Source organism: Cucurbita pepo, chromosome 9 (genome assembly GCF_057944985.1).
Source record: "Cucurbita pepo subsp. pepo isolate OVF chromosome 9, ASM5794498v1, whole genome shotgun sequence".
NCBI lineage: Eukaryota > Viridiplantae > Streptophyta > Magnoliopsida > Cucurbitales > Cucurbitaceae > Cucurbita > Cucurbita pepo.
Window position 1 is genome coordinate 7447951 of NC_141806.1, and position 72089 is coordinate 7520039.

A 72089-nucleotide genomic window follows, 5' to 3' on the forward strand; every position below is an offset into this window, starting at 1 on the left:
AGAATGGTGTATCAGAAAAGAGAAATAGAACTCTGTTAGACATGGTTTGGTCTATGATGAGTTTCGCTCAATTACCTAATCTGTTTTGGGGATATGCAGTGGAGACTGCTACATACATTTTGAACATGGTTCCTTCTAAGAGTGTTTCAGAAACACCTTATGAGTTATGGAAAGGGTGTAAAGGTAGTTTACGTCGGTTTAGGATTTGGGGATGCCCAGCACATTTGTTGTTGCAAAACCCCAAGAAATTAAAATGTCGTTCAAAATTATGTATATTTGTAGGATACCCCAAAGAGACGAAAGGTGGTTTGTTTTATGACCCTCAAGAAAATAGAGTGTTTTCATCAACAAACGCTACATTCTTAGAGGAAGACCACGTAAGAAATCATCAACTCGCAGCAAACTAGTATTAAGTGAGATTTCTAAGGAAGCTACTGATAAAACAACGAGAGTTGTTGATCTGGCTGGTCCTTCAACAAGAGTTTTTGATGGAGCTGGCACTTCTGGTCAATCACATCCTTCTCAATAGTTGAGAATGCCTCGATGTAGTGGGAGGGTTATAACTCAACCCGATCGTTACTTGAGTTTGGCAGAAACTCAAGTCATCATACCTAATGATGGCGTTGAGGATCCATTGACCTATAAACAGACAATGAATGATGAAGATAGAGATCAGTGGATCAAAGCCACGAATCTTGAAATGGAGTCAATGTACTTCAATTCAGTTTGGGAACTTGTAGATCAACCAGATTGGGTAAAACTTATTGGTTGCAAATGGATCTATAAGAGGAAACGAGACCAAACCGGTAAGGTACAGACCTTTAAAGCTCGACTTGTAGCAAAGGGTTATACCCAAAGAGAGGGGGTGGACTATGAAGAAACTTTATCTCCTGTTGCTATGCTTAAATTGATTAGAATACTCTTGTCCATTGCCACATTTTATGATTATGAAATTTTGCCAATGGATGTTAAGACAGCCGTTCTAAACGGCAATCTTGAAGAGAGTATCTATATGGCTCAACAAGAGGGGTTCATTGAATTGGATCACGAGCAAAGGGTTTGCAAGCTTAAAAGATCCATTTATGGGTTGAAGCTGTTGGGTTTTATGTCCTACAACTCATAGTTTGTAAACAAAAACATATTCTATTTTCAATAAAGTTATTATTGTTGTTTATTCGGTAAAGATTGTTATTGAATAAAGTGAAATTTACGATTATTAACCTAAATTCAATAAGCTAAGAACACTCTGACTATAGTATGATTACTTGAACTATATGTAGAGACATAAGAGTGGATAAAGTTCAAGTATATAGTCAAAATGATCTATAGCATGGGGATAAGGCTGAGTACCTTATCCCTAGGACACTATGGATGCGCCCTACTTTTGTATATGATATAAATAATGTGATCACTAAATTGTACGTGTGGAGACATGAGAGTGGGGGTGTCCTATGCAATGAGTATTGCATAGATCGGACCATGAAGAAAATCACTCTCACTTTATAATGTCGTTTACTATTGAGACTGATTTTCTTTTCATTCGATGACCTAGGTAACTCGATTTTAATCCTGAGCTAACCATGAAATCCTGTTTATTCGGAATTATCCTTAGATTTTCAAGGGTGAGAGTGGCTCGAGTTCGCCGACTCAATTGGCCTCCCATTTCAGAGGTAAGACTGGGTGAATGGCTGGGGACGTGGGGTGCAAGATGGAAATCACTCCTACCCACTTTTAGGGATAGAAAAGAGATAGTTCCCTTAAGCACTGACTCCATGTCTTGAACAAGGGGCCCCACCCTCTCATTGGCCTGAGAGGGATTCGGTTTACTGGTTGGACCACAAACCAACTGTTCATTAGAGGAGCAGTGAGACATAAGGAACAAAAAGTAACAATCTTTACTGAATAAACATCAATAATAACTTTATTGAAAATAGAATATGTTTTTGTTTACCAACTATGAGTTTTACCCAACAATAGGTCCATTAGATCCCTCTGCTAGCTCATATCGAACTAAACCATAGAACAGTGTGACGAGAGAGTTCGAAGTGTTCGAATTCAAATTAGAGAATATGCGCTTCATATATACGATATAGTTAACCGCATTTTCGTTTTATTTACGAATTAAACAAAATGAGAGAATCTGAGATATTTAAATAAGATTTAAATATCTTAATCAAATATGTGTCGGAATTGATTGGGATTGACATTTGAATTAATATTAAATATTAATTAAATAGTTTAATTAATCATTTAATATTACTTTAATTTGAAATTAATTATTCAAATTAATTGTTGAATCAAAATTAAGAAAGTCAAAATGTTGACTTATTTAATGGAAAAATCGATGTTTGAGTTAGTGGAATTTTGAGGTGTCAAAATTTGGTTTAATCAAACTTGCATGCTTGCCAAATAAACCCCACAAATTTTAGGGGAATTTTGAGTGTCAAAATTTGGTGGACTCAAACTTGCATGCTTGCCACATAATCCCAAATATTTGAGTGGAATTTTGAGTGTCAAAATTTGGTGATCTCAAATTTGCATGAACATGCAAACATGAGTCTATAAATAGAGTGATCATGGTACATGGACGTCTCCCTTTGAAAAAAAAGCTTGAGATAAACTCTCTCTTCATATATACTAAATCCCTCCCAAGATTATTCACTCACCGGATTCCACAATCCCATTCTAAGGCCGGAGAATAGTGGAGAAGACACTAGTGGTGGTTCGAAACCGGTTCGTGAGGAAAAAGAAACTTGAGCAACAAAAAGTTAGTTTTCAAACTCATTGAGTTTTAATGCTTTTGAACATGCTAGCTAATTTACTATAATTAATGTACTTGGAGTGCCTAAGATCCAAATTGCTTCCGCATGTGTTATATTAACACCATCGGAAGCAAGCATCTCGATCCTGGAATATAAAGTTTGATACTGCGATCAAATCTTATGGCTTTAAACACAATGTTGACGAATCTTGTGTTTCTAAAAAAATAGTCAACTCTACAGTAGCCTTCCTGGTGTTGTACGTTGACGATATTCTACTCATTGGGAATAATGTGGGATTTCTGATTGACATTAAGCATTGGCTAGTGATAAAATCCAAATGAAAGATTTGGGAGAGGCTCAGTTTGTCTTGGAATCCAAATTGTTCGGAATCGCAAGAACAAAACACTAGCATTGTCTAAGGCATCATACATCGACAAAATGTTGATTCGATATAAGATGCAGGACTCCAAGAAAGGATTATTATCTTTTAGGAACGAAGTTCATTTGTCGAAGGAACAAAGTCCTAAGACACCCCAAGAAGTTGAGGATATGAGACACATTCCCTATGCATCAGTAGTCGGTAGTCTGATGTATTGACTGCTATGTTCTCGACCCGACATATGCTATGCTGTGGGAATTGTCAGCAGATATTAATCCAATCCGGGACGTGATCATTGGACTGCCGTTAAGAATATCCTCAAGTATCTTAGGAGAACGAGGGACTATATGCTAATGTACAGTGCTAAGGATCTGATCCTTACAGGGTACACTGACTTAGATTTTCAGACCGATGTAGATTCGAGGAAATCGACATCAAGATCTGTCTTCACTTTGAACGGAGGAGCAATAATATGGAGAAGCATAAAGCAAGGTTGCATTGCTGATTCCACCATGGAGGTTGAGTATGTTGCTACTTGTGAAGCAGCAAAAGAATCTGTATGGCTTAGGAAGTTCTTAACTTATTTCGGAGTCGTTCCAAATATGCATCTTCTCGTCACTCTTTATTGTGATAACAGTGGAGCAGTTGCAAATTTAAAAGAACTAAGAAGCCATAAGCGAAGAAAACATATTGAGCGCTAATATCATCTCATAAGGGAGACTGTGCAACGAGGAGATGTGATCGTCACACAGATAGCTTCAGAGCACAACATTGCTGATCCATTTACAAAGCCCCTCACGGCTAAAGTGTTTGAAGGGCACCTAGTGAGTCTAGGACTACGAGTTATGTAATCTAGGGCAAGTGGGAGAAAAGGCATGAGTATATGATGCCCTAGTTTATTGTATTTATATCTTTCTCTCTATTCAACGTTATAAAACCCCACTAGAGTTTTAGTCCAAGTGGGAGTTTGTTGGGTTTTATGTCCTAAAACTCATAGTTTGTAAACAAAAATATATTCTATGGGGGCGTCCTATGCAATGAGTATTGCATAAGATCGGACCATGAAGAAAATCACTCTCACTTTATAATGTCGTTTACTGTTGAGACTGATTTTCTTTTCATTCGATGTCCTTGGTAACTCGATCTTTATCCTGAGCTAACCATGAACTACTGTTTATTCGGAATTATCCTTAGATTTGCATGGGTGAGAGTGGCTCGAGTTCGCCCACTCAATACGCCTCCCATTTCAGGGGTAAGACTGGGTGAATGGCTAGGGACGTGGGGTGCAAGATGGAATTCACTCCTACCCACTTTTCGGGATAGAAGAGAGGTAGTTCCCTTAAGTACTGACTCCAGGTCTTGAACAAGGGGCCCCACCCTCTCATTGGCCTGAGAGGGATTCGGTTTACTTGTTGGACCACAAACCAATTGTTCATTAGAGGATTAGTGGACCATAAGGAACAAGAAGTAACTTCAGGGGTAAAACGATAAATTGACCCAGCTTTGGTTACGAACAACCTGTGAAGGATCGACTTACTAATCATGGTTATATCAAATGGACAGAAATATATCTATAATGAGGGGAGTGCAACTACTAGGCCATAGTGGAGTGTGCTAGTACTTAACGAATGTTGGTTAACTAATAAGGTTAATGAGTTTAACTACTAGGCCATAGTGGAGTGTCCTAGTACTTAACAAATATAGGTGATGGTGTTAATATAACACATGTGGAAGCAATTTGGATCTTAGGCACTCTAAGTACATCAATTATAGTAAATTAGCTAGCATGTTCAAAAGCATTAAAACTTAATGAGTTTGAATACTAACCTTTTGTAGTTCAAATTCCTTTTTCCTCACGAACCGGTTTTGAACCACCACTATTATCTTCCCTACTATTCTCCGGCCTTAGAACGGGATTGTGGAATCCGGTGAGTGACTAAACTTGATAGAAATTTAATATATGAAAACAGAGAGTTTTGAGAGAATTTCTCAAAGTTTTTCAAGCATTCTTTTCATGTACCTTGATCACTCTCTTTCTAGAGTAATATTTGCATGTTAATGCAAAATTGAGATTACCAAATTTTGACACTCCAAATTCCACTCAAATTTGTGGGATTATGTGGCAAGCATGCAAGTTTGAATTAACCAAATTTTGACACTCAAAATTCCACTCCAATTTGTGGGGTTTATTTGGCAAACATGCAAGTTTGGTCAAACCAAATTTTGACACTCAAAATTCCACTCAAATTTGTGGGGTTTATTTGGCAAGCATGCAAGTTTGAATTAACCAAATTTGACACTCAAAATTCCACTCAAATTTGTGGGCTTTATTTGGCAAACATGCAAGTTTGATCAAACCAAATTTTGGCTTCATTTAATGGAAAAATCGATGTTTGAGTTAGTGGAATTTTGAGGTGTCAAAATTTGGTTTAATCAAACTTGCATGCTTGCCAAATAAACCCCACAAATTTGAGTGGAATTTTGAGTATCAAAATTTGGTTAACGCAAACTTGGATGCTTGCCACATAATCCCAAACATTTGAGTGGAATTTTGGGTGTCAAAATTTGGTGATCTCAAATTTGCATGAACATGCAAACATGACTCTATAAATAGAGTGATCAAGGTACATGGAACTTCTCCCTTGGAAAAACCCGAAGAAAAACTCTCACAAACTCTCTCTTCATATATACTAAATCCCTCCCAAGTTTAGTCACTCACTGGATTCCACAATCCCGTTCTAAGGCCGGAGAATGGTGGTTCGTAATCGGTTTGTGAGAAAAAAGAAATTTGAATTACAAAAGGTTAGTACTTAAAGACCTTGAGTTTTAATACTCATGAAAATGCTAGTTATTTACTATAATTGATGTTCTAAGAGTCCTAAGATTCAAATTGCTTCCTCATGTGTTATATTAACTCCATCATTTCGTTGGTTAGTAAACAGGTTGTTGAACACAACTCTCTGTGGGAAACACTCGCACTCTTTATTAACACCAATCGAGAAGAGAATACAAGACACTCGATAGAATACTACTACTTTTTATTATTTTTGGATTTCTTGGATGAATAACCTAGGTAGGGTGGAGGGGTATTTATACTAGAGTCTACCCAATCTAATACCTAACAAATCTAAATCTAGACCTAACAAATCTGAATATTTCTCCTAAAATATCTATATCTCTTTCTCCTAAAATCTTTACTAAAATAAATACACTGGGCTCGTACAATAATTGGGCTTGACTCTATTGGGCTAGTGATGATATTTCAACACTCCCCCTCACCACTAGTCCTCATTCGCTACACCATGTTGAGCTGACAGCGAAAGCTCTCATGTTTGCCAGTATTCAGCCCTTTTGTAAACAAGTCTGCCACTTGGTCATCTGTCTTGATCTGCTGCATCTCGATTTCTTCCTTTAGGACCTTCTCTCTAATGAAATGGTAGTGCACATCCACATGCTTTGTTCTAGCACGAAACACCGGATTTTCTGCTAGGCGAATCACAGATTGGTTGTCGCAATGAAGTTGTATTGGATACTCAATTTTTTTGTGCCAATCTTCCATCAAAAGTTTTAACCATGTATTTTCCTGAGCTGCTCTATACTCTACTTCTGTAGTTGATAATGATACTATTTGTTGTCTCTTGCTACACCAAGAAATTGTTCCTAAACCAAACTTGAATACATACCCAGTGGTTGGCCTCCAAGTATCATGGTCTCCTGCATAGTCAGCATCACTATATCCAGCTTGCTTCCAGTCTTCGCTTCTTTTGTATAAACGATCGTAATTGATTGTACCTTTGACATATCTCAAGGTTCGTCGAGACGCATCCAAATGAGCCTTCTTCGGATTTTGCATATATTGATCAATGACTCCAACTTCATTTTCGAATTTCTTCGGTTGGATCATGTAGAACTCTCTGTTTAACTCTCCATGCAAGAAAGCATTATTCATATCCATCTGCCATAATTTCCAATCTTTATTTACCGTAAGTACTGGAGGAACTTGTACGATAATGATCTTTGCCACTGGACTGAACGTTTCATCATAGTCTAGTCCATATTCTTTAAAGAACCCTGAATCTATAGTCTGAGCTTTGTATCTCACGATTGATCCATTCGGGGTACACATTATTTCGTAAGCCCACTTGCAAGAGATGAGTTTGGTATCTCTTGGTCTTGGCACTGACTCCCAAGTCTGATTTTGTTCCAGGGCTATAGTTTCTTCCTCCATTGCTTTCTGCCAAGCTGAGTTTTGTGATGCTTCTTCATATGTCTCCGGCTCACTAACTTCGTCTTCTACTGCATTGGCATACTCTGGATTTTTTTTTAGGATTATTTCTAAATGTCTGAGTTGTTGAGGTGTCATTTTATTTTCACTAGGCTCGCTTGGTTGAGTCACTTCTTGCTCACCAACACTAGTGTCACTTGAATCTTCAGGCACATCAGCACTTGAGCATATATGTGTACAATTTGCTCCCCCGTCTTTTGTGGAAGAATCTCTTCAGTTTGCTCCTCTGTGTTCTGTAAAAGAATTTCTTTTGTTTGCTCCCCCGTGTTCTGTAGAAGAATTTCTTCAATTTGCTCAAGGCCTGGTAATACTTCCTTCTCTGAGGGCACCCCTCTTCTATTGCACCGCTTTGATCGTCAATCATGTGGTTTAAGCATCCTGAATCAATAATCTAGTCATCCTCATAATCGATATGCTCTTCCATCATTTCCATGAGTGCTAGCTCGTCTTCTACTATGGAACATAGTACCTCTGCATCCCATTCATCCTCTATCTTCTTTTTGGATATTGCCACATTGCTTTAAACCGACTTTTTCCTTGACCAACAATCTCTAGACATGTGGCCCTTTTTCCCGCAATTATAGCAAATACCTTCAAATCTCTTTCCTTGGAAACTCTTGTTGTCGTTCTTCTGAGCTCTCTCAGGTTGTGAAGTTCCTTGGTGGCTTCTTCTTTTGTCACCATTGTATCCACGTTTGGTAGACGGCCTATTATTGCTCCGACTTTCACTTGTGTAGAGTGCTTCTTCTTCACCCTTCAATGTGATGCCTCCCATTTGTTTAGCCATGGCTTCTTGGCTGGCTAACAAATTTTTGAACTCGACAAGTGATGGTTGAGTGGGCCATCCTTGTACAGCAGTAATGAAGCTTCGATATTCCGGTCGCAATCCGTGGATTATAATCCTCTTCATTCGAGATTCTACAATGGCAGACTTTGGGTCTAGTTCAGTAATCTCCTGACAGATCGATTTGACCTTGTGGAAGTACTGAGCAATCGTCATGTCACGTTGTGAAATTGACAACAACTCATTCTCCAGAAGTTGTAGCCTCATATCGTTCTTCTTCGAGAACAACATCACGAACGTGTCCCATGCTTCTTTCGGTGTCTTATCATCCCAAATATGTTCTAACATCTCTTCTCCGATTGTGGTCTTCAAGGCAAACATTGCTTTGCCTGCTTTGATTCTCCATTTGCGCAAGGCGCCGTTAGAATCCTCCTCTGGCGGCGTAGTTTCACACCTGCCAACGATCTCCCAAAGATCATGTCCTTGTAAATAGGACATCATGCATGTTGCCCACGTGTTGTAGTTGTTGTTGCTGAGTTTCTTGATTCCTCCAACGATTTGGAAATCACCCATCGTGTTGGCCATACCTCAGTAATACCAAACAAGCTCTTTCGACACAAGATTTGCAGAGTCACAGACTTCTCACGACACAAAAGAAACTCACTCACCACTAATCTCAAGCAATCGTTTCTGATGTGGAAGATCAGACAGAGCTGCAACCATAGAGCATACTAAGGATTCCAAGAGATCAGATAACCTACACTAACCTCGCTCTGATACCAAATGTTGAACACAACTCTCTGTGGGAAACACTCGCACTCTTTATTAACACCAATCGAGAAGAGAATACAAGACACTCGGTAGAATACTACTACTTTTTATTGTTTTTGGATTTCTTGGATGAATAACCTAAGTAGGGTGGAGGGGTATTTATACTAGAGTCTACGCAATCTAATACCTAACAAATCTAAATCTAGACCTAACAAATCTGAATATTCTTCCTAAAATATCTATATCTCTTTCTCCTAAAATCTTTACTAAAATAAATATACTAGGCTCGTACAATAATTGGGCTTGACTCTATTGGGCTAGTGATGATATTTCAACACAGGTTGGGTAGGATTTTGAGTACGCGGATCGAGCTCTAGTTCTTTGGTAGTGTTTGAGTTACAGAGGGTAGACTGGGTCGTGTGCGGTTGAGGGTAGACTGTCTCACAACACGTCCTCGTTGACTGGTTGACCCGTTGACTAAGTTGAAGTCCCTAAATCGTACTTGGAGATAGTTCAATTTTTCCCTTTATAAATACAAGTAAACCTATGCGAGTTCGCGACACTTAATTAGCCCAGATCGAGCAAAATGAAATACGGATGGAAATCCAGAATATTGTTAAAAAAATAGAAAAGAAAAATACAAGAAGAAAAAGAAAGAAAAAGGAGATATTGTAAAGCCCATACGGTTAACGAAAAAGAATAGAATAGAATAGAAAAGAAAAAAAGAAAAGAAAGAAATACGGTAAGAAAATTTAAGCGAAGATGTGGGAGAAAGAATTAATTAAAAGAGAAAGGGGAAATTTAAAGAATTAAAATAAATGCGGTTAATTTAAAAAATATATAGATGAAATTTAATAGAGTATAGGGTGAACATAATTAAAATTAATAAAAAGGGAAGTAGATGAAAAAGAGGAAATTTAATAGAGAAAAAATTAAGGATTGGGTGAACATTAAAAGATAAAACCAAAGAAATATCATGTCAATAAACTCCATCAAATTCTTTCTAGTACCAATATCTTCCCAAAAAAGTAATAATAGAAATAACATATTTAATGAAAATGGAATTCTATATATATATAACCTTCCAAGGCTGGGCTCATAAAGTCTCTAGTGCTCACATGAAGTCTAACACATGGACCATTGTAAAATTTAGAGAATTGAAATTGAAATTGATGTCATGGTTCATATAGGTTGACTTGAATATAAAGGACAAAATCGAACTTTCTCAATGATAAATTGGTGACATCAGCCTAAGCTAATCAGGTCAGTGGCCTTGCTTTCGGCATGGTTATATTTGATGTTGACATGTGCCTTGTGGTTTCGCACGTGTCATATATATTGATATCTGTGAATTGTTTATTGATCGATATGCTTATGATATGGTATTCATATGGTATAATATGTGAATTGTATGTTAATACTTATGGTACGATGTGTTGAATGATATGTTTGAGATAGAATGTGAAAAGGATGCATTGAACGTAATGTAATGATAGGAGTAAGATATGTTGATGAAACTTTTATGAGGGTCCAGTGACGAGTATTGTGTTGTGCCCGACAAAGTCCGGCCTAAGGGCACGTATACCAATCCGTCTGATGGGTCCATGTATGCATACGTGGGCCGTGTGTAGAAAAGTACCATGCATCCAACTCTGCCAAGAATTGAAAAAAGCCTAAGGTCATGCTATGGTTTAAATGATAGGTCACAGTCATATATTGTGTGTGATTGCATTACTAACTAAATAATATAACTTTACACTATATAAGGTGTTTGCCTCACTAGTTGTGTTTGTATATCCCAACACCATTTTCGCTTTTATAAAAAAATTTAACAGTACCCTCTTGTAATTAAATATTATTTTGTATTTAATTTTGGTGTTGTTTATCTTCTTTTCAATTTATATTTTATCGAATTTTCATGTTTATTTTATTTTACTTTTCATTTTTTATTTTCTTTTTCATATTTTTAGTTTTGGTCGGAGATCCAAATTCTTGAAAATCAGACATCAAGAAAGATTGTGGAACTACAATATAATTTGGGAAACTTTTAATAAGATATATGGAAATTCAAGGACTGTGCCTACCATCCTATTTTAAAATCAATGTGAAGATGGCAGAAACATGAGAGTTGAATACCTATTTTAGATTTTATTATTCTAAACTTTCTCTAAGATTGATAAGTAAAAATCATTATTTTTTTTTTAGTTTTAATATGAAACAAAAAGTAAAAGGAAAAAAAAAAACAACAACTAACAACCTTTTTGTGTTATCCCATTATTTTTCATTTGTTCCTCAAGGATAATTCCACCAAAAGGAGATAATAAAGCTTCTCTATCTTTTATAGATCCACTTGTGAATCAATTCATCAACATTAGCAAGAAAGTTTCTCAAGTAAATTCCATCATCTTTAGCCGTCCAAATACAAGTTCCTACAGTTCCATGTTTGCACCTATCACGGAGCCATAAGTGCTGCGTTTCAGGCCAAAAGCTTTCAAAAGAGACATATGCATGTGGCGTCTCCAATTTGCACCAATAGAGGGTTGTTCCCCAAAAGTTAACCTTGAAGTTCCATTGGTAATCATCTCAATCATTAAGCAAACGATGATATCCCAAGTCATCGTCTTTAGACTGACAATGCACAAGCAACCCAAGATTGCTTAGCCCGTTAACCACATGAATGTAATATCTAGAAGGTCCTGGTAGTGGTAACGCGACCCTTGGAACCTGAGCCCCAACTAAAGCCACCGTGAAAAGAAAGAAAACGACAATATTCTTTATCATTTCCTAATCAACCTTTAGCTTAACTACCAATTTGTGTTGGACAGGTGAATACATATACATACTTATAGTACATGCAAGAAACTATTTAAATGCATGTTATGGTTGTAAAAAACTTAATCATTTAACTAATTTGCAACACAATTTAAAGTTAAGTTTGGGATAATTTCAGAGATTTATTAGGTTTTCAATAACAAAATTCCTTGAATAGATAATAGTTATTAGCCCAAGAATAATAAATTTCATTGATTTTTAAAACACTCTCATAAAATGGACAACAAAATATGAATACTTTCCCGTAGAAATTATAAAATAGAGAAAGCAATTCATAGATTACATATGGTATAGCACCCAAGACCAACAAGGTATTCGATTCCCGATTTATTTTTTTAAGTTGAAATTTCAAACTTTTTACGAGGACCTTAGAAATTTTAAGGTGAGGTAGAACAGATAAGTTCAAAAAATTCTAGAACTATAGTTTCAAATAGGAATTGCGCAAGACTTCTTTCGCAAGAATTACTCAATGCCTGTTGAGGTAGAACAGATAAGTTCAAAAAATTCTAGAACTATAGTTTCAAATAGGAATTGCGCAAGACTTCTTTCGCAAGAATTACTCAATGCCCGTTGGGAGAACCATTATGGGATTTTGATTTCATCATGTCACACCCTCAATCTCGGAAAAATTTTGCTAAAATAAGAGGGAAATAAAAGTGTGTATTAATATATGCCAAATTCATCTAACGAGGGAAGGGGGAACGAGATACATGATTCCCTAGGTCCATAATTCCAAGTACCCTCTCGTCACGATTAAGCAACCTACTTGTAGTCTCTCATCACATCCTTAACCTAGCAGGGAGCCAATTGTTTACTTTTGTCCCTAGAGTTTCCACACTCTTGATACAAAGACTTGGGCAGAAACCTTAGCCTTTGCAATGGTACAAGGTGGGGAAGAACCTGGTGAGTGTTGGTTTGCTTGCATCCATGTGAGTGTTAACTTGTGAACCCATCCCACAGGCCATGAAGTAACCTACCGTGAGGGGGTGCTACCCCTTGGTACATGCCACCTAAACAAGTTACTCACATGATCAACGGCCTTTCATAAGACGGATCCTACGTGCAGGGTAACTACTACCTAGCCTCGTGATTAATGTCCTAAAACACGATGTGTCCACAATGCAGTGTAGTCGATCTACCACTGAGTAACAAGCCTTTGACACAGGATTGTCAGGTGTATGGCTAGTGCGTAAATCCTAGGGGGAGTGTGATAAGGCAACCCTAATCCTCAGCCCAACGATCCAAGCTTTTGTTGAAGCAAGAACCTTTAAATCAAACAAATGTTGATGTGCTTGAGTGGCTAATGCGACAGGTTTGAAATCAATTGAGCTCTCTGCACGTAGGTTTGAATTCTGTTGTTGACATATTTTTTTGAATATTCATGACATTTTTTGAATCTTCTTGGCAATAGGTGCATTTGGAACACCAAGATTCTTATCATCTTCCCCCTCTTCAGAAGGATTCGTCCTCGAATAAGAAAAAATCATCACCTTCTTTTTGTCACCTCCTTTTGAAATATTTTGATCAAATCTGCATGCTTCACTCACAAAAATATTAGAAGGAAATCAGTAGGAATAGGAAGCAAATGAAGTGTATTAAATCCATAAACTACTTTCTTAAAGAATAAGTCAGCAACATGTTTTGCATCATCCATAAATCTATCTACCACATGCTTCATCTTCAGTCAACAAAAGTGTTTATGCAATATCTTATAAACTTTATTAATCCTAAGATGTCCCATTAAGGCACCATCATATGCTTCTCTCAAAAACAAATCTTTTATAGAGCATTTAGAAATACAAAGCATACTCTTAGTAATTAAAAATTTATGAAACACATAATAATCATCCACCACTTTTTTTGCATGACAAGATGCATAAATAGTTCTAAAGTCTTGGTCATCTCTATATAATTCAATAATATGCTCAACTCCAAAAAAATTTGCAGTAAGAGAAGTAAAGAGATCATACCTTTTAGATAACACGAGCTACTGTATTATCCTTACCTTGCTTATACTTGATGACATACGAAAATGTTTCAATAAATTTCACCCATTTTGCATGTCTACGAATCAGTTTGCTTTGACCCTTCACATACTTCAAGTTTTCATGATCAAAGTGAATCACAAATTCTCTAGGCCATAAGTAGTGCTGCGGCACATGCAATATATGAACTGCAAACAATTCTTTATCATAGGTGGGGTATTTCAATGTTGCCCCATTTAGTTTTTCACTAAAATACACTAACGGCTTTTCATCTTGAACTAAAAGAGCACTTATGACCAAACCACATGCATCACATCCAATTTCAAAAGTTTTATAAAAGCTAGGCAAAACAAATTATGATGCATTGCTTAATTCGTTGCTAAGCAAATCGAATGCATTCTCTTGCATTCCTCCACATTTAAAAACAACATTCTTTTTCACTAAGTCATTCAATGGTGCAGTTATGGTGCTAAAATCTTTTATAAATCTCCTATAGAAGCTAGCTAACCCATGAAAACTACAAACGTCACTTGCATTTTGTGGTGTTGCCCAATCCCTGATTGCTTTAACTTTCTCTTCATCTACTTCTACTCCATTTTTACCAACTATGAAGCCAAGAAAGTTAACTTTTTCCATGCAAAAACTACACTTATTAAAATTAGTATAAAGTTTCTCTTTTCTAAGTGTAATCAAAACTAACTTAACATGCTCCACATGCTCGTGCAAGGTCTTTGAATAAATTAAAATATCATCAAAATACACAACAACATGCTTTCCTAAATATTCTCTCAAAACGTGATTCATTAAGCGCATAAATGTACTAGGAGCATTAGTTAACCAAAAAGGCATAACAAGCCATTCATACAATCCAAACTTAGTTTTGAACGCGGTTTTCCATTCGTCTCCTACATGCATTCTAATTTGATGATATCCAGATTTCAAGTCAATCTTTGTAAATAAACATGAACCATGCAATTCATCAAGCATATCGTCTAGCCTAGGAATAGGATGTCGATAGTTTACCGTGATTTTGTTGATGGCTCTACAATCCTCGCACATGCGCCACGTTCCATCTTTCTTCGGCACGAATAAGACTGGTACAGAACATGGACTCAAACTCTCTCGTATATAGCCCTTCTCCATAAGCTCCTCTACTTGCCTTCGAATTTCTTTAGTCTCAGTTGGGTTGGCTCTATAAGCTGGCCTATTAGGAATTACTGCCCCTGGAATGAAGTCTATTTTATGTTCAATACCTCTAATGGGAGGTAGTCCTTTAGGGACTTCATCTTCGAATACGTCATCAAATTCCTGTAAAAGAGATTGAAACATACTAGGCAAAGACAAATTATTATCGTTAGAAGAGACCAAACATCCTTCCTTGTACACAAGTACAAAGATGGTTTTTTGTGAGAACATTGCCCTTCTAACCTCTCCAACTCTAGCCAAACAACTCACATTCTTTCCTTTTTTTCCAATTTCATTCTTTTTTTCACTATGGTTTTCTTGTTGACGTTTCTCTATTTTTTCACTCAACTCTTTTTCCTCAAACTCTTTCTTTTTTTCTTCCAACTTTAATTGATCAGCAAATACATTTGCAAAACTCAAAGGTACAAGAGTGGTTTTTCTACCATCTTTTACAAAAGAATACCGATTCAAATAGCCATCATACATAACCCTCCTGTCAAATTGCCATGGTCGGCCAAACAATATGTCTCCAGCATGCATTGGTAAAACATCACAAAGAACTTCATCTTTATATTTTCCTAAAGTAAAAGATATTAAAGCTTGAGAAGTTACCTAAATTGTTCCACTGTCATTGAGTCATTAAAGCTGGTAAGGTTTAGGAGGGTGTTGGGTTGGAATTAGCAACCTTTTGATCAGCATTGTACTTACGACATTGCTGCATCTTCCACTATCAATTACAAGACTACAAGGAGTCCCCTTGACCAAACACCTTGTGTGAAATAGGTTGTCTCTTTGATCATCAACATCATTCTCTGTAACTTGAGTTTTAAGAAGTCTTCTGGTTACAAGTACCAAATGACTCCCATCTCCTAATTCCTACTCATTCTCCTGGATTTCCTCTTCAACTAGCTCATCATGGTCACTTTCCTCACTATCTGTGACAACTTGTCCATTCTTGGTGATCATGACTCTCTTGTTAGGACAATCACGACTAAGATGACCAATTCATTGACATTTCCAACATTTGATGTCTCTATTTCTTTCTCGAATCTCCTTATATTCCTCTGCTTTCTCTTTACCCTTGGAGGTCTCAGCTTTGTTCTTTTTGTCAAGATCATACTTGCCTCCAACTTTGAAATCTATCTTTTCAATATTTGCATTCTTTTTCCAAGTGTTGAAAGTAGTAGACTTTGAAATACCATGCCTCTTGGAGTTCTCCTTCTCCCAAGCTAGTTGCCCTTCGATTTTGACAGCAAGGTGTAACAATTCTTGCATATCAAAGTACGCTTGCCTATCCACTTGATGAGCAAGTTGTCGGATTAACCCACCAAGAAATCTAGCCATTGTATCTTCCTCATCTTCATCAATACATGCTATATTCATAAGCGTCTCCATTTCTTTGTAATATTCTTCAACACTTTTGGATCCCTGTTGTAAAGTATTGAGTTTTTTCTTGAGTACTCGAGAATAATGCTTAGGAATGTATCTTTTTCTCAATTCCTCCCACGTTTCAATTGGTTCTTCATAATTTCTCCTCCACTCTGATTTCAAAGATGTCCACCATATAATGGCGTAATCACAAAATTCAGCCACAACAAGCTTAAACTTTCTTTCTTCACTGAAATTGTTGCAATCAAAGACGTGCTCAATTTTGCTCTCATATTGCAAATACTCCTCTGGATCAGATCTCCCATAGAAAGTTGAAATTTTTAGCTTTACTCCCCCGACTCCTTATTCTTTTTCTCTCTCATACTCGTACTCCCTCTCAATTCTTTTTGGTGCTAAAATTTCTCTACCCCTTCTTCTGACTCATTGATATGATAATGAATCAATACAAGGGGAATAAGATTCGGATTACCTTGTTGATCGAATATCTCAAGGCAAGAACACTTGTTTGAGATTCGAATCACTCCACAAGCAAGATCGATCATGTCTAGCTTGAATGATTCTTGTTGATCGAATATCTCAAACACTTGTTTGAGATTCGAATCACTCCACAAGCAAGATTGATCATGTCGAGCTTGAATGATTCTACATGCAACCTAAACTACATAGAATTGCAAAGAAACTTAGCCATTGGCTAAAGAAGAGCACAAATGTTTCTTTTAATATATATTCCAAGTCTGCTTACAAATATAACATACAAGGCTTTATATAGCCTCAAAAATGAAACTATTAAAGGGCTTCTAAGAGTTATAACATTCATACTTTATGGCCATAATTAGCCATTATGTAAATGTAACCGAAATTAAATAAAAAGTCTTAAAATACAATAACTCTAAATTACTCTAAATTGTAACCCACCCAAAAATTTATAACAATCAAACACTTCATTCTTTTTCAACCTTTTCTTCACATCTTCATTGAAGTATATTGTATAATTGATGTCTTTTGGTTCATATCACTCTTCCTCTCCCTCGACCGACATCTCTCCCTCCCTTAGGACTATGTCCCACTAAAAGGGTGACATTGTCATCTTCTTCATTTTCAACTCCTTCATTCAAGAGTACTTCCCTCCCTTGAAGATTACCTAAGGCTATTTCAATTCGCTCCATCCGGTCTGTCAATGTACTAATAACTTGATTCAAACGAGTAATTGTTCCGACTTGTGCTTCTCTCCACCTAGCTTCATTAATCTCCCCTCCATTTCCACCATCTTGGTTCATGATTGTACAAACAGTAGTGGAATATGTTTAGGACCTCACACACTCAACTCATTGATTTTACACTCAGGGACACTCGTGTTTATACACACAAAGGTAGGCTGTTTGGGAAAGTGACTAAATTATGATCAAGGTAGGCTAATATATCGGTAAAGAAATTCTGATAGTAGCAAGTTATTCAAGGCAATCAAGATAAGTTAATTATGAAATAACAACAAAATAAAACAAGACGTGAACAAAAAAAATAAGGGACACGAAGATATTTTTGGATATAATTGCACACTGAAAAAAAAATTCAAAAAAGAAAGGACGTGAAGATTTTAAGAACGATCTAACTCTCCTTTTTACAGAATTCGGGAAATTTAGAAGTTATCTTCAAGCGTAGATTATGAGAAAAAAAAAATATCAAACACAACGGTTGTAGATTTAGATGGATGAAGAAAAAGATGTGAATCAAAGTTTATTTGATCTTCAAATAAACATACAAATGATCTAAAAAAAAGATGATAAATATCGTTTATAATTACAATCATAAGAACCAATATGATAAGATTTTTTTTTTTCAAGATCTCAACGTGGTCTTTAGGAAGAAAATGAGAACAAAGTGAAAAGTTGATGAATAATGGCGGAAATGACAGCAAGAAAATAAATGGACAAATTTAAAGAAAAGATAAACAAGAGCAAAAATGAAAGATAAAATCAATTCTAGAGTCGACCACAAAGATGCAAACCTACGATCTGATACCAAATTGATAAGGCAACCCTAATCCTCAGCCCAACGATCCAAGCTTTTGTTGAAGCAAGAACCTTAGAATCAAAGTAATTAACACCTCCTTATACGAAATTTGGATCAACCAAGAGATAAGGCTAGAATTAGATTACCTCTTACGATCGAAGATAAGCAAGATTTGGAAACCTTGTTCTAAATTGAGTCACTCCATAATCTAACTTGATCAAGGCTTGATTGAATGACTCGGGTGCAATTCTACCATAAGAATTGCTTGAAACTTAGAAATGGAAAATATGATGCTCGAATTTCTAAGGGAAACGTCTCAATTTGAGAAAGATCTAGGTCTAGAACATGGATCAAGACCCTAGTTCTAAGTACAAGAACTAAGAACCAAGAACCATGGTACTAAGGCCCTTAAAGGATGACCAAGGTTTTAGAACCCAAGGACCAAGGTCCTTAGAATAAATCACGATAAGAACCCCAAGTCAAGAACAAGTGGGCCTAAGTACTTACAATAAGAAACAAGAACAAGACAAGAAAGCGTGTGGTATCCTAGCATATCAACGACACGATTGAGAGCCTACAAGCAGGCTACATAACAAGTCTTTGTACTCATTTCTTATTCTCCATTTTTTTCAAGTAAGAAGCTGGTCGAAGTCGGGAGTGGACTCTTGGGCAGGTGCCATAGAGAGAACTAACCCGTCGTCCTCAACTCTTTTGTTTTAAAATGTTTTGAGTTCGTTTCTTATTTTGTGTTTTAAATATTTTCGTGCTGTAAATTACTTATGTGCGCACACTATTTTGTTATAATATTGTCTCACCCTCTTATCGCCCTTCATGATTCCATTGGTCTCAGACCTCTAAAGGTGTTCAATCCTAAGTCTCGACCCATTAATCTACATGCTTACCCTAGACTTAACTCGATTTTGTTGCTTATTCTCAAAAAGGAGGGATCACACAATCATTCACCAGGAGTCACACATGCTCAATGGGGCGATGACATCCATCCAGCACCTAGAGTGCTGATAAATAAACATCTCATCCACTGTCATAGCATGATTACTTACACCAGTAGTAAAGTATATCAAGACAGTATACTGGGTAAGACAAGAAATTTCAACAACTAGCAAGTTTGTTTTCACTCTTGGTAACTTTCCTAGGTAGTTGTTAATCAAGAATAGCTACCTAGGATTAATTTTACTAGCATGCATTCATAAGCAAGCGAATTGTACAAGTATTGCTTCGTAGATTTTCATGTTGTTACTTACAGATTTGTCGTGTGCCTTCTCGAGCAGGATTACAGGACAAAAAGAAAGTCCATACACGCGCTCACGTGCTTTTCTAACACCAAAGAAGTTTTTACGTGCGCATACCATGCGATATTCAAGCACAAAAGACGTTCTCTATGCGCGTTTACCACACGTCTGGCGGAGGTACAGTCATGGGACGCGTGTTGTTGGTTAGTGAACAGGCCAGGTAGGATTTTGAGCATGCGGATCGAACTCTAGTTCTTTAGTACTGTTTGAGTTAGAGAGGGTAGACTGAGTCGTGTGCAGTTCTGCCACGTTGACTGGTTGACCCGTCATTACTGCCACGTTGTGATACATTTCAACTTTTTGCTAATACGCTTCTCTCTCGTCGCGAGTACCTGAGTATCAACGGTCAATTCTTCCAACGTTCAATTTTTCTAGATTACGCTGAGCGACGCATTTCAATCTATTTTTTTGGATTGCTTTTTATGTTCCAATCGTTAACTAGAAATGACTTGGTTTCTTCACGAAAAATAAAGATATCGAATCAACCAATTCGATGCCTTTTTTTTTTAATTGTTAGGAAGGTAAAGACCATAAGAATTGAGTTCAAATTTTGGAGAAAATATATTTTCTTATCGAAATTATAAATCTCTCGAATCTAATTCTGAAACAAATCATGGTCGAGTTTCAACACAAAACTTGTAAGAATCCTTTCCTGGAATATCGTAGTCAAATCGAACGATCGTACAACAAAAACTGACACTCATCGTTCCTCTTACTAGGACTAGAGATAAATCTTTTGCCAAATTTTTCATTAAAGTGTCCGATTGGCGTCCTCTTTACTTTCTTGTTTTTCCTCCTTCCACAAAAACCCAAATTCTCCCTTCCTCTCTCTTCTTTGTTTTCTATACACGCCATCCCAGACCCCTCAAATTATAAGGTAGAAAAAAATTGATGTTTATCCATGTGATGTTTATCCATATATGCGTGATACATACATGAAATATGTTATGGAGGGAAGGAGAAAGGAAATGAAATAAATGTTATCTTATGAATAAAAATCATGGGACCTCGTGCATGTATGTATCTCATGTCTATCGGGATACTTCTCCGTTATGTTATGCTAGTACGGATGCATACCTTCGATATATATGTTCCACATGTTATCATGAAGACCTTTTCTTTTATGAGGGTCCAGTGACATGTATTGTGTTGTGCTCGACAATGTCTGGCCTAAGGGGCACGTATACCGATCCATCTGACGGGTCCATGTATGCGTACGTGGGCCGTGTGTAGAAAAGTACCATGCATCCAACTCTGCCAAGAATTGAAAAAAGACACTAGTGGTGGTTCAAAACCGGTTCGTGAGGAAAAAGGAATTTGAACTACAAAAGGTTAGTACTTAAAGACCTTTAGTTTTTATACTTATGAACATGCTAGTTATTTACTATAAGTGATGTTCTAAGAGTGCCTAAGATCCAAATTGCTTCCGCATGTGTTATATTAACTTCATCAATTGGTATCGGAGGAAGTTTTAGGCACTTTATTTACATTCATTTGAGCATGGTGGGTACCATTTCATGAATGAACTTTTGTGGTTGCTAAAGTGGATGTTTTTGGTTTTGGTGTTTTTTTTATGCTTCCATTTGATACAATTATTGTAATTGGCCTAATGTGTATGGGCTTTAATGAGTGAAGAAATGTCTGCAATTTTTATGGAGTCATTAGAGTCCATTTTAGGTTGTAATTGATCGAAAATGGAAGAGAAAGCAAACTGAACCGAAGAAGAAGATGGAAGAGGCGATTCGGGTGTTTTTTCTACTGTTTGGGTACGGTTCAACATTTTTAGGGGTTGGTTCGCCCAGTTCATGATCCTCGGGAGCGGTTCAAGTTATTTTTAATTATTAATGTAATAATTTAGTTAATTGCTTGCTTTAAAATTCCAAAACCAACCCACTTTAGTGTGTTTAATTAATTATGCATTGTGAATGTATGTTTTAATTAAATAGAAAATGTATATGCATAAAGTATGTCATATAGATTTAAAATCTCACCATAGGCTAGGCATGTTTCATGCATTCCAAGTATGTTATAAGTGTTATAATGTATAGTATGCATGTTGAGGGTTCCATGAGGGATAGATATAAATTGTTATATTATTGCATGGAATGGATGATTATATAATTGTTATATAAAGCATGTTAGATGCATGTTATAGGTTATTTTCAACGTCATAAAACGAGATAGATGTTAAAATCTATAATAAAGATAAGTGCATGCTCAGTTAGGGTTAAGAACCAAGCACGATCAATTTTAATAGTTAAAATAGGTCGATGTCTTATAAAATTGCGGTTACAAGAAAGCTCCCTGGCACGATCTTGTCTAAGGCTGGAGGTACTTAAGTGACGATTTACGGAACACCTACTACCTGGACATTGGACCAGTACTTGAGCATAGTTAGGCCAGTTTTATGAGCATGCTTGAGTGATATAAGTTTTAGAAAAATCACCTAGACTTAAGTTATATTTAATTAGCCGGAATATACCTATGCAATAAGTATACTCAACCGTCTAAAATACTTAGTGGGAGGAAAAAGGTATATGAGATACATCGTTTTCCTTGCACGCTCTCTGAAAAATTCACACCGTGAGATTCATGCTCGTCCTCGTGTCGCCCTGGGAGAGTCCTCCATTCGGAAGGTATTTGCATGAGTCAATAACGAGGTGAATAGAGAAAGTATTTATAGTAAGTGGGAGAAGGAAGTATATCAACACGTCCTATGGTCTCCACCACTAGGTTGCACCGTGAGATTCCCATGTTCCGCCTGCATGTTGCCCTAGAGCAACTACCCATTCGGAGGGTCGTAACATGGGAGTCCAAACAACGCAAACTCTAGAAATGGATAGGATTTCTTAGGTCCATTACCAACATTGGCTTTTTTATTTGATAGCGTTGTTGGGACCGATCTCTGAGGTCTGAAATTGATGGGTCACATTTACGAAGAATTACTAAGAGTTAGTATATTCTTAACCAAAATAGCGATAATTAAAACACTATAGGAACAAGAGTTATTCTGAGATTAGTGTTTAAGTCAAGAATGTCTTGGTTTAGTGAAGGACTGATTAACTGCCCCTCGGTAGCAGTTGCTCTAACTCACTATTGTATCATTGCAAATTAAAAATTTTGGGGTACATTATTACATTTGCTAAACTTGATTGGATTAAACAGGATTAAATCAAATCACTAATAGAATTTTCTTTATATCACAGCATGACAAACTCAATAGTACAATTACTCGCTTCTGAGAAATTAAACGGCGAAAATTACGCAACTTGGAAATCAAACCTAAAGACAATACTTGTAATTGATGATTTAAGGTTTGTTTTAACTGAGGACTGTCCTCCAAACCCCAGCTCAAATGCAAACAGAACAGTTCGGGATGAATATGACAGATGGACAAAGGCAAATGACAAAGCCTGAGTGTACATTTTAGCCAGCCTATCTGATGTTTTGGCTAAGAAACACGATGTCATGGGTACTGCTAAAGAGATTAGGGAATCTCTGAAATGGATGTTTGGACAACCGTCCTTCTCCCTTAGACATGACACCATAAAATACATTTACAACTGCCGTATGAAAGAAGGGACCTCAGTTAGAGAACATGTCCTGGACATCATGGTCCATTTCAATGTGGCAGAAGAAAATGGAGATGTCATTGATGAGAAGAGTCAAGTCAGTTTTATCATGGAGTCTCTTCCGAAGAGCTTCTTCCAGTTCCGTACAAATGTGATGATGAACTAGATAGAATATAACTTGACTGTTCTTCTCAATGAGCTACAGACTTATCAGTCCCTCTTAACGAACAAGGGACAAAGAGGAGAAACAAATGTTGCTATCTCTAAGAAATTACTACGAGGATCGTCCTCCAAAAATAAGTTCGGACCTTCAACTTCTAAAAGTGTTTTGATAAAGAAGAAGGGTAAGTGGAAAAATAAGATTCCTACGGACCACAAACACAAGGTTCAAAAAGCAGATAAAGGAAAATGTTTCCATTGCAACGAAAACGGGCACTGGAAGAGAAATTGCCCAAAATACCTTGCAGAGAAAAAAGCCGAAAAGACACAAGGTAAATATGATTTACTCCTTGTAGAAATATGTTTAGTAGAGCCTACTCAACTTGGATACTAGATTCAGGGGCCACTAATCATATTCGTTCTTTTTTCGAGGAAACTAGCTCTTTGAAAATGCTGGCGGACGGCAAGATGTTGGAACAGGAGAGGTTGTCTCAGCAAGATCAATAGGAAATTTAAAATTGTTTTTTGGAGATAGATTCATTATATTAGATAATGTACTTTTTTTTCCCGGAATGAAAAAAAATCTAATATCTATCTCTTGTTTATTAGAACAATTGTATAAAGTATCTTTCGAAATCAATGAAGTGTTCATTTGCAAAAGAGGTATTCATATTTGTTTTGCAAAACTAGAAAACAACTTATATATGTTAAAACCGAGCGAAACAAAAGCTATTTTAAATACCGAGATGTTTAAAACAGATGAAACTTAAAATAAACGCCAAAAGATTTCTCCTAATCCCTATCTTTGGCACTTAAGACTAGGCCACATTAATCTCAATAAGATTGAGAGATTGGTTAAAAGAAGACTTCTAAATGAGTTAGAAGACAACTCTTTACCTCCATGTGATTGGGTCGTGTGCGGTTGAGGGTAGACTATCTCACAACACGTCCTCGTTGACTGGTTGACCCGTTGACTAAGTTGAAGTCCCTAAATCGTACTTGGAGCTAGTTCAATTTTTCCCTTTATAAATCCAAGTAAACCTATGCGAGTTCACGACACTTAATTAGCACAGATCGAGCAAAATGAAATATGGATGGAAATCCAGAATACTGTTAAAAAAATAGAAAAGAAAAATACAAGAAGAAAAAGAAAGAAAAAGGAGATTTTGTAAAGCCCATATGGTTAACGGAAAAGAATACAATAGAATAGAAAAGAAAAGAAAAAAAAAAAAGAAATACGGTAAGAAAATTTAAGCGAAGATGTGGGAGCAAGAATTAATTAAAAGAAAAAGGGGAAATTTAAAGAATTAAAATAAATGCGGTTAATTTTAAAAATACATAGATGAAATTTAATAGAGTACAGGGTGAACATAATTAAAATTAATAAAAAGGGAAGAGGAAGAGAGAGGACCGAAATCGGCAACGGAAATGCCGCGGGAAGGAGAGAGAGAAAGCTCGCCGGAAAATCGGTCTTAGTTGGGTAAGGAAGACGAGACCCACGGATCCGGGTCAACCCGAACCCAGAACCCGAGAGGGTTAGCCCATTCTTTCCTCGGCCTCTGCCTTCGGCCCAGCCCAACTACAGCGGACCAAACCTCAGACCAGCCCAGAAGTTACGGTTCAATTGAACCAACCCGAGACCAGACCCACGGTCCCATCGAGCCGCCCTGCAACCCAAAAAAAAAAACTTTCGGCCCAGCCCAATAAGCCGAGGCCCAACTGTAGTCTTGGCCCAGTAACCTCCGCAGCTCGCGACTCGGACCACGACCCGAACCGGACTGCGACCCGCGCTTCGACCCGACGCTACCGTGCGACGTGGCTCGCTCTGCTGCTGTAACGTGTCACATAGTGGCGCAGGCGGTCCCTTGGCTTGGCTCGGCGCAAATGGCTCGGGCTCCCCCGGCGACGCTCCGGCGGCTGTTCGGCTCGACTCACCTATTTTCAGCTTGGTTTCCACTGTTTTGACCCTCTCAGATCTGTTTTCGGCCCCGATTAAGGTATCCGAGGCCGTTTTAGAGCCGTATTTCACATTTATTGAATTATAGGTAAATTAATTGTGAAGTACTAACGGGAAGTGGTGAACGGTGTGATAGGAAACAAACCCCGGCGACGTAGGAAGCAGCTCTCACGGAACGGGAGCTTACGTTTAGCTATTTAGGGAGTACTCCGGCCAAGGCCAACCAAGTAAGTGGGCCTTACTATAGGATAGGCTAAATAAATTGTATGAGTAATGATGATGTGTGGATTATGATGACCTCCGGACGTCGCTACAGATTAGTTTGACCAGAGGGTCCAAGGGGTGTGCGAGCGCCCTGGGGACTCATACTCGCACGTGTGAGTCGTGTGTAGGGAAGTACTACACATCTAATTTGTCCAAGACTGGAGGCCACCCCTAAGATGATCAGAGATAGGTCCCTATTCATGATTGCATGTGTTTGCATTAGCATGGCCCCTATAGTGGGGTCACTTACTGAGTATTTCTTCGAAATACTCAGGTCGTGTGCCATATTGTTTTTCAGGTAAAGGCAAGGCTCCCATGTACGGTTGACGGTGGCATCGTGATCAGAGACTATGGCGCGTGCATAGGATAGTTGCATATTTAAAATTCCTAGTCTTGGTTAGGATAGGGCGTTTGCATTTCATTCATTTATATTATTTAATTTGTAATCATTTTTTTTTTTATCTTTTTGAACTCCAGCATGATGTTTGAAACACGTAAGTCCGGCAGTATTTTCCAATGTTTGAACGTAATATGAAGTTTTAAATTTTCCCACTAATAAAGATGAGCATTCTTAGATCTTTATTCTACATTAGAGATGAGCATGAGACATTAGTGGCGACTCTAGATATGTGAAAATTTAGGGTCGTTACAATGATAGGTATGAAACGTTACATCTTTCAACGTAAAGTTATGTGATGTTTATCAATGTATGTGTGATACATACATGAAATATGTTATGGAGGCTAGGAGAAAGGAAATGAAATAAATATTATCTTATGAATAAAAATCATGGGACCTCGTGCATGTATGTATCGGGATACTTCCCCGTTATGTTATGTTAGTACGGATGCATACCTTTGATATTTATGTTCGACATGTTATCATGAAGACCTTTCCTTTTATGAGGGTCCAGTGATGAGTATTGTGTTGTGCCCGACAAAGTCCGGCCTAAGGGCACGTATACCAATCCGTCTGATGGGTCCATGTATGCGTACGTGTGCCATGTGTAGAAAAGTATCATGCATCCAACTCTGCCAAGAATTGAAAAAAGCCTAAGGTCATGCTATGGTTTAAACGATAGGTCACAGTCATATATTGTGTGTGATTGCATTACTAACCGAATAATATAACTTTACACTATATAAGGTGTTTCCCTCACTAGTTGTGTTTGTATATCCCAACACCATTTTCGCCTTTTATAAAAAAATTTAACAGTACCCTCTTGTAATTAAATATTATTTTGTATTTAATTTTGGTGTTGTTTATCTTCTTTTAAATTTATATTTTATCGAATTTTCATGTTTTATTTTATTTTACTTTTCATTTTTTATTTTCTTTTTCATATTTTTAGTTTTGGTCGGAGATCCAAATTCTTGAAAATCAGACATCAAGAAAGATTGTGGAACTACAATATAATATGTGAAACTTTTAATAAGATATATGGAAATTCAAAGATTGTGCCTACCATCCTATTTTAATATTGATGTGAAGATGGCAGAAACATGAGCGTTGAATACCTATTTTAGATTTTATTATTCTAAACTTTCTCTAAGATTGATAAGTAAAAATCATTATTTTTTTTTTATCCCATTATTTTTCATTTGTTCCTCAATGATAATTCCACCAAAAGGAGATAATAAAACTTCTCTATCTTTTATAGATCCACTTGTGAATCAATTCATCAACATTAGCAAGAAAGTTTCTCAAGTAAATTTCATCATCTTTAGCCGTCCAAATACAAGTTCCTACAGTTCCATGTTTGCACCTATCACGGAGCCATAAGTGTTGCGTTTCAGACCAAAAGCTTTCAAAAGAGACATATGCATGTGGCGTCTCCAATTTGCACCAATAGAGGGTTGTTCCCCAAAAGTTAACCTTGAAGTTCCATTGGTAATCATCTCCATGATTAAGCAAATCATGATACCCCAAGTCATCGTCTTTAGACTGACAATGCACAAACAACCCAAGTTTGCTTAGCCCGTTAACCACATGAATGTAATATCTAGAAGGTCCTGGTGGTGGTAATGCGATCCTTGGAACCTGAGCCTCAACTAAAGCCACCGTGAAAGAAAGAAAACGACAATATTCTTTATCATTTCCTAATCAACCTTTAGCTTAACGACCAATTTGTGTTGGACATGTGAATAAATATACATACTTATAGTACATGCAAGAAACTATGTAAATGCATGCTATGGTTGTAAAAAACTTAATCATTTAACTAATTTTGGTTATGCAAGAAACCATGTAGTCTTGTCTTGAGGGCAAAATGACTAAACGATCATTTTCCGAAAAAGGTTGTAGAGCCAAAGAAACCTTAGAACTCGTGCATACAGATCTCTGTGGTCCAATGAATGTCAAAGCACGAGGAGGGTATGAATATTTCATCAGTTTTATTGATGATTATTCAAGGTATGGCTATCTTTACCTAATGCATCACAAGTTCGGAGCTCTTGAAAAATTCAGAGAGTATAAGACTGAGGTTGAGAATCTATTAGGTAAAACTATTAAAACACTTCGATCAGATCGAGGAGGAGAGTACATGGACTTAAGATTTCAAGACTATATGATTGAACATGGAATAAGGTCACAACTCTCAGCCCCTGGTATGCCTCAACAAAATGGTGTATCAGAAAGGAGAAATAGAACTCTATTAGACATGGTTCGGTCTATGATGAGTTTCGCTCAATTACCCGATCTGTTTTGGGGATATGCAGTGGAGACTGCTACATACATTTTGAACATGGTTCCTACTAAGAGTGTTTCAGAAACACCTTATGAGTTATGGAAATGGCGTAAAGGTAGTTTACGTCACTTTAGAATTTGGGGATGTCCAGCTCATGTGTTGTTGCAAAACCCCAAGAAATTAGAACGTCGTTCAAAATTATGTCTATTTGTAGGATACCCCAAAGAGATGAAAGGTGGTTTGTTTTATGACCCTCAAGAAAATAGAGTGTTTGTATCCACAAACGCTACATTCTTAGAGGAAGACCACGTAAGAAATCATCAACCTCGTAGCAAACTAGTATTAAGTGAGATTTCTAAAGAAGCTACTGATAAAACAACAAGAGTTGTTGATCAAGCTGGTCCTTCAACAAGAGTTGTTGATGGAGCTGACACTTCAGGTCAATCACATCCTTCTCAAGAGTTGAGAATGCCTCGACGTAGTGGGAGGGTTATAACTGAACCCGATCGTTACTTGGGTTTGGCAGAAACTCAAGTCATCATACCTGATGATGGCGTTGAGGATCCATTGATCTATAAACAGGCAATGAATGATGAAGATAGAGATCAGTGGATTAAAGCCATGAATCTTGAAATGGAGTCAATGTACTTCAATACAGTCTGGGAACTTGTAGATCAACCAGATGGGGTAAAACCTATTGGTTGCAAATGGATCTATAAGAGGAAACGAGACCAAACCGGTAAGGTACAGACCTTTAAAGCTCGACTAGTAGCAAAGGGTTATACCCAAAGAGAGGGGGTGTACTATGAAGAAACCTTCTCTCCTGTTGCTATGCTTAAATCGATTAGAATACTCTTGTCTATTGCCACATTTTATGATTATGAAATTTGGCAAATGGATGTTAAGACCGCCTTTCTAAACGGCAATCTTGAAGAGAGTATCTATATGGCTCAACCAGAGGGGTTCATTGAACAGGATCACGAGCAAAGGGTTTGCAAGCTTAAAAGATCCATTTATGGGTTGAAGCAAGCATCTCGATCCTGGAATATAAAGTTTGATACTGCGATCAAATATTATGGCTTTTAAACAGAATGTTGACGAACCTCGTGTTTATAAAAGGATAGTCAACTCTACAGTAGCTTTCCTGGTGTTGTACGTTGACGATATCCTACTCATTGGAAATGATGTGGGATTTCTGACTGACATTAAGCATTGGCTAGCGACACAATTCCAAATGAAAGATTTGGGAGAGGCTAGTTTGTTCTCAGGCATCGTACATCGACAAAATGTTGATTCGATATAAGATGCAGGACTCCAAGAAAGGATTATTACCTTTCAGGCATGGAGTTCATTTGTCGAAGGAACAAAGTCCTAAGACATCTCAAGAAATTGAGGATATGAGACACATTCCCTATGCATCAGCGGTCGGTAGTCTGATGTATGCCATGCTATGTACTCGACCCGATATATGTTATGCTGTGGGAATTGTCAGCAGATATCAGTCCAATCCAGGACGTGCTCATTAGAATGCCGTTAAGAATATCCTCAAGTATCTTAGGAGAACGAGGGACTATATGCTAATGTACGGTGCTAAGGATCTGATCCTTACAGGGTACACTGACTCAGATTTTCAGACCGATGTAGGTTCGAGGAAATCGACATCAGGATCTGTCTTCACTCTGAACGGAGGAGCAATGATATGGAGAAGCAAAAAGCAAGGTTGCATTGCTGATTCCACCATGGAGGCTGAGTATGTTGCTGCTTGTGAAGCAGCGAAAGAATCTGTATGGCTTAGGAAGTTCTTAAATGATTTAGAAGTCGTTCCAAATATGCATCTTCCCGTCACTCTTTATTGTGATAACAGTGGAGCAGTTGCAAATTCAAAAGAACCAAGAAGCCATAAGCGAGGAAAAGATATTGAGCGCAAATATCATCTCATAAGGGAGATTGTGCAACGAGGAGATGTGATCGTCACAGAGATAGCTTCAGAGCACAACATTGCTGATCCATTTACAAAGCCCCTCACGGCTAAAGTGTTTGAAGGGACCTAGTGAGTCTAGGACTACGAGTTATGTAATCTAGGGCAAGTGGGAGAAATGGCATGAGTATGTGATGCCCTAGTTTATTGTATTTCTCTCTACTCAACGTTATAAAACCCCACTAGAGTTTTAGTCCAAGTGGGAGTTTGTTGGGTTTTATGTCCTAAAACTCATAGTTTGTAAACAAAAAGATATTCTATTTTCAATAAAGTTATTATTATTGTTTATTCAGTAAAGATTGTTATTGAATAAAGTGAATTTTACGATCATTAATCTAAATCCAATAAACTAAGAACACTCTGGCTATAGTATGATTACTTGAACTATATGTAGAGACATAAGAGTGGATCAAGTTCAAGTATATAGTCAAAATGATCTATAGTATAAGGATAAGGCTGAGTACCTTATTCTGGGGACACTATGGATGCGGCCCACTTTTTTATATGATATAAACAATGTGATCACTAAATTGTATATGTGGAGACATGTGAGTGGGGGCGTCCTATGCAATGAGTATTGCATAAGATCGGACCATGAAGAAAACCACTGTCACTTTATAATGTCGTTTACTATTGAGACTGATTTTCTTTTCATTTGATAACCTAGGTAACTCGATTTTAATCCTGAGCTAACCATGAACTCCTGTTTATTCGGAATTATCCTTAGATTTTCATGGGTGAGAATGGCTCTAGTTCGCCGACTCAATAGGCCTCCCATTTCAGGGGTAAGACTGGGTGAATGGCTGGGGACGTGGGGTGCAAGATGGAATTCACTCCTACCCACTTTTAGGGATAGAAGAAAGGTAGTTCCCTTAAGCACTGACTCCAGATCTTGAACAAGGGGCCCCACCCTCTCATTAGCCTGAGAGGGATTCAGTTTAGTGGTTGGACCACAAACCAATTGTTCATTAGAGGATTAGTGAGACATAAGGAACAAGAAGTAACTTTAGGGGTAAAACAGTAAATTGACCCAGCTCTAGTTACGAACAACCTGTGAAGGATCGACTTACTAATCATGGTTATATCTAATGGATAGAAATATATCTATAGTGAGGGGAGTGCAACTACTAGGCTATAGTGGAGTGTCCTAGTAGTTAACGAATGTTGGTTAACAAGGTTAATGAGTTTAACCGGTTAATCTTGGATCGTTGGAGCCCATGATCTACAGGTCCATTAGGTCCCTCTGCTAGCTCATATCGGACTAAACCATATAACAGTGTGATGAGTGAGTTCGAAGTGTTCGAATTCAAATTAGGGAATATGCACTACATATATATACGATATATTTAACCGCATTTTTGTTTTATTTACGAATTAAACAAAAAGAGAAAATTTGAGATATTTCAATAAGATTTAAATATCTTAATCAATTATGTGTCGGAATTGATTGGGATTGGCATTTGAATTAATATTAAATATTAATTAAATAGTTAATTAATCATTTAATGTTACTTTAATTGGCATTTGAGGTGTCAAAATTTGGTTTAACCAAACTTGCATGTTTGCCAAATAAACCCCACAAGTTTGAGTGGAATTTTGAGTGTCAAAATTTGGTTAACTCAAACATGCATGCTTGCCACATAATCCCAAACATTTCAGTAGAATTTTAAGTGTCAAAATTTGGTGATCTCAAATTTGCATGAACATGCAAACATGACTCTTTTAATAGAGTGGTCATGGTACATGGAAGGTCTTCTTCTTCTTGGTGAAAAACCTTGAGGAAAAACCTCTCACAAACACTCTCTTCATATATACAAAATTTCTCGCAAGTTTAGTCACTCACCGGATTCCACAATCCCGTTCTAAGGCTGGAGGATAGTGGAGAAGACACTAGTGGTGGTTCGAAACCGATTCGTGAGGAAAAAGGAGTTTGAACTACAAAAGGTTAGTATCTAAACTCATTAAGTTTTAATACTTAGGAACATGCTAGTTATTTACTATAATTGATGTTCTAAAAGTGCCTAAGATCCAAATTGCTTCCACATGTGTTATATTAACACCATCAGTTATGATACATTTCAACTTTTTGCTAATACGCTTCTCTCTCGTTGCCAGCAGCTATGTATCCACGGTCAATTCTTCCAACGTTCAATTTTTCTAGATTTCGCTGAGCGACGCATTTCAATCTATTTTTTTTATTGCTTTTTATCTTCCAATCGTTAACTAGAAATGACTTGGTTTCTTCACGAAAAATAAAGTTATCGAATCAACCAATTCGATGCCATTTTTTTTTTTTTTTTTTTTTTGGAAGATAGAGACCATAATAATTGAGTTCAAGTTTTGGAAAAAGTATATTTTCTTATCGAAATTATAAATTTCTCCAATCTAATTCTAAAACAAATCATGGTCGAGTTTCAACACCAAACTTGTAAGAATCCTTTCCTGGACTATCGTAGTCAAATCGAACGATCCTACAACTAAAACTGACACTCATCGATCCTCTTACTAGGACTAGAGATAAATCTTTTGCCAAATTTTCATTATAGTGTCTGATTGGTGTCCTCTTTACTTTCTTGTTTTTCCTCCTTCCACCAAAACCCAAATTCTCCCTTCCTCTCTCTTCTTTGTTTTTATACACCCCATCCCAGACCCCTCAAATTATAAGGTAGAAAAAAATTACCTTTTTGTCCCTGTGGATTCTTATCTTAAATTTTCATAATTTGATAAATATTGAATTTTTGTTCCAAGGTTCCCTAAGACTTCTCAAGCTTTTTTTTTTTTTTTTTTTTTTTTTTTTTTTTTTTTTCGCACTTGAGATTCACCCTCTATGTCAATAATAAAATCCAAATTTTCCAAATTTAAGGTATTAAAGTAAGAGTTATGTATATGTTGCGGCTCGAGTGTTACCATTCAAATCCGTCAAGAATTTATGAAGCATAGGCAAGCATTTCATTTTTTCTAATTTCACTTCCTGAAATTAAGTTCTAAACTTTTAGTAGGTTCATATTGGGGGAATTTCACCCACGATTCATACAAGAAGCAGAGTTCATTGAATTTAAAGAAATGATAAATTTCCTAAGTTTTAAATTCTGGACCGAATTTGCACTTTATTATTTCTTTTTGTGGCTAAAATAAAGTTAAGAGAAAATACCTGTGTACCCGTAAGAAGTTACAAAATTTAGAAGAAATTAGATAGGCAATAGAAACCTCATCGTATTTCTAAAATAATGAATGTTGGCAAAAAGGGAGAAGGCACGCGTTAGACGACGTTGGCAGTAGTGAGTCTGAAGCTCAGTAGGACAAGTGGCAAATGCTGAGCGGAGAGAATCGTTCAACTACTAATTGTGACATGCATGTAGGTTAACATGATCCCTGAAGCTGGATTCGATCAAAAGCTTGCGTGTGCAACTCGTTAACTTTCGACCCTAACAAAAATGCAACCTGAACCCGATCCAATGACTCAATGAGTAATCGAGATCTACAAAAAACCTCCATGCATGAAATTGCACGTGAAAAGCCTTTCCCGACGTGTGTAAGCGCATGTGAGTCTCATTTTGTTCGTTCGACCTCCGTTTGTTAGTTTTTTGTCTTGACTTCGATATTAACATAATTATGCTTGAATTAGGATCTACGAGAGAAATTCCATAAATTCTTGAGCTCCAAACACGTGGAATAGCTGGCTCAAGAAGGTAAACGTCATTCAAGTAAGTAACCACATAGACTTTAGGCAAGTAATACTTGTACAGATCGTTAGGACATGATAGCATGCGAGCATTCCTTAACTTAGGTGGTCAAAAATACATGTTAACGACCTCAAAAAAGCTTTTTTTTTTTTTTTTTTTTTTATGAGTATGTATTGTATGTATGTCTTTTATATATTATATTCATGGTTAAAATACAAATTAAGCAATATGGATGAGTATGTTATGCATGATGGAAGAAATTACCAAAATGCCCCTATGATAAAATTTCGTATGAATGTCGTTTTCTATGCTTTCCATTGCATAGGAAATTAGAATTGGTAAGAGCGACGTGTGCTTCGCAAGCACTAGAGAATCTTGATAAGATTAGGACGCGATAGCGTGTGCAAAATCTTGATAAGGTCCATAGATTTCTAGTGGACTAAATATGATAAGAATCAAGAATGTATGTTTCCTTAGCCACTTAAACATTTGGGTGGAAAACTTTATTATTTTTAATTTCATAATGTTTGGAATTGTCGAAGGGTCAAATTGACTTCGTCTTTCGTGGAGATTTAAGGGGATCGGGATTAAATCATGGCCACAAACGTCATTTATGGGGAGTATAAATACCAAGAAATTGTTATGTAAAAATCAAATTCGTGGATGAATGAAATTGAGATCTCAAATTTAGACGTTTCCTTAGAAATCGGAACATCATATTTGTCATTTCTAAGTTTCAAGCAATTCTTGTGGTAGAATTGCATCCGAGCCATTCAATCAAGCCTTGATTAAGTTTGATTGCGGAGTGACTATATTTAGAGCAAGGTTTCCAAATCTTGCTTCTAGATATTCGATCGTAAGAGGTAATCTAATTCTAGCCCTATCTCTTGGTTGATCCGAATTTTGTATAAGGAGGTGTTAATTACTTGGATTCAAGTGTTCTTGCTCCAACAAAAGCATGATTCGTTGGATTGAGGATTAGAGTTGCTTTATCAAAATACCGTTGGATAGTGAATGGTGATAAAAAATCTAGACCTGTGTTTACCCAAAGATGTGATTAGAGGCCCCTAATAAAATAGTAGATCTCCACGACTCCAAAGAATGACCAAGGTAACTACCTAGACTATGAGATGCGTGAATGTTGCGCTATCTTTAGACCCTCCAATCCCTTTCCACTACAATATTAGTACTATTGAGCTAAGCACATGCTAGTTAGCGTAGTTTGAGCTTCTGTTTCGTTGAATGGCCAGTGGTCTCTTGAATATGGCCACTATGTTGTTAACGTGTTCCTTAAAAAGGGAGTGTGGGATAACATGAGATAGCCTAATTGCTGGCTAATGCAGAAGTATCACATCCCCCAAATATAGGTGACTCTCTGGCCCTAAGGAAGAAACCGACCAACCTCTTTTCCAAGATGTTCATACTAGAAATCACTGTATTGTCTGATTAGAATTTTATGAGGACGTGCCTCAACCTAGGTATTCGATCCCTCAATGCATAAGCAAAGCAAGTTTCCATGGTCAAAGAATAGAAAGATGGTACAAATAAGCAAGAAAAGGTAGCATCTAGGCCGTTACTTCAACTTCCTTTTAAACTTTGGTAACAAGTACCATCGAGCCAGGCCTAGGTCAACTAGGATTGTGTGAACGATAGTTCATTTTGATTATCTTGCATAGTAGATCCGTCAAAAGAGGGGACGTAGAATTATGAGGGTAATCTTAATAGTTGACAAGCATAGGGGATCACTTCCCTAACCTTGGGTGACTAGATTGTCCTGTGGGTAGGGTTTGCCAACGAACCGCCCATGGATGATGAGAGCAGCCTAGCACTTACCATGCTATCCAAATTAAAATCTGGGCATGTATCTTTGGTGCAATGCATATCTTTGTTCATTTCATACATTCTTATCATTACATAAGGTGAATGTACTCTATGCTACCATACTTTCATAATATGTCACATTCACAATAGCATAATAAGTAAACATGAAATTACAAAACGTAACATTTTTCATCATAACAACACGTCATAACATAATATGCAAATATAGAAATCACAAGGGACGACACAAGCAAGGGCCACAGGGCATCCGCCACTCGTGCTTCAAACAATTCATCGAACCAAAACAGTAGTGAAGAAACTTACCAAGGTAGCTAAGTTGAAGTCCCTAAAGCGTACTTGGAGCTAGTTCAATTTTTTCCTTTGAAATCCAAGTAAACCTATGCGAGTTCACGACACTTAATTAGCATAGATCGAGCAAAATGAAGAATGGATGGAAATTCAGAATACTGTTAACAAAATATAAAAGAAAAATAAAAGAACAATACAAGAAGAAAAAGAAAGAAAAAGAAGATATTGTAAAGCCAAACGGTTAATGGAAAAGAATAGAATAGAATAGAAAAAAAAAAAAAAGAAAGAAATACGGTAAGAAAATTTAAGCTAAGATGTGGGAGTAAGAATTGATTAAAAGAAAAAGGGAAAATTTAAAGAATTAAAATAAATACGGTTAATTTTAAAAATACATAGATGAAATTTAATAGAGTATACGGTGAACATATTAAAATTAATAAAAAGGGAAGTAGATGAAAAAGAGAAAATTTAATAGAGAAAAAATTAAGGATTTGGTGAACATTAAAAGATAAAACCAAAGAAATATCATGTCAAGAAACTCCATTAAATTCTTTCTAGTAAAATATCTTCCCTAAAAAAGTAATAATAGAAAATAAAATATTTAATGAAAATGGAATTATATATATATATAACCCTCCAAGACTACGCTCATAGAGTCTCTAATGCTCACATGAAGTCTAACACATGGACCATTGTAAAATTTAGAGAATTGAAATTGAAATTGATGTCATGGTTCATATAGGTTGACTTGAATATAAAGGACAAAATCGAACTTTCTCAATGATAAATTGGTGACACCAGCCTAAGCTAATCAGATAAGTGGCCTTACTTTCGGCATGGTTATATTTGATGTTGACACGTGCCTTGTGGTTCCGCACGTGTCATATATATTGATATGTGTGAATTGTTTATTGATCGAGATATGCTTATGATATGGTATTCATATGTTATAATACTTATGGTACGATGTGTTCAATGATATGTTTGAGATAAGATGCGAAAAGGATGCATTGAACGTAATGTAATGATAGGAGTAAGATATGTTGATGAAACGTTAAGGTTAGGTTACGTATAGAAGTGCTATGGATATGAGAGATTGATAAAAACGATATGGTCACAATCGATTGATAAATGTATATGGTTAGGTTATGGGTAGAAAGGGATAGGATTATGATAGATTGATAGAACGATAGCGTTAGGATACGTTTCTGTAACGATATCACTGTGATAGGTATAAGAATGTTAAGGCTGTGATAAATTAGGGAACGATATGACCATGAAGTGTTTACGATACAATATGGTTATGATACGACGCCTGAATTAAAGATATATATATATATACACACTGTGATATGATATGAAAATGATATGAAATATGTTATGGTATGAGACAAGTGATAAGTGAAATGTTTATGATATGATATGTTGTGATGGTATATGTTATGGTATGATAGGTATGAAATGTTACATCTTTCAACGTAAAGTTATGTGATGTTTATCCATGTATGCGTGAAATGTTTATGATATGATATGTTGTGATGGTATATGTTATGGTATGATAGGTATGAAATGTTACATCTTTCAACGTAAAGTTATGTGATGTTTATCCATGTATGCGTGATACATACCTGAAATATGTTATGGAGGCTAGGAGAAAGGAAATGAAATAAATATTATCTTATGAATAGAAATCATGGGACCTTGTGCATGTATGTATCGGGATACTTCTCCGTTATTTTATGTTAGTACGGATGCATACCTTTGATATTTATGTTCAACATGTTATCATGAAGACCTTTTCTTTTATGAGGGTCCAGTGACGTGTATTGTGTTGTGCCCGACAAAGTCTGGCCTAAGGGGCACGTATACCAATCCGTCTGATAGGTCCATGTATGCGTACTTGGGCCGTGTGTTTAGTACCATGCATCCAACTCTGCCAAGAATTGAAAAAAGCCTAAGGTCATGCTATGGTTTAAACGATAGGTCACAGTCATATATTGTGTGTGATTGCATTACTAACCGAAAAATATAACTTTACACAATATAAGGTGTTTGCCTCACTAGTTGTGTTTGTATATCCCAACACCATTTTCGCCTTTATAAAAAAATTTAACAGTACCCTCTTGTAATTAAATATTATTTTGTATTTAATTTTGGTGTTGTTTATCTTCTTTTAAATTTATATTTTATTGATTTTTCATGTTTTATTTTATTTTACTTTTCATTTATTGTTTGCTTTTTCATATTTTTAGTTTTGGTCAGAGATCCAAATTCTTGACAATCAGACATCAAGAAAGATTGTGGAACTACAATATAATATGTGAAACTTTTAATAAGATATATGGAAATTCAAAGATTGTGCCTACCATCCTATTTTAAAATCCATGTGAAGATGGCAGAAACATGAGCGTTGAATACCTATTTTAGATTTTATTATTCTAAACTTTCTCTAAGATTGGTAAGTAAAAATCATTATTTTTTTAGTTTTAATATGAAAATATTACAATTTTGAAAACTTGTATTCATATACAAATTTAATTTTTTTTTCTTCATAATTTAAAATTTTGGAGAACAACAATACACTTCATTATCAAATACATTTCATACAAGAAAAAAGTAAAGAAAAAAAAAAAAAAAAACAACAACCTTTTTGTGTTATCCCATTATTTTTCATTTGTTCCTCAAGGATAATTCCACCAAAAAGGAGATAATAAAGCTTCTCTATCTTTTATAGATCCACTTGTGAATCAATTCATCAACATTAGCAAGAAAGTTTCTCAAGTAAATTCCATCATCTTTAGCCGTCCAAATACAAGTTCCTACAGTTCCATGTTTGCACCTATCACGGAGCCATAAGTGCTGCGTTTCAGGCCAAAAGCTTTCAAAAGAGACATATGCATGTGGCGTCTCCAATTTGCACCAATAGAGGGTTGTTCCCCAAAAGTTAACCTTGAAGTTCCATTGGTAATCATCTCAATCATTAAGCAAATGATGATATCCCAAGTCATCGTCTTTAGACTGACAATGCACAAGCAACCCAAGATTGCTTAGCCCGTTAACCACATGAATGTAATATCTAGAAGGTCCTGGTAGTGGTAACGCGACCCTTGGAACCTGAGCCCCAACTAAAGCCACCGTGAAAAGAAAGAAAACGACAATATTCTTTATCATTTCCTAATCAACCTTTAGCTTAACTACCAATTTGTGTTGGACAGGTGAATACATATACATACTCATAGTACATGCAAGAAACTATGTAAATGCATGCTATGGTTGTAAAAAACTTAATCATTTAACTAATTTGCAACACAATTTAAGGTTAAGTTTGGGATAATTTCAGAGATTTATTAGGTTTTCAATAACAAAATTCCTTGAATAGATAATAGTTATTAGCCCAAGAATAATAAATATTTCATTGATTTTTAAAACACTCTCATAAAATGGACAACAAAATATGAATACTTTCCCGTAGAAATTATAAAATAGAGAAAGCAATTCATAGATTACATATGGTATAGCACCCAAGACCAACAAGGTATTCGATTCCCGATTTATTTTTTTAAGTTGAAATTTCAAACTTTTTACGAGGACCTTAGAAATTTTAAGGTGAGGTAGAACAGATAAGTTCAAAAAATTCTAGAACTATAGTTTCAAATAGGAATTGCGCAAGACTTCTTTCGCAAGAATTACTCAATGCCTGTTGGGAGAACCATTATGGGGTTTTGATTTCATCATGTCACACCCTCAATGTCTAGGAAAATTTTTTCTAAAATAAGAGGGAAATAAAAATGTGTATTAATATACGCCAAATTCATCTTACGAGGGAAGGGGGAACGAGATACACGATTCCCTAGGTCCATAATTCCTCTATTACTTCTAACGAGACAAATATGATGCTCGGATTTCTAAGGGAAACGTCTCAATTTGAGATCTGAATTACATTCATCTATGAATCTTAATTTTACATAACATATTGTGGGTATTTATAGTCTCCCGACAAAAGACGTTTGTGGACGGGTGATATGAACCAGAAGACATCAATCATACAATATACTTCAATGAAGATGTGAAGAAAAGTTTGTCAAAATTATCGAAAGATGTTTTAATTCATGCCACATTGAAAAAGAATGAAGTGTTTGATTCTTATAAATTTTGGGTGGGTTGCAATTTAGAGTAATTTAGAGTTATTGTATTTTAAGACTTTATTTAATTTCGGTAAGATTTATATAATGGCTAATTATGGCCATAAGGTATGAATGTTATAACTCTTGGAAGGCCTTTAATAGTTTCATTTTTTAGGCTATATAAAGCCTTGTATGTTGTATATGTAAGCCGACTTGGAAAATATAGTAAAAGAAGCATTTGTGCTTTTCTTTAGCCAATGACTAAGTTTCTTTGCAATTCTATGTAGTTTAGGTTGCATGTCGAATCATTCAAGCTAGACATGATCGATCTTGCTTGTGGAGTGATTCGAATCTCAAACAAGTGTTTGAGATATTTGATCAACAAGAATCATTCAAGCTAGACATGATCGATCTTGCTTGTGGAGTGATTCGAATCTCAAACAATATTCTTGCCTTGAGATATTCGATCAACAAGTAATTCGAATCTTATTCCCCTTGTAGTTGATTCCTTATCTTACCATTTGGTATTAGAGCCAGGTTTGCAATGCACGAACCAAAGCATAAAGCTCTTTGTCATAAGTTGGTTACTTCAAAGATGCACCAGTCAACTTCTCACTAAAGAACATTAAAGGTCTTTGATTTTGCATTAATACAGCACCTATCCCTACTCCACTAGCATCATATTCAATTTCAAAAGTAGAATCAAAATTAGGTAATGCAAGCAAGGGAGCAGAACTTAATTTTTCTTTCAAAGTATTAAAAGCAAGTTCTTGATCTTTTTCCCATATAAAGGATACATTTTTTGTAACAAGTTCATTCAAGGATGAAGCAATTGTACTAAAATTCTTAATGAACCTACCGTAGAAACTTGCAAGACCATGAAAACTTCTTACCTCACTTACATTTTTAGGTGTAGGCCAATCTTTTATATCCTTCACTTTCTCCTTATCAACCAAAACACCATTAGATGAAACTACAAACCCAGGAAAGTTAACTTTTTCCATGCAAAAACTACATTTCTTTAAATTTACATACAAACATTCGTTTCTTAAAGTAGTCAAAACATTGCGTACATGGGTAATATGATCATCTAAAGATTTAGAGTAAACAAGGATGTCATCAAAATAAACAACCACAAACTTACCTAAGTATTCTCGTAAGACATGGTTCATTAGTCTCATGAATGTACTAGGTGCATTAGTTAATCCAAAAGGCATAACCAACCATTCATAAAGACCATACTTGGTTTTAAAAGCTGTTTTCCACTCATCCCCAATATGCATGCGAATTTGATGATAACCCGATTTTAAATCAATCTTAGTAAAAAGACTACATCCATGCAATTCATCAAGCATATCATCTAATCTGGGAATTGGATGCCTATACTTTATAGTGATCTTTTTTATAGCCCTACAATCAACACACATACGCCAAGAGCCATCTTTCTTAGGTACAAGAATAATTGGAACAGAACAAGGACTCAAACTTTCATGTACATACCCTTTAGCAAGGAGTTCACTTACTTGCCTTTGTATCTCTTCAGCCCCCTTTGGATTAGTCCTATAAGCTGGTCGTTTTGGAATGGGCGCGCCAGGAATGAAGTCAATCTTGTGTTCAATCCCTCTAAGTGGTGGCAAACTACTAGGCATCTCCTCGGAAAATAAATCTTCAAACTCTTGCAAAAGCACAACAAAATCACTAGGCAAAGAAGGGTTAAGCATGTTAGTAAAGTAACAAGACCCCTTGCACATAAGTACAAGAATAGTCTGGTTAGAGAGCAAAACATTCCTAGCCTCACTTGATCTAATATACAAGCTTACTGATTTGGCTTTTCTCTCTTTTTTTTCTCTAGGCTGAGTGTTACTCTCTTGCTTTTCACTCAAGCTCTTTTTTTCACTTGATTCTTTTTCAATCTCTGCTTTTGCATTAGCCTCTTGCCTTTTCTTTTCAAGTTTGCAATGATCAATAAATACATCTTTTAGAGACAATGAAATAAGAGTAGTTTTTCTACCGTTGTGAGTAAAAGAGTATCGATTTGCATACCCATCATACATTACCCGACGATCAAATTGCCAAGGCCTCCCCAGTAGTAAATCTCCAACATGCATGGATACAACATCACATAAAACATCATCAACGTATTTTCCAATAGTAAAAGAAACAAGAGCTTGTTGAGTTACCCGTACTTCCCCATGATCATTCAATCATTGAAGCTTGTAGGGTCGTGGATGTAGTTGTGTCTTTAAATTAAGTCTTTTGACCAGAATGGAACTCACAACATTGGTGCAACTACCGCTATCAATGACAACACTACAAGGTACAGATTGAACAAGACACCGAGTTTGAAATAAGTTCTCCTGTTGGTCTAGGCTGTCCTCCTTAATGTGGGTGTTTAGAGCTCGTCGAGTAACCAAAGATATATGTGTAGGGTCCTCTTCACTAAACTCCTCACTCTCATCAGTTTCCTCATTTATGTCGTCATGTGCCTCGTCATACGTAACAATTTCTCCCTCCTTGATGGTCATAAATCTTGCATTTGGGCAATCTCTACTATAGTGTCCTACCCCTTGACATCTTCAATACTTTAAATCTCTATTTCGAACATTAGACTTTTCTACTTTTTCTTTCCCTGTTCTAGAACTCTCCCCTTTCTCAAATTGAGCTTGAGGCTTCTCATTAATCTCTTGATTTCTATGCTTATAATCAATGTTCTTACTATCCTTTTTCCATGTAGAAGTAGAATTGGGAAAAGTTTTAGAAGAATCCCGTTGAGACCTTCGTTGGATTTGCCTCTCGATCTTAATTGCAATGTGTAACAACTCCTCAATATTAGAATAAGGCTGTAAATCAGTCTTGTCTGCAATCTCTGTGTTTAACCCATTAAGAAACCGCGCCATGTGAGCCTCCATGTCCTCATCGAGATCAAGTCAATCCATCAATGTATCCATCTCCTTGTAATAATCTACCACAGATTTGCGTCCTTGTTTCAATGCTTGAAGCTTTTGCGCCATGTCCCGTTGAAAATATTGTGGAACAAAATGCTTCCTCATGGACTCTTTGAACTCGTACCGTGAATCAATTGGTGCCTCAAGGTTTCTTCTCCTACTTGACATCAATTTATCCCACCAAATTTGAGCATATTGTTTGAATTGAGCAATGCATAACAGTACCTTCTTTTTATCACTAAAATTATGACAGTTGAACACCGACTCTACCGTTTTCTCCCATTGAAGGTACTCCTCTGGATCGGTTTTGCCATAAAACTTGGGAAGTTTTAATTTGATGCTCCCCACGTTACGATCAATTCTATCATCATAAGGAACTCGTTGTTGTAAATTATGATACCTTATTCCATGGTCTCTCCCTCGCATCAAGCCATGACCAACCGCATGTGGATTATCCTCGTGGTGATCAGAATTGTCGACCTCATATGTATCGGTTGAGGGCGTAGGTTGTGGAATCCTCTGTCGAGCTTGATTTAAGATAAAAATAAATAAAAATCAAATTTAGAAGAAACGCAAAGGAAACATTTATCCGATCTTGAGCCTAAAGCTCTGATACCAAATGATATGATAAGGAATCAACTACAAGGGAAATAAGATGCAGATTACCTTGTTGATCGAATATCTCAAGGCAAGAATATTGTCTGAGATTCGAATCACTCCACAAGCAAGATTGATCATGTCTAGCTTGAATGATTCTTGTTGATCAAATATCTCAAACACTTGTTTGAGATTCAAATAACTCCACAAGCAAGATCGATCATGTCTAGCTTGAATGATTCTACATGCAACCTAAACTACATAGAATTGCAAAGAAACTTAGCCATTGGCTAAAGAAGAGCACAAATGCTTCTTTTACTATATTTTCCAAGTCTGCTTACAAATACAATGTACAAGGCTTTATATAACCTAAAAAATGAAACTATTAAAGGCCGTCCAAGAGTTATAACATTCATACTTTATGGCTATAATTAGCCATTATATAAATGTAACCGAAATTAAATAAAAAGTCTTAAAATACAATAACTCTAAATTACTCTAAATTGTAACCACCCAAAATTTATAACAATCAAACACTTCATTCTTTTTCAATCTGGCATGAATTGAAACATCTTTCGATAATTTTGACAACCTTTTCTTCACATCTTCATTGAAGTATATTGTATGATTGATGTCTTTTGGTTCATATCATTCTCCACTTCTTCAAGAGGATTCGTCCTCGAATCTATTCGTGAAACTTTGCTGCAAAAAATAAGTTATGCAAATACAAAGGACCTCACAACACTCTCTCACGAGTATACACTCAAGGAATTTTAGGCCACTCTTTTTACACTCGTTTACACAAATGAAGCTCTCATTCTCACCTCTCAAAATTTTAAATACGGCAAAGATTGAATTTTGAACACTGGGTCGATTAAAAACTAAAAAGATCAAAATAAATAAAAATCAAATTTAGAAGAAACGCAAAGGAAACATTTATCCGATCTTGAGCTTGAAGCTCTGATACCAAATGATAAGATAAGGAATCAACTACAAGGACATTTTAAACACGTAAGACTATGACTGTGTATTTAAACACGTAAGACTATGACTGTGTATTTAAACACGTAAGACTATGACTGTGTTTTCCAGAGAAGAGGACATTTTAAATGTTTTCGAGATTTATATTATAGATGATGTTTTCTCTTAAAAGTTATAATTTAAGGTGGTTACAATTGGTATCAGAGCTCTGGGTTTTAGATTTTGTGGACTACCTTATGATGTATAGAATAGCCTACGATGTAGGCTTGACACGTTCCATGGTCCCAACGTTGATGCTTTGTCACCATTAGGTATGCCTTGCATAAGACAAGAAAAGAGAAACGTTTTTTAAGGCGCCCTTGTAAGGGGGACGGAGCCATTGCAACTCTGAGACCGTGGCACAAGCCTTGTGCTACTATATTTTTCATATAAAGGTTTCATATAAAGGCAGGATAAAGGCATCACAACTCTGAGACCCCTTACGCTGTAACATTTTTTTATATATAGGTAGGATGGAGGCATCGCAACTCTGAAACCCCTTGTGCTACTACATTTTCATATAAAGGCCGGACGAAGGCATCAGAACTCTGAGACCATGGCACAAGTCTTGTGCAACTACATTTTTCATATAAAGGTAGGATTCCCCTGTAAGGCTAATGGAGGCATCCCAACTTTAGGATAAGTAAAAATTTAGGGTCGTTACATGAGTTATTCCGATCATTTTTTACACATTATCTTTATTTTAATAGAAAATTTAATGGGTGTTTGAATAGTTGATAGTTTCTTTTGTGGAGAGACTATAAATACCTACAAATTATTATGTAAAAGGCAGAATTGATGAATGAAATTTAGATCTCAAATTGAGACTTTCATCCTTGGAAATTTGAGCATCATTTTGTCATTTCTAAGTTTCATGCAATTCTTGTGGTAGATTGCATATGAGCCATTCAATCAAGTCTTGATCAATTCTGAGTGACTCAATTTAGAACAACGTTCCAAATATATTTTTATCTTAGAGGTAATCTAATTCTAAGTTTCATTCAATTCTTGCGGTAGATTGCATCTGGGCCATTCAATTAAGTCTTGATCAATTGTGGAGTGACTCAATTTAGAACAAGGTTCCAAATATCTTTGATCTTAAAGGTAATCTAATTCTAGTCATCTCTAGGTTGATCCAAATTTTGTATGAGAAGGTGTTAATTTCTTTGATTAAAGGGTTCTTGCTTCAACAAAAGCTTGGATGGTTGGGTTGATGATTAGGGTTGTCTTATCCCTTTCTTGGATTTCTTCTAAATCTGAAAGCTATAGTCCACAATTTTCATTCAAACTTGTTTCTACACGTTCTAAATAAGATTACCAGCAAGTATGGTAAAAGAATCGAGTACAAAAAATGCACCTAACCTATGTACCCAATTAAATCTGCCATTAGTGGTGCTCGAGGAAGCTTGAATTTATAATTATGGCTACACGCGAATCGTCACTTCTCATCCATCCGATTGGATTTTTGAACCTCCAAGGAACATTTTCATAGAAGAACTCAAAGACCAATATGTCCCAGTGAGTGCCCAATTTAAGAAATTCATTTTCGGGTAAGAATTGGGGTAAGTTTCAATTTTTTTCCTATAACCCTTCTCATCCAAAATTGATGATTCCATAAACTTTTGGGGACTAAGATAGACAGTGTTCATGAAGGAGTCATGGCCTAACGATGTAAGGATCTAGTTGTTCAAGAAATCTCATTTTTCGCGTTATGGGTTGAGTTGCAGACCGAGGGAAGAAATCCAAAATTAAGTCCACAAACATAGATTTGTCCCCTCAAAATGAATTTTTAAGCTCGAGGGAAGTATAAGGACGAACTTTTGTGAAGAAATCATAGCCTAAAAGTACCTCAATTGTTTCAACAAATTAGAAAATCCACTTGGTTTACTCAATACGCGTAACCCTATTTTTATCCAAATTGGACCAGCTATAACTTGAGCTTCATTACACTTGATGGTAAGAAGTTAGTCCCTAGATCTACCTTGAAATTCTATCTTTAAGTTTCATGAAATTGAAGGGAGAAATTCTCAGAGCTAAGATGATTTGTTTTTAAATAGCAGCACAACGGTTCACACATATCTTCTTTCTTTCAAAGGAAGTCAAGAATGGCGTGAGCGATTCAATTGAGGCGGCCACGCAAGCCTAAAATCAAGTACTCCGTTAATTTTTTTTTCTAAATTTTAACATTCCTACTGACTCATTCTTTGAAAAGAAAATTTATGGTTCTAGAAACTATAAACTCTAAAGAGTTTGTCAAAGAAAATTTGGAGTCATTCAAGTATCGAAAGCTCGAAAACGGAGGTCCTGAACACGAATGATGAGGTATAAAATCATCTAGAACTTTTCTTAAGAAATACTTATAGGAACCGTTTGATTTCTAGTATGAACCTTAAGTTAAGCATGGATTAAGGGAATATGAAAGAAAAATACCAAGAACCATAAGTTAAGGTCCTGAACGAACGTTTTTCTTCATAAACAAGTAACATAAAAAATAATTCACTAAATGAACACGGTTGTCCATGAAATTTTAAGGCTATAGATAATATGACATGTTGAGGGCATATATTAAATTTGGCCGTCATTGGATAAAGATAATTGGCTAAACCAATAAATGATGCAAATGACCAAAATACCCACATGATGGTTGTCTTCTATTCATTACCTAAATGACCTCTAAATAACATGAAATTTTGTAATCGGCTTTGTTTCATGATGATCAAGGATTATGTAAAGTTTCAAAATAGTTACAACACGTTGAGAGGCTAAATCAAGACTTATAGATAAAATGACTAAAATGCCTTTAGGTTACCTTTAGATATTTCAAAGTCCACATGCCCTTAATTAACTTAAGACTTTAATAAAGGTTTATGGATGAGGACATAAAGATCTATATATTGGAGTTTAAGTTACTTAGATTAAATTTAGAACTAAAATAAAATTAGGGGAAAAGTTAAGGCTTAAAAGGAAATAATCCTTGTGACTCTAATCAAGATCCATTATTATGATGAGTTCTTAATTTATGAGATTGCTGTTGGCCATAAAAAAGTATTTTATGACTTAAGCCTCAATAATTAAGAACCTAAGAATACATGAAACAAATGGAATATTCTAAAGACAAGAACCAAGGAAAAGACCAACACAAGGTGTATAGGAATTAAGAAAAGAAGAATGTTTGGTACCACTCAAGAATAAAGGACTAAGGTCCTCATGTCCTATGGTACAATGTGTTCATGACTCATACTACATCACTTGAAACGTAACAAATTTTGGATGTAGGTTTGCAGACTGCAGTGCTTGGAAGGTAAGAAGTATTGGATGTAGATTTCAGACTAAAACGCTTACAATGTATGAAACCTTGGGTGTAGGTATTCAGACTACGACGCTCAAAACATATGAAACCTTCAGCATAGGTATTTAGACTACACCGCTTAGAATGTATGAAGCCTTTGGTATAGGTCTACATACTACATCACTTGAAACGTAAAAAGTTTTGGATGCAGGTTTCAGATTACATCACTTTGATTGTAAGAAGCCTTAGGTGTAGGTTTTAGGTTGTATCGCAGGGAATGCATAAAGTCATGGAGGCAGGTTCAGAATATGTCGCTTGGAACACAAGAAGCCTTAGACGTAACAACAAACTGTGTCTCTTAGAACGAATGAAGCCTTAGACACAGATTGTCACATTCATTACTCATACCCTACATATTAGAGGAAATGTCTTATGCAACAGATGAAGAACTAAGGAAAGAACTTAGAACAAGGCTAATCTTAAGACAAGAATAAAAATTAGAATACGGAACAAGGCCCAAGTGTTTAGGACTTAGAACCGTGAACCTTAGAACTAAAGTTTTTAGATCAGAACACAGGTTAAGACCTCATATCTCAGAGCCAAGGTTCTTAGGGTAGATCATGAAAAGAACTTAAAAAGCTATGATAGAACTTAGGAGCCAAGGTTCTTACGGTAGATCATGAAAAGAACTTAGAAAGCTATGATAGAACTTAGGAGCCAAGGTTCTTAGGGTAGATCATGAAAAGAACTTAGAAAGCTATGATAGAACTTAAGGTCTAAGTTCTAAAGACAAGAATAAGAATCGAATCCAAGTATCTTATAGAAGAGACACAATTCATCAAATCCAATGACCAAATTCAAAATGGAAATTAGTTGCCCACTCATCATAGAGAATATATATTGCAAAAATTTTATGAACTCAATCTCAAATTCACGGCAATCTAGAAGTTTTATTGTCGGTTTAAGCTCACTCTATAAAACTTGTAGGGGTTTTGGTTTTGAAAAAGAATCGAGCTAATTCAAGTCTTCAACTATGACTTGTTACAGCCTCTAAGATTTTCGGTTTCTCACTATCGGATTTATTTCAAAATTGGAAGCCATAGTCAACCATTTTCCTCTAAATTTTCTTCTACTCCTTCTCAATGAGATTACCCACAAGTTTGATGAAGAAATAAAGTGTTGAAGGTGCCTCAAACACAACTTCCCGATTTTGTCCGCTATTAAAGGAAGAAGGTTGAAGCTCGAACATTAAATTTGAGCCTACACGCAAATTTGTCAAGAGAAACATATCATGTTCGATTTTTGCACCTCCAATGAATATTTCCACAGAAGACCACGAAGGTTAACAAGACTCAGAGTGTGTCCAATTGAAGAAAATTATTTTTGTGTAAAATTCTGGGGTAAGGATGGAAATCTTACTTACAATCCATTTTCTTTATAATTGAGTATTTCTTTAGCTTTAGAAGATTAAGTTGAGCGCTTTTGATGAAGAAATCGAGAGTTAATACATCCTAGATCAGGTTGCATAAGAAAACAAAATTATGCCTTCTTGAATAAGTTGCAGACGGATTATCAAATTCCAAGCGCTTTTGATGAAGAAATCGAGAGTTAATACGTCCTAGATGAGGTTGCCTAAAGAAAAAAAATTATTCTTTCTTGAATAAGTTGAAGATGGAGGATTAAATTCCAAAATTAAGACCAAATGGTTTAAGACATTGCTCCAAAAAAAAATCTTTTAGATGGAAGGAAATATAATGAAGAAATTTTGGGAAGAAAATCAGGCCTGGCTCCAAAACAAATCTTTTAGATGGAAGGAAATATAATAAAGAAATTTTGTGAATCTATATAGTTTCAACACGAAATATGGAAACAACACATTAAAATTTAAGTAAAGAAATATGGAAAAAGACCTGAAACTCATTAAAATTTAAGTAAATATGGAAAAAGACCCACCAAGATTTGAACTTGGGTTATTTGGATTCAAACTCCAATGTCTTACCCACTAAATTATGGACCACAAATATTGGTAAGATTTGTGAGTAATAAATCTATGAACTTTAAAAAATAATATATTTGTTTTTTATAGATCTTATGAGGGTAAGCACATATAAATAAAATATATATGGTCAAGACTTAGATAGGATTTCTACAATTTCATGTATGTACCTCGATTAGAAAAGGAGAATTAATATGCAAGAATCATATCACTATACCCAAGGCTCACTTGTGACAATTTTTTTTTTTATTGAATGTATTATTATTTCATTCATTTATTTGATTTCGATATTAAAGAAATCCATGTGCAAATATTATTATCATACCTTTTAGTTTTAAATAGAGACACAGTTTGATTATTCTAAAATTATTTATCGGAATAGATGTAATAAAAATTATAGAATATTAAGATTTGGATAGACAATTTCAATTGTTGAAATCTATATTTTGTAGTACCCAAGTGGTTACTCCTCTACCTATACTCCCATTCACTACTTATAGTCTTATATGTTTGAATTCTTTGTTTGAAGTCTTATATGGAGAAAGTGGATGATTAGATGTTATATACTAGATTTGTGAAAACTATTGGATACTAATTTATGTTATCCAATCGCGAAAAAATTATGTTTTTTATTTAAATAAATCTCATTAGGTCAGTAAGGATAAGATCAGATGTTTATTCATATAGTTCCTATTTATTAACTGCATTACTCATCAATAAAAATGGAGTAGTTTCTAGGAAAAAAAATAATTAAAGCAAGTGCCATATGGAAAAAAAGTCGTTGATGTTATTTTCAAGTTAGCATGTAGGTAATTGTAGTCACAGTGTCACAGAGCTTCAACTTCCCTTTCAACTCTAGTATGGAACCTTTGACTTAGGCGTGAGGTTGGTTATGGATGTGTCACTTGATAGTTTATTTGATTGTCTTGCCCAATGGTTTTGTCCTATAGAAGGAGATCATGCGGGTTGTCAGTGATTTCCAAGATAGCATGTAGGCTGATAGTAGACTCAATAAGTAGCCTACTTGTAGACTCTTAATCGTGTCCTTGGTATGCTAGGGTATAATACTCTTTCTTTTTTTGTTTGGGTTCTTGTTGCAGTACTTAAGCCCCTTTAGTTATGATCTAGACTTGTGAATTCTTATCGTGATCTATCCTGAGGACCTTGGTCCTAGGATTCTAAGGTCTCAACCTTGGTTTTGATCTAAGGGCCTTAGTACTATGGTTCTAGGTTCTTGATTTCAAAATTTAGATCGGGATCCATGTTCTAGTCCTTGATCGTTGTCTCGTTCATGGTTACTTTTTAGGTTCTTGGTTCGTTCTCCAAGACACTCCCCATAGGATATATGTTATCAGTCATGAACCAGACAACCTATGTCCAAGGCTTCATACGTCCCAAGAAACATAGTCTGAACCTGCATCTAGGGCTTGCCATGTGATACTATCTGAAAACCTACATCCAAAGCTTCTTACGTTCCAAGCAATGTAGTCTGATTCTACATCCATGGCTTGCCTTGTGATACAACCTGAATACCTATGCCCAAGGCTTCCTGCGTTCCAAGCGGCATAGTCTGAATACCTACGCTCAAGGTTTAATATGTTCCAAGTAGCGTAGTCTAAAATCTTTCGTCTAGTGTTTGCCATGTGATATAGCTTGAATATTTATGTCCAAGGCTTCATACATTTCAAACGACGTAGTCTGAATACCTACGCTCAAGGCTTCATACGTTCTAAGCAGCGTAGTCTAAGTCATGAACATTCTGTACGGTTGGAGGTCTTAGGAGTTTCTTGAGTTTCTGTGTCTGAAGACCTTAGTCCCTTACCCTTGAGTAGTACCTAGTATTCTTGTTACCTTGGTAGTTGTAGAGCAAGTTTTTAAGTTTCTTTATTTCATGAAGCATAAGTTGTAACATGCCATCTTAAGCTTGTGAACCAAGCATAGTAACATGCAAGAGTTATTCTAAAAATTGGTTTATATTGTGATGGTCGAGATATAGTCAAATGAAAGGAACTTAGTAAACTTATCAAAACAATCGCCGTTAAAAAACGTAATCCAATTTTGAATCCGATTAAAATTGTCAAAACAAAATTAAACTTGTTATTATTGGGGATCAAACTCAGGCCACTTGAGTGACAAGCAAGAATGCTCACCCTCATACTACAACGACGTCTGGAACATAATAACTCGAGTGACAAGCGGAAATACTCATCACTGTACCACTACAACGACCTCTGAAAACATATTATTTGTTAACACACAAGATTTCATAAACCATTTTTTAGGAAAAGTAATCCAGTTCCGACATTCTATTAAAATTGTCAAAACAAAATTAAACTTGTTATTATTGGAGATCAAACTCAAGTCACTCGAGTGACAAGCAAGAATGTTCACCCTTGTACTACAATGACCTCTGGAACATAATAACTCGAGTGACAAGTGGAAATACTCACCACTGTACCAGTGCAACAATCTCTAAAAACATATTATTTGTTAACACACAAGATTTCATAAACCATTTTTTAGGAAAAGCAATCAAGTTCCGACTTTCATCAAACTACCGTTGTTGGGGATCGAACCCCAACTACCGGCATGACAGGTTCACCGCTGTCTAATTTCGAGTTCCGTTAAAACTACCGAAGTAAAATTAAAATCACCGTTGTCGGGGATCGAACCCCGGTTCACCGCTGTCCAATTTCGAATTTCGCTCAAACTACCAAAAAAAATAAAGCAACTAAAATCGCCGTTGCCGGGGATCAAACCTAAATCACCTAGGTGACAAGAAGAAATACTCACCACTATACTACAACGACTCATAAAAAATAAATTATTTGTTAGCGCTCCAGATTTTACTAATCGTCTTTAGAAAAAGTGATCCATTGTTAATGCTCTAGATTTTATCAATCGAAGATTCGGAACAAGTAATCCAATTTCAAATCCGGTGAAAATTGTCAAAAGAAAATTAAACTTGTTATTGTTGGGGTTCAAACTCAGGTCTCTCGAGTGACAAGCGAGAATACTAACTACTGTATTACATCGACCTCTGAAAAATATATTATTTGTTAACACACGAGAGCAAAAGGAATCCAATTCCAAATTTCATTGTTGGGGAACAAAACCAAATCATCCGGTTCACCACTATCGAATTTCGAATTCAATTAAAACTATCCAAAAGAAAATTAAAATTCGTCGCTGCAGGGATCAAACTCGCGGGAATACTCACCACTCTACAACGACGATTTTCGAAAAATATAATATTTGTTAATACACCAGATTTTATAAATCGCTGTTACAAAAAGTAATCCAATTTTGAATCCGATTAAAATTGTCAAAAGAAAATTTAACTTATTATTGTCGGGGTTCAAACTCAAATCTCTCAAGTGACAAGCGGGAATACTCACTACTGTATTACATCGACCTCTGAAAAATATATTATTTGATAACACACGAGAGAAAAAGGAATCCAATACCCCTTATTCACACAACTATTTTCACTCCCATTTTTTTCGGTAATACACACCACCGTGGGAGTAAGAGGTAGATATGTTGGGGTTTATGTCCTAAAACTCATAGTTTGTAAACAAAAACATATTCTATTTTCAATAAAGTTATTATTGTTGTTTATTCAGTAAAGATTGTTATTGAATAAAGTGAACTTTACGATCATTAATCTGAATCCAATAAACTAAGAATACTCTGGCTATAGTATGATTACTTGAACTATATGTAGAGACATAAGAGTGGATCAAGTTCAAGTATACAGTCAAAATGATCTATAGTATAAGGATAAGGTTGAGTACCTTATTCTAGGGACACTATGGATACGGCCCACTCTTATATATGATATAAACAATGTGATCACTAAATTGTACATGTAGAGACATGTTAGTGGGGGCGTCCTATGCAATGAGTATTGCATAAGATTGGACCATGAAGAAAACCACTCTCACTTCATAATGTCGTTTACTGTTGAGACTGATTTTCTTTTCATTCGATGACCCGGTAACTCGATCTTAATCCTGAGCTAACCATGAACTCCTGTTTATTCGAAATCATCCTTAAATTTGCATGGGTGAGAGTGGCTTAAGTTTGCCGACTCAATAGGCCTCCCATTTCAGGGGTAAGACTGGGTGAATAGCTGGGGACGTGGGGTGCAAGATGGAATTCACTCCTACCCACTTTTAGGGATAGAAGAGAGGTAGTTCCCTTAAGCACTGACTCCAGGTCTTGAAAAAGGGGCCCCATCCTCTCATTGGCCTGAGAGGGATTCGGTTTACTAGTTGGACCACAACCCAATTGTTCATAAGACGATCAATGGGACATGAGGAACAAGAAGTAACTTCAAGAGTCTAACGGTAAATTGACCTAGCTCTAGTTACGAACAACAAGTGAAGGATCGACTTACTAATCATGGTTATATCAAATGGACAGAAATATATCTATAGTGAGGGGAGTACAACTACTAGGCTATAGTGGAGTGTCCTAGTAGTTAACGAATGTTGGTTAACAAGGTTAATGAGTTTAACCGGTTAATCTTGGATCGTTGGAGCCCATGATCTATAGGTCCGTTAGGTTCCTCTGCTAACTCATATCGGACTAAACCATAGAGTAGTGTGACGAGTGAGTTCAGAGTGTTCGAATTCAAATTAGGGAATATGCGCTACATATATACGATATATTTAACCGCATTTTTGTTTTATTTACGAATTAAACAAAAAGAGAGAATCTAAGATATTTAAATAAGATTTAAATATCTTAATCAAAGATGTGTCGGAATTGATTGGGATTGGCATTTGAATTAATATTAAATATTAATTAAATAGTTTAATTAATCATTTAATATTACTTTAATTTGAAATTAATTATTCAAATTAATTGTTGAATTAAAATGAAGAAAGTCAAAATGTTGACTTCATTTAATGGAAAAATTCATGTTAGTGGAATTTTGAGGTGTCAAAATTTGGTTTAACCAACTTGCATGCTTGCCAAATAAACCCCACAAATTTTAGTGGAATTTTGAGTGTCAAAATTTGGTGATCTCAAATTTGCATGAACATGCAAACATAACTCTATAAATAGAGTGATCATGGTACATGGAAGGAGTTCCTTGGTGAAAACCTTGAGAAAAACCTCTCACAAACACTCTCTTCATATATACAAAATCCCTCCCAAGTTTAGTCACTCACCGGATTCCACAATTCCGTTCTAAGGCCAGAGGATAGTGGAGAAGACACTAGTGGTGGTTCGAAACCGGTTCGTGAGGAAAAAGGAATTTGAACTACAAAAGGTTAGTATTCAAACTCATTAAGTTTTAATACTTATGAATATGCTAGTTCTTTACCATAATTGATGTTCAAAAAGTGCCTAAGATCCTAATTGGTTCCGCATGTGTTATATTAACACCATCAAGATAGATAAATACAAAGAGAAGGAAAACTTACTCATCGTGGATCTCAACAGACGACTCCAACCTCTTCCTCTCTGCGTTAGCCTCAATGAGGAAGTAATTATAATCATTCACAAGAGGAATCTTCATCGTGTTAATTATGGAATAGAAGGAAAGACACGTCACAGGAGATAAAGGGAATCGCAAAAGTCGTGATGGGTATTGACAGGTGAGAAAAATAGATATGGTCATAACGTTGCTCTGACATTCCCTTGCATCCCCTATGATATGGTCATAACGTCCCATGTCCAGGACACGGATTAGGATTCAAATTAAATTTGACATCTATCAATCCCGACTATCTTTTGAATTGAAGAGTATGCAGCAAATACCACATTGTTGTGTAGTCTTCTTCTACTTTGACTCCCATCTTATCGATCAAATAAAATTTTCTTTATTGTTATATAAAGGTTGAGTGAGCTTTCACAAATCTAAATTATGACAACAACGATAGACGTAATTTTACAAATTTATCCACTAAGTGAAATTTTAATAATATGAAAAAGAGAATAAATAACAGTTTCGTATCAATTCGGCTTTCATATTCCACAAAGGTAAAAAACAAAAAAATTTATCTTGTAAGTGAACTTCCATCTTCAATCTTTTGGTATTTTCTTTCTTCCTTGTGGTACATAGATTTTCGAATAAGTGATTGTATTCAAACGAATTTGAACAGAACTTGATGTCAAAGTGGACGATGAAATTGACTCGGAAGAGTAACATCAACAACACTTTGACTTTCAATAGGAGATCTTCAAACAATGTCCAATAATTAGTGATTGACAAGCATATCTGGACAGCATTAATAGGATTTCTTTAAACAATATGAATAGGATTTCTTTGGTTTCATATATGTGTTATTTTATTTTTTTCGTGTAATATTTATGTTGAGGTAGATGTAATAGTGTAACAACGGTTGGTTGTGAAAAAAAAAATCTCTCATGAGATTTCCAGCAGAGAACTTACGATGGAAACTGCCCACACTCCCTCCTCTTAAGCTCGTTACCATTCACTACCTCAACCACTCAACTTACCCTCTATTCCCACCCTACAACACATACACGCTGAGAAAGACGGTCAACAAAGACACGCAAACAAAGACACGCAAACGATTGGTAAGAACTTGTTCTCCTAAGTTATCTGATTTCAATTTTAAGAGAAGAATTTTAGGTTCTTGTCTTTTCTCAAAATTACCAATGTGTATAGGTTCCGTAAAGTCACGACCACAAGAGAAAGATCACTGGAGCAAGTAGTGAGTAAGGTTAGGGAGGAAAACAAAACCCGCCAAAGTCAGGTTAAAGAGAAGGAATCTGTAGGTCAAATTTTGGGTTGGATCTAGACGCGGGTTGGGTGTTATCCAGTTCTTGTGCGTCCCAAGTCTAAAACATAGCCCATACATCCCTATTCCCCAAACGTAGTACACCAGTGTGGCATGACCCACCTTGCGATTATAGTAGGGCGACCGGAGACCCATGTGTTGATCCATTACCCGCGCGTTGACTCAAGAATTTGACTGTACCTTCCTGCCATGTGAAATGTGCGTGACGAGCCATCTCTAGTACTTGGCCCACTGTTGCTCAACGACAAATGCTAGCCCGACGAGTCTAGCCTAGGGGTATGCGAGTCTACCTGTAGGATAATGTTCGCGTGTGTGGGCCGTGTGTAGAGAAGTACTACACATCAAACCTTACCTCGACTAGAAAGCTGTCTAAGACCAGCCATGATATTTTTAAAATGATAGGTCTCACCATATTCCATGTGTTTCCATTCCCCGATACCAACACTAGGGTCACTTACTGAGTATTTCTTAACATACTCAAGACACTTGCTACTCTTATTTTTCAGGTAAAGGTAAGGCACTCATATACAAATGATGGCATCACGATGAAAGGCATAGGAGCAATGCTACAATAGTTGCATTTTGTGTATTTTGTAGCCCTTAGTATAGATCAGGGCATTGTTTTATTTTTCTTATCTGTTTCAAATGTCTTATTATTTATTTTTTTCTTTATTGTTTTCTTCGTCGTTTTAATGATTTTACTACGAATATTTAAGTTCATGACATCATTCTTGAATTATTTTAAATGAATGTTTCTGAATTTAATAATCGTATCATGCATTTAGTAACGACTTTATTGTAGTAGAAAAATAGAGTTATTACAGTTGGTATGAGAGCTCGGAGGCTATAGATTCTATAGACTAGCCTATAAGGTAGGCTAAACATGTTCTATGACCTTACCACTGATGTTGCATCGCCATCAGGTATGTCATACGAAAGATAATAAATGATTATGTCGAATGTTATTAATAATTGAGTTATATGTGTGATATAATGTTATGTATAGTATGTTCATGAGGGTTATAAACTTGGAGTATTGTGTGTTTATCCTAGATCATGTCACCTATAGGATGTAGAAAAGGAAGTAGAGGAGGACAACACCTTGCAAGAGGACGAGGCAGGTAGAAGAAGTCCAGCTCGCGAGGGATCTATGACTCAAACAGAAGTAGTAGTGGCACCTCCTATGGTGCCTATGAATGGAGTGGACCCCACAGTAACTTTGAAGTGAGAGTCACTCTAAGTCATGATGCAAACAATGGTGACCATTCAACAGGTCAACCATGCAATGTTAACAAGAGAGGCGAGGTACCTACAGGATATCAGAAGGTACAACCCTCGTACTTTTAATTGGACCTCAGAGGATCCGATGGTGGCACAACTATGGTTGTCATTGATGGAGACAATATTTTTGTTAATGAACTGCCCGAATGTCATATGCATCATTTGTGCATCAGAACGATGCAGAGATATGGTGGGAGGACACTTGGGAGATCCTTATCCCTGACAAAGTTGTAGTACCATGGACCCAATTCAATGAGGTTTTTTTGGGGGAATATTATTCGGATGTAGCCCAACTTTAAATACAACAAGAAATCACTTAGCTAATACAAAATAGACCTCTTTTGTTGGCTACCGGAGAGAGTTCATGAGATTAAGTAGTTTGCCCTTGATTTGGTTGACATAGAGTTGAAGATGGCTTAGGGTTTTTCTAAGCCTGGACATCATAGCTCCTACCACCTATGCTACTATCATGAGAGCAGTTAAGGCTATGGAGAGAGTGGTGAAAAAACACCAAGGGCCAACAACACCGTCAATCACCATAGGACAAAAGTCAAGGTATAATCAGATAGAACTGCATCGTCAACCACTTGTGTGCCAACTGTAAAAGGTAGACAGTAACCATAGGGACTGGGGCACGGTGAGCATTCGGATCAATAGGGAGTCAGAGGAGACAAGAGACCTCGATCCAGCGAGTGTGGAAGGAAACATTGGAGATGGTGCCTAGTCCAGGCTAAAGCATGCTTTAGTTATGGCCAAGAGGGTCACATGGCTATGAACTGTCTAGAAAAGAACACTGAAAACTCGGTTAACCCGACATGAGGCCTAAGTTGTATAGGAAGGCCTGTACAGACCCATTCCCAAGCAACACTTTCACTAATAGAGACTCTGGAAACTCTAACACAATAGTGACAAGTACATTATTTGTCTTGGGGCATTTTACTCTAACTTTATTTGATTAAGGGTCTACGGATTCATTTATATCTATATTGTTTGTTAGTCCGACAAGGTTTAAGTTAGAACTCTTATTGTATGTGTTATTGTTAGTACCCAAATAGGTGTAAACTTAGTTGCTACGAATAGAGTGAAAGCTGGACAAGTAGTGATCCCTTAGATAGTTTGGATGATGAAAGCAAAGAGATTAATCCAGCAACGAGTCTAGATAATATTGGTTAGTATGTAGATAAAAAAAAAAAAAGGAAGTGAAGTTCTTGTCTGCAGTACCGATGGTGAACAATTTTCTGATGTTTTGTCAAAGGATATACTAGAAGCACCCCCTTCCCGAGTTGTAAATTTCTGCATAGAGCTCGAACTGGGTACCAGACCTGTTTTCAAAGCCCGGCTTGGTGTCACGGTTGTACTTTTTCAACCAATTGACATCAATCTTGACACGCTCATGACTAGTCTTAAGGAAAACCTAAGCCCTATATTCGTTTTTCACCCACTTTATGGCTTCATCGGATCTTAGGTGAATTTTATCTTCTCTCACCATTCATTACTTGTGCAAAATTTAAGTTTGTACGGCCACACATGATGCATGCACGTGCATATTCAATCTTCTATGACATAACTACCTTACCTCTACACTAGGCCAAATTCCCTTCGGAATCTGACTTTAAAAGTTAAGGCTCGGTTCCTTACCCAACCCTTCAATAAGCCTATTTGTAACGCTCATATCTACTCGTTGTTCATATCTTACTTATGCCTTGTCTCCTCTTCAATTCACACGTTATATGGTGTATTGGATGATACACCATCCTCCTCAATTGCATCATGCAATTCTTCTATATTGGGCCTCTTGTGGCAGATGGCGCCACTTGAGGGTCGTTGTTTTGCTTGTCTCGACGTAAGGGTCAAACCTATTCTCTTCATAGTAAGGTTTTGAAGGAGCAACTGCAATTCTTGTTGGACAAGGGTTTCATCTATCCTGGGTATCGTCTTTGAGAGCTCCAGTGTTGTTTGTCAATGTGAGATCCCACAACAGTTGGAGAGAAGAACAAAGAATTCTTTGTAAGGGTGTGGAAACGTTCCCCCTAACTGACATGTTTTAAAACCGTAAGATTGAGGATGATACGTAACAGGTTAAAGTAGACAATATCTACTAGCGGTAGGTTTAGGATGTTATAGTCAAGGAGAACGATGGATCAATGTGTTTGTGCATCGACGTCATGGAATTAAACAAGAGATCGGTGAAGAATAAGTACCCTCTTCCCCGTATAGAAGATATGTTTGACTAACTCAAGGAGGTGACAATGTTTTCCAAAATAGATCTCTGATCACGCTACCACCAGATTAAGATAGAGAAGAAGATATGTCCAAGACAACATTTAGAATGAGGTATGACCACTATGAGTTTTTGGTTATGTCGTTTGGACTCACTAATGCCTCAGCGTATACATGGAGTCAATGAATCTAATACTCAAGGAGTGATTCAACACATCTGTCATCGTGTTCGTAGACAACATCCTAGTGTATTGGAAAATGGATTAAGAACACAAGTTACATCTCTAGAAAGTCCTGGTGATCATGTGGGAAAATAAGTTGTATACCAAGTTCTCCAAGTGAGAATTTTGACTATGGTACCGTCATTCTTCGGGCACATGGTGTCCAAGGATGGGGTTTCAATGAACCCAACAAAGGTGGAAGTTGTCACCAAGTGGGTTCGCCGGACTGCAATTACTAAGGTACACAATTTCTTGGGACTGGCAGGGTACATCAGAGAATCGTACGAGATTTTTCCAAGAACATCGCTCACGCACTTGACTAGGAAGGGTGTTTCGTTTATATGAAATGAAGCATGTAAGGCTAGCTTCCAAGATCTGAAATAGAGGTCAATGTCAACCCTAGTGCTCACAGATCCAGAGAGCTCAGGAGGTTATGTGATTTATAGTGACACCACTAAGAAAGGACTAGGATGTGTAGTGATGCAAACAAGAAGGTGATCGCTTGTGCTTCCCTTCAGTTGAAGGACTACGAGCAGAACTACCCCTCCCATGACTTGGAGTTAGCTATGGTAGTGCTTGTACTTAAAATCTGGTGGCTACTTGTATGGAGAGAATTATCATATCTACACTGACCACAAGAACCTAAGTGTGTTGAGACGAGGTAGGTGAATGGGAGTTGTCAGGACAAGAGATAGTTCAAGCTACCAATGAGGCCATGAAAAAGACTAGAACAATAATATGCATGGCTCAGAATAGATAAAAGAGTTACACTGACACGAGGCATTTGAGTTTAGGGGACATGGTATTCTTGAAGGTGACTCCTGTGAAGGCGTCCTAAGTTTTGGACGTAAAGAAAAGCTGAGCCCATGCTTTATCGAACCATTTACAATCTTAGATCAAATTTGTCATGACCCAATTTTCGAGGCTTTGAAAACTCGTACCGTGACCCAAAAGGCAAAAGCGAAAACATACAAAAATAAAATAAAAGAAAAGAAAAGTAGAAGTTAATAATATTATTTAAATAAAACATAATAAAGAGAATTTTTTCAAAATATTACAAAGGGGATACAAATTAAACAAGGAAATACAAAAGACTCCAAAATGACTCAAAAGGAACTGATGCTCCTGAAAAATCCACTTTGTGACCGCACAGCTCTCAAACGCTTCTCAACCTTGACCGACAGCCTGCGAACACTTGAAAAAAATAGGAAAACTAGGATGAGTATAAAAATTATACTCAGTAAGCCACCTACTTGTAGGCTCTCAACGCATCCTAAGCTTAACAGTTTCCCACGGACTTCTCTTTGGCTATAGGACGTCTAGTTCTGGTATTAGGCTTTTGGGGCTTCTTTGGTTCTTCATCCTTTCATTTAAACCCTAAAAGTTCCTTATGTCGAGCTTTAATGACTAGTGTCTTTCTATGAGGCGCTACATTTGCATGGCATTTTGAGACTATATTGTATCTTACCAAGGGGGGTGTGCTAAGTACCTCCTAGGCCCATGATAGACCACCTTATTGAGGGGCGTGACCCCTCCTTTCTGAGCTAGTGGTCTGTAAGACATGGTGACACATTTTCCCTGCGAAACGGGTAGGAACAGTGAGAAGTAATCAGGAACCCTTGGTCCTCCCACGAAGCTATAGATACCGTTCACACAAATTGTAGCCTAAGAACACTCTTAAGGTACTTTGTTTGCAGTGGTGATCTGATAAGCTCCTAGGGAAAGGTTAGGTCTAGACTCGGTGACTTGTCACTTCTAACCATAAATCCCTAGGTTATCATATTATAGGGTCATAGAAAATAACTAAGTGTGCATACAACCGTCATCAAGCATTATCATACATAATTCATACAAAGTAAACATACATGCTCAATGGGGCGATAACATCCATCAAGCTCCTAGAGCGCAGAGTTCTCAAATTCTCATCCTCTTTTCAGCATGAATTAAACATATACATAAATAGCAGAGGCTTAAAGCATACTTGCAACACTCAAGTAACACTCATAATACTTCATATAGTATATTCATACACATAACAATCAAATTAACTACATTCAATCATGGAAAGCAACCACCTATGGTAAATGCATTAGCATGCATGCATTTCAAGCGATCCCTACAAATATTACTTCCTAAATACCGTGTGGTGACTAACATGATTGATGTGTGACTTTCGTTTAGTGTTTCTACACAAATAACGTATCCAAATATACTCATTTTGTCCAATTAGGTCCTAATTCACATAAAAATATGATTAGGATTAGAATCTGGATAAAATTCGAGCAAACAGAAGTCGAACAGGAAGGAAACTAACCTTCATGCATGCAACACACGCTTCCACTCGTAGAAAAGATGCTCCACGCGCGATGCCACGCGCCCATACGGACGCACGTCTTGGTGTTGCCACATGGCGTTCTCAAGTTGGTCAGCCACTTATGAGTCATGGGTTCAAATTCGGAGGCGCACGCTCGGAAGTGAAATTCCTTATGTTGACACGTGGCACCATGCGGATGTGATCAAACATCCTTTGAGTCAAACTGGGTCAGATGTGGGTCTAACAAACTTAAAACTTTAAGTCATTATCTTTTAAAGTTTGTAGTGCTTTAACCCCGTATCTTTAAAGATATCATTGAGAATTAATGAAATTGACCAATGTAGGTGTGGAACCTTCGACTGTCACATTATCAGCACGACGCACTAACCGAGAATATTTGCTAAAACAACCAAACATAAATGGTGGTGAATGTTCTCTGTTTATAATGATTTAGACAATAAAGAATTATGGTAAATTACAAATAATATGGAAATAACAATAAAAGGAAAGAATAATAAATAAATAGAATATATTTGCTTTTAATAATAAGGCAAATATGGTAAGCCGGTAAGGCAAATATCTTAATAAACGGTCAAATATCCTTAACACCCCTCGCTAGCCGAGCGTCAGATTTGAATGAACGTGAAGCTTGGATCTTAAAAATTCAAAGAGAGGTCGAGAAACACTTTTTGTGAAGATGTCAGCAACATGGAGATGGAAGTTATTTTGTGCGAAGTTTGCCAACAATGACAAAGGATGGAAGGTACATATTTTGTGCGAAGTTTGCCTGCGATAACAAGTTCTCGAAGGAAATGATAATCTAGTTCAAAATGTTTGTCCTGCTTGTGAGAAACGGGATTAGAGCTAAAAAGAAATAGCACTTTTATTGTCAATTAAGAGCAAGGGCTGCTGTGAAATAGGAACCTTGAGGTCATGCAAAAGATGCATAACCAAAAGATGTTCAGCAGCAGTTATGGCAAGAGCACAATACTCGGATTCACCGTTAGAGCATGAGACAGTAGGTTGCTTTTTGGCACTCTAAGAAACGAGATTGTTACCAAGATAATAGAATAGTCGGATGTAGAACGATCAATATCGGGACAACCAACCCAATCAGCATCCGAATAAGCTACTAGCGCACTAGGAACAGTGTATGGACGAAAGGTAAGACCAAAGTGGAATGTTCCTTTGACATAGCGAAAAATACGTTTGACAGCAAGAAAGTGATCTACAGTAGAGGCATGCAAAAATTGACTGACAGAATTGCAGCATAGGCAATATCTGGACGCGTAATGGTCAAGTACTAAAGGGCGCCAACAAGGGATCTATAGAGAGTAGGATTAGAGAAAGGAGAACAATCAGCAGTCAGACGTTGAGAAAAAACCATGGGAGTCTGGACTGGTTTGCTATCGAGCAACTGAGCACGAGTAAGAATATCTTGGGCATAGTTTAATCGACTAATAAAGAGACCATCAGGAGTGGGTGAAGCTTCAAGACCAAGAAAGTAACTGAGAGAACCAAAATCTTTGGTAGCAAACCCAGAACAAAGATTGCAAGTAAAAATTTCAATAAGAGATGAATTGTTGCTGGTAACAATAATATCATCAACATAAAGAAAAAAATAGATAAGGTTAGATTGCTGATGAAACATAAAAAGGAACGTGTCAGGGCGACTGTAAGAAAAATCAAGTGTGAGAAGAAATGAGCTAAAACGCTAAAACCAGATGTGAGGAGCTTGCTTTAAGCCATAAAGAGCTTTCTTTAATAGATAGACATGAGTGGGAAATGAAGGATCAATATACCTAGGAGGTTGTTCCATATGAACATGTTCAATAAGAGTGTCATTGAGAAAAGCATTCTTGACATCAAGTTATCGAAGATGCCATTTATTTGTGACCGCAATGGAAAGCACAACACGGACAATGGTAACTTTGACAATCGGGCTGAAAGTGTCGGTGTAGTCAAGACCAGGAACCTGAGTATAACCTTTGGCAACAAGACAAGTCTTGAAACGCTCGACCGATCCATCAGACAAATATTTAATACAAAACACCCATTTCATGCAATTGGCAGGCCCGTCGAGGACATTGATAAAGTGCACTAGTTCCTTCGTGGACTCGGGAGTCGGCACAAATATTTTAGCTTTTTCTACTGCTCTCTTCACCCCTCTCCTCTATCTTGCTACTGCGCTCTCACCCCTCTCCCCTATTTTGCAGTTGAGATTTGGTTGTTCCAGTGCTCCCTTAGTCTTCTAACTCCGCTCCTACGACATTCGCAGCCACTAATCGTTCTCATTCCTACAGAAACAACTCTTCCAACCGAGGACGAACCAAATATGCGGACATGATGCTGACCACCGACCCATCTATTTTGTTTTAGTCTAAAAATTACATGGGTAAGGATTCTATGATAAACGGTACATATTACTAAGAATTAATGAATTTGGCCCATGCAAGTTTCAAACCTGCGACCTTCGCATTATTAGCACGATGCTCTAACTAACTCAGCTAATAGGCCATAGGTTTTATGCACATTGTAGATCGGTAGATCCTAATCCAGTCATTCGAGATTAGGTTACATAATTTTAGGTATAATAAACTTAATACTTTTAAGTCATTATCTTTTAAAGTTTGTAGTGCTTTAACCACGTATCATGTGTCAAACCTGCAACCTTCGCGTTTTGTTAACAGGACATTCTAACCAACTTAGCTTATAGGCCAAGGGTTGCACATTGCAAATCGGTAGCTCCTCTTTAAAGTTTGTAGTGTTGTAACCTCGTATCATGAAAAGATATTATTAAAAATTAATAAAATTGGCCCATGCAGGTGTCAAACTTATGATCTTTGCGTTATTAGCATGACGCTCTTACCAATTAAGTCAATAGGCCATAGGTTTTATGTACATTGCAGATCGGTAGCTCTTAATCCAGTCAGTCGAGTTTAGGTTACATAATTTTATGCATAGTAAACTTAAAACTTTAAGTCATTATTGTAGTGCTTTAACCCTGTATCATTAAAGATATCATTGAGAACTAATGAAATTGACTCATGCAAGTATCAAACCTGAGACATTCGTGTTTTGTTAGCAAGATGTTCTTACCAACTTAGCTAATAAGGAAAAGATTTTATGCACATTGCAGATCGGTAGCTCCTAATCCAATCAATCGAGTTTAGGTTGCATAATTTTATGCATAATAGAATTTAATTCTGACTTATTAGCACAATGTTCTAACCAACTTAGCTAATAAGCCAAAGTTTTTATGCACATTGCAGATTGAAAACTCCTAATCTAATCAATCGAGTTTAGCTTACATAACCACCATTAAAACTACCACAATATAAAATTAAAAATCGCCGTTACTGGGGATCGAACTCGGGTCACCTGCATGATAGATAGGAATACTCACCACTATACTACAACGACTCATAAAAAATATATTATTTGTTAACGTTCCAGATTTTACCAATCGTCTTTAGAAAAAGTGACCCATTGTTAACTCTCTCCATTTTATCAAACGAAAATCCAGAACTAGAAATCAAATTTTGAAATCGGGTGAAAATTATCAAAAGAAAATTAAACTTATTATTGTCGGGGTTCAAACTCAGGTCTCTCGAGTGACAAGTGGGAATGCTCACTACTGTAGTACATCGACCTCTGAAAAATATATAATTTGTCAACACACGAGAGAAAAAGGAATGCAATTCCGAATTTCTTTGTTGGGAAACAAACCGAAATCATCCGGTTCACCACTACCAAATTTCGAATTCAATTAAAACTACCCAAAAGAAAATTAAAATCGTCACTGCGGGGGATCAAACTCGCGGGAATACTCACCACTCTACAATGACGAATTTCGAAAAATGTAATATTTGTTAACACACCGGATTTTATCAATCGCCGTTACAAAAGGTAATCCAATTTTGAATCCGATTAAAATTTTCAAAACAAGATTAAACTTGTTGTTGTTGGGGATGAAACTCAGGTCACTCGAGTGACAAGCAGGAATGCTCACCCTTGTACTTCAACGACCTCTGGAACATAATAACTCGAGTGACAAGCGGAAATACTCACCATCGTACCACTACAACGACCTCTAAAAACATATTATTTGTTAACACACAAGATTTCATAAACCATATTTTAGGAAATGCAATCCAGTTCCCACTTTCATCAAACTACCGTTGTTGGGGATCGAACCCAAACTACCGTTGTTGGGGATCGAACCCAAACTACCGACGTGACAGGTTCACCGCTGTCCACCGTTAAAACTACCACAAAAGAAAATTAAAATGGTCGTTGCCAGGGATCGAACCCGAGTCACCTGCATGACAAGCAGGAATACTCACAACTATACTACAACGACTCATGAAAAATAAATTATTTGTTAACGCTCCAGATTTTACCAATCGTCTTTAGAAAAAGTGACCCATTATTAATGCTCTCGATTTTATCAATCGAAGATTCGGAACAAGTAATCCAATTTCAAATCCGGTGAAAATTGTCAAAAGAAAATTAAACTTATTATTGTCGGGTTTCAAACTTAGGTCTCTCGAGTGACAAGCGGGAATGCTCACTACTGTATTACATCGACCTCTGAAAAATATATTATTTGTCAACACACGAGAGAAAAAGGAATGCAATTCCGAATTTCGCTGTTTGGGAACTAATCAAAATCATCCGGTTCACCACTTCTGAATTTAGAATTTAATTAAAACTATCCAAAAGAAAATTAAAATCGTCGCTGTGGGGGGATTAAACTCGCGGGAATACTCACCACTCTACAACGACGACTTTCGAAAATGTAATATTTGTTAACACACCAGATTTTATAAATCGCCGTTACAAAAATCTTGGAAAATAGTTAAACTAAATACCGAAAAATAATCTAATTACCCAAAAGAACGATCTTTATTGAACTATTTTGACAGAATCAAATTCTTCTAACCGTGTTTACATTTGCATGGCCGTTCTAGTGGGTCATGAACAGAGACTGTGCCACGTTAACGTTATAGGGTAGACTCATATTTAAATTTCTAGTCTTAGGTTACAATAGGTTTCTTTTTTTTTTTTTTTTTTTGCATTCCATCGTTTTAAATTATTTTGTATTTATTTTTATTTTTTCTAAATTTAAGTATTTCGTATTTAAACACGTAAGACCGTGATTGTGTTTTTAAGAGAAGAGGACGTTTTAAATGTTTTCGAGATTTATATTAGAGATGAGGTTTTCTTTTAAGAGTTATAATTTAGGGTCATTACAATTGATATCAGAGCTCTAGGTTTCAGATTTTGTGGACTACTTTACGCTGTATAGAATAGCCTACGATGTAGGCTTGACACGTTCCATGGTCCCAACGTCGATGGTTTGTCACCATCAGGTATGTCTTGCATAAGACAAGAAAAGAGAAACACATTTTAAGGCGCCCCTGTAAGGGGGACGGAGGCATTGCAACTCTGAGACCGTGGCACAAGCCTTGTACTACTATATTTTTCATATAAAGGCAGGACAGAGGAATCACAACTCTGAGACCCCTTGCGCCACAACATTTTTCATATAAAGGTAGGATGGAGGCATCGCAACTTTGAAACCCCTTGTGCTACTACATTTTCATATAAAGGAAGGACAAATGCATCGGAACTCTGAGACCATGGCATAAGTCTTGTGCTACTACATTTTTCATATAAAGGCAGGGTGCCCCTGTAGGCTAATGAAGGCATCACAACTTTAGGATAAGTAAAAATTTAGGGTCGTTACATGAGCTATTCCGATAATTTTTTACACATTATCCTTATTTTAATAGTAACTTTAGTGGGTGTTTGAATAGTTGATAGTTTCTTTTGGGGAGAGACTATAATACCTTCCAATTATTATGTAGAAGGCAGATTTGATGAGCGAAATTTCGCTCTAAAATTGAGACTTTCACCCTTGGAAATTTGAGCATCATTTTGTCATTTCTAAGTTTCATGCAATTTTTGTGGTAGATTGTATCTGAGTTATTCAATAAAGTTTGATCAAGTTCGATGGTTGAGTGACTCAATTTAGAACAAGGTTCCAAATATTTTTGATCTTAAGAGGTAATCTTATTCGAGCCATCTCTCGGTTGATTCGAATTTTGTATGAGAAGGTGTTAATTTCTTTGATTAAAGGATTCTTGGTTGAACAAAAGCTTGGAATGTTGGGTTGAGGATTAGGGTTGTCTTATCCCCTTTCTTGGATTTCGTTCAAAATCCAAAAGTTATAGTCCACAATTTTCATTCAAACTTGTTTCTACACGTTCTAAATAAGATTACCAGCAAGTATGGTAAAAGAATCGAGTACAAAAAATGCACCTAACCTATGTACCCAATTCAATCTGCCATTGAAGGCGCTCGAGGAAGCTTGAATTTATAATTCATGGCTACACGCGAATCGTCACTTCTTATCCATCCGATTGGATTCCAGAACCTCCAAGGGAAGAAATCCAAAATTAAGTCCACACATAGATTTGTACCCTCAAAATGAATTTTTAAGCTCGAGGGAAGTATAAGGACGAAATTTCGTGAAGAAATCATGGCCTAAAAAGTATCTCAATGGTTTCAACAAATTAGAAAATCGAGTGGGTTTACTCCATACGCAGAACCCTATTTTTATCCAAATTCGACAAGCTATAACTTGAGCTACATTACTGTTGATGGTAAGAAGTTAGTCCCTAGATCTACCTTGAAATTCTATCTTTAAGTTTCATGAGATCGAGGGGAGAAATTCTCAAAACAGAGCTAAGATGATTTATTTTCAAACAGCAGCACAACGGCACACGTATCTTCTTAATTTCAAAGGAAGAAAAGAATGGCATGAGCGATTCAACTGAGGCGACCACGCAAGCCTAAAATCCAGTACTCAGTTAGTTTTTTTCTAAATTTTAACATTCTTACTTACTCATTCTTTGAAAAGAAAATTTATGGTTCTAGAAACTATACACTCTAAAGAGTTTGTCAAAGAGAATTTGGAGTCATTCGAGTATCGAAAGCTAAAAAACGGAGGTTCCGAACACCAATGATGAAGTATAAAGTCATCTAGAACTTTTCTTAAGAAATACTCCAGAACAGTTTGATTTTTAGTATGAACCTTAAGTTAAGCATGGATTAAGGGAATATGAAAGAAAAATACTAAGAACCATAAGTTAAGGTCCTAAACGAGCGTTTTTCTTCATAAACAAGTAACATAAAAAATAATTCACTAAATGAACACTATTATCCATGAAATTTTAAGGCTCAAGATAATATGACATGTGAGGGCTTCTATTAAATTTGGTAGTCATTGGATAAAGATAATTGGCTTAACCAATAAATGATGCAAATGACCAAAATGCCCCCATGACGGTTGCCTTCTTTTCAAGACCTAAATGATCTCTAAATAATATGAAATTTTGTAATCGACCTTGTTTCATGATGATCAAGGATTATGTAAAGTTTCAAAATAGTTAGAACACGTTTAAAGGCTAAATCAAGACTTATAGATAAAAAGACTAAAATGCCTTTAGGTTACCTTTAGATATTTCAAAGTCCACATGCCCTTAAATAAATTAAGACTTTAATAAAGGTTTATGCACGAGGACATAAATATCTATATATTGGAGTTTATATATTGGAGTTTAAGTTACTTGGATCAAATTTAGAACTAAAATCAAATTAGGGGAAAAGTTAAGGCTTAAAAGGAAATAATCCTTGTGACTCTAATCAAGATCCATTATTATGATGAGTTCTTAATTTATGAGATTTTTGTAGGCTATAATGAGTTCTTAATTTATGAGATTTTTGTAGGCCATAAAAAAGTATTTTATGACTTAAGCCTCAATAATTAAGAACCTAAGAATACATGAAACTAATGGAATGTTCTAAGCACAAAAACCAAGGAAAAGACCAACACAAGGCATATAAGAATTAAGAAAAGAAGAATGCTTGGTACCAGAATAAAGGACCAAGGTCCTCATGTCCTATGGTACAATATGTTCATGGCTCATCCTACATCACTTGAAACGTAACAAATTTTGGATGTAGGTTTACAGACTGCAGTGCTTGGAAGGTAAAAAGTATTGGATGTAGATTTCAGACTAAATCGCTTACAATGTATGAAACTTTGGGTGTAAGTATTTAGACTACGGCGCTCAGAACATATGAAACCTTAAGCATAGGTATTCAGACTACACCGCTTAGAACATATAAAGCCTTTGGAATAGGTCTACAACTACATCACTTGAAACGTAAAAAGTTTTGGATGCAGGTTTCAAACTACATCGCTTTGATTGTAAGAAGTCTTAGGTGTAGGTTTTAGGTTGTATCGCAGGGAATGCATAAATCCATGGAGGTAGGTTCAGCATATGTCACTTGGAACACAAGAAGCCTTGGACATAAGAACAAACTGTCTCTTGGAACGAATGAAGCCTTAGACACAGATTTTCGCGTTCATTACTCATACCGTAAATATTAGAGGAGATGTCTTATGCAATAGAAGAAGAACTAAGGAAAGGACTTAGAACAAGGCTAAACTCAAGACTAGAATAAAAATTAGAAAACAAAACAAGCCCCAAGTTTTTAGGACTTAGAATCGTGAACCTTAGAACTAAAGTTTTTAGATCATAACACAGGTTAAGACCTCATATCCCAGAGCCAAGATTCTTATAGGCTAGATCAAGGAAAGAACTTAGAAAGCTATGATAGAACTTATGGTTGAAGTTATAAAGACAAAAACAAGAATCGAATCCAAGTATCTTATAGAAGAGACACAACTCATCAAATTCAATGACCAAATTAAAAATGGAAATTAGTTGCCCACAAATCATAGAGAATATATATTGCAAAAATTTTATGAACGAAATCTCAAATTCACAGCAATCTAGAAGTTTTATTGTCAGTTTAAGATCCCTCTATAAAACCAAAAGTAGGGGTTTTCGTTTGGAAAAAGAATCGAGCTGATTCGAGTCTTCAACTATGAGTTTTTACCGCCTCTAAGATTTTGGGTTTCTTACTATCAGATTTATTCCAAATTTGAGAAACATAGACAACTATTTTTCTTCAAACTTTCTTCTACACCTTCTAAATGAGATTACCCACAAGTTTGGTGAAGAAATAAAGTGTTGAAGGTGCCTCAAACACAACTTCCCCATTTGGTCCGCTATTAAAGGAAGAAGGTTGAAGCCCGAACA